This window comes from Cibotium barometz, chromosome 41 (assembly GCF_041138505.1).
Source record: "Cibotium barometz isolate CiBa-2024 chromosome 41, ASM4113850v1, whole genome shotgun sequence".
Taxonomy (NCBI): domain Eukaryota; kingdom Viridiplantae; phylum Streptophyta; class Polypodiopsida; order Cyatheales; family Cibotiaceae; genus Cibotium; species Cibotium barometz.
This window is the reverse complement of record NC_141086.1, coordinates 31,791,201-31,841,998: the sequence shown is the minus strand read 5'-3', so window position 1 is coordinate 31,841,998 and position 50,798 is coordinate 31,791,201. Positions and strand designations below refer to the sequence as shown.

The window sequence follows — 50,798 nt, the reverse complement described above, 5'->3', positions numbered from 1 at the left end:
GAGGGAGATGCAAACCGACCAATTGCTTGCCATGAGGGAGATGCAAACCAACCATTCACCATGCAATGCCATAGCATCTAGGCGAGATAACATAGGATGAGTGGCAATGGCAAAGAAAAGAGGGCTAAGAAGAGGATAGCCTTGCCGGAGAGAATGGGTGAGAGAAATACCATCCGAAAGTCCTCCATTGAGCATAATCCGCGTGATAGAGCCAGAGCCAAGTAAATTTCAGAGACCAACCCCTTCATACCACTGTCTCGACCAAGCCAAGGAAATCCCAGAAGAACTCCAGCCCAGCCACCTGCCTCTGTCCAGAGTAACCTCAAAACTCCTTCCCAGAACTGGGGCAACCAAAGAGAAAGAGTTCCGCCTTAGACTGCAGCAGCCAGAGCACTCACAATTTCAGATGTAGTAGAAGAGGAAAGAGGGTAGATCTATGCTACAATTGAAAATCAAGGGCCTAACCAGCAGTTCTGAGTCATCCATACTCCAGCACAGTATCAGGGTAAGCCTTTTAAGCTTTTGATTGATTTAGGCAGTTCTCATTCCGCAAAGCATCAAGACGTGCAAGTAGTTTAAAGCAAACATATTGTGCTTCCTACACCCTAGATAGCTCCTTTTTCAGCCATTCTATGGCATCCACAACTTCAGCAAACCCCTAACAACCATAAAGGCGTATCATCCCAAACAATCTATATCACTAGAAATCTTCCATGAACATCTTGAATCACAAGAGAAGGCTGAAACTGCGAACGAACAGCAAACATAACACTTGACTGCTGCGAAGTAGGATGTCCGCTGTAGAAAACATGAAACCCCTTATATACATAGGCTTTGCTAGCCAGCTTATGCTGCTTATGTTCAACTGCACACAAAACATCCCAATCATGACAAAAAGTTGTACGCCAAAGCCTGAACTGCTTTTGGCGCGAAGAAATACCCTTTACATTCCATTGTACAATTTTCATAAGCCTTCCCAGAAAAGGAATCAACAAGGCCGTGTACTAGGCCAGGGACAATCTGCCAAATCACGAACCTTTTGAAGCATTGCATTTTTAGACATGGTATTTCTCTCTCTCTCTCTCTCTCTCTCTCTCTCTCTCACACACACACACACACACACACACACACACACACACACACGCACGCACGCACACACACACACACACACAAAAGATATCAAAATGATTATCATTTCTACTCTCAAAGAGGAAAAAAGACACAAAAAGATAATATCACCCATTAAAATAATTATCATTTCTGCTCTTAAAGAGGAAAAAACACACTACAAGATAATATCACCATCAAAATGATTATCATTTCTACTCATAAGGAGGCAAAAGGCACAAAAGATACAAAATGGTTATCATTTCTGCTCTTAAAGAGGCAAAAGACAAATATATAATTACACAAAGCATTCACGATGACGTGCCTCTAATTTACGATTCATTTTTGTGATTAGAGCCCCAAGCCTATTTAAAGCCACCTTAAGACTTGTTATTTCTCTTCCCAATTCCTCCACATGAGCCCCTAATTTATCTTGTTGTTCCTTTATAAGAGAAAATGTCTTCTGATACAAAATCCACCTTCCTTCATAGAACCAAAACATTTATTGGTATGTCTTCAATAATCGCTTCGATGCAACGATTTAATAGTAGCAAGGGATTCTCGAGTAGTGCTACTTTCACCACAATCACTTGAAACGTGGTTACCTGGGTCACCCAATGTACTCTTAACATTAGAAATCCAAGAGTTTGTATTGTTGACCAAATGAAGTAAGCTCTCTGAAGTTGGGATAACATTCTCCTTCATCATTTTTACAATTCATTGAATGCACTTTGCCAATCTTTTGACATTTCTTGCTTTGCTTAAAACAACATGTTTGTACACACATAAGATTGATAATGAACTCCTCCTATGACTCTTCATTCTTCCATATTGAGATTTTGAACCAACTATGCCAACATCTTTATCCTTCACTTGTAAAGAACATTCAACAACACAATCCTCCATGATTTTAAACCAACTATGCCAACATCTTTATCCTTCACTCGTATAAAAGAACATTTAACAATACAATCCTCGCATTCCATACTATTGAAGAATATTAATATTATAATTAGAATGATATTACTTTCATTAAAATCAAGATATTAAAAAAACCATTTTAGATTATATACTATTAAATTATAAAAATATTATTTATCATAGAAACGTAAGTTGAGAAATATATATAGGTATATGTGTGTGTGTGTATATTCTAACATGTATGTATATATAAAATATATATCAAGTTTTGATCACAAATATACGAGAGAGAGAGAGAGAGAGAGAGAGAGAGAGAGAGAGAGTGTGTTAATAAAATAATTATCTATATGTATATTATGTATATATATATATATCTATTCATTTATTTATAAAATTTTGATATTTATTCACTCACACACACACACACACACACACACACACACACACACACATTATACTCTCTCTCTCTCTCTCTCTCTTTATATATATATATCATTATGCTCTTATATATGAATACATTGCATTATACTCTTATACATCAATACATTACATTATACTCTTATATACTCTTATATATATATATATCTTCCAATATAGATGATATAAATATTAATTTCTCCCTCTCCCTATCTCTCTCTCTCTCTCTCTCTCTCTCTCTCTCTCTCTCCAAATATAGATATTCATTCATTTCTATCTCTCTTCGATAATAAAAACTATGATATAAATATTGGATTTAGAACATACAATTTTATAATTTTAAAGAGAGTATTCTACTATACATTACACACACACACACACACACACACCATTTAATTATTTTAATATAGATATTCATTCAAACATTTTAAAGAGAGTATTCTACTATACATTACACACACACACACACACACACACACACACACACACACACACACACACACACACACACACACACACACACACACACACATCATTTAATTATTCTAATATAGAGTATTCAAACATATATACAAACATTGGATTTATTTGTGTGTGTGTGTGTGTGTATACATAAATCCAATATTTGTATGTATGTACGTTCATAAAAATCCACATGTATACACACAAATATTTGATTTATTTAAATATATATACACATTATATTCTTTATATACACATACATACAATACATATCTTCTTCTTTTAAAAACAAATCTACATACATTACAATATACTCTTACATATCTATATATCTCCTTTTTGCTTTTAACAAGTCTATGGGGTCTATATACATTTTACATTATAATATTACACACACACACACATTAATATATATATATATCTATATTCATCTCTCTCTCTCTCTCTCTCTCTCTCTCTCTCTCTCTCTCTCTCTCTCTCTCTCTTCAAATATAAAAACGATGATCCAAATATTGGATTTTTTCGAAAAAGGAGAGAGGGAGCTACTTGGTTCAAAAGCGGACTTGGTCGAGGAGTAAAACATTTGACAGTAGGAGACTAGAGCATTGGTCGAGTGGATAGACTTGAGGGGTGAATGGCAATCTCTACTGTGAGATTGTGGCGAGACTGGAGATGTATAGGTTGAGTATTGAGTACAGTAGACAACAAAAGTTGGGGACATGTGCGTCGAAGGGTGAGCACCCAACAACAGCCTGAGCGTCACATACGCGGAGTGAATGCCCAGGCGTGATCACGCCTGAGTGACGTCCACGTGTGTGTGCCACGTATGTGGAGTGAGCACCCAGGCGTGTGCGCTGTGACACTGGGAACCTGCCCTCAAACCTCCATTAAGCCTCGTTTGTTTTCTGTGATGCCTAGAGCCTGGGTGATAGTGTCCATAAAGAAATAGTATAGATGACAGCTCTAATGGTGTTGATGTCCCTACTAGCATGAGGTGTTGTGTTCAAAACCTGCTGGTTGTTGATGGCGACATGAAAGCGCACACACGCACACGAGCACAAAAGATCAAAAAAATGAAGAAGTATAGATAACAATTGAGAAATTCGCACTCACGCACACGAGCACAAAAGATAAAAAAAAAATGAAGAAGTATAGATAACAATTGAGAAATTGTAGCATAAACATGGAAGGGTTTTGAAGGGTTTTGGCTGCCATAACAGACAGGGCTCAAAATCCCAGTTGGCGTGTGGGAATGACGGGAACGTACAACGCACTGTCCCGCGCATCAAAGCGAATAACGTCAGCTCAAGCACAACTCCTCCTGCAGCGAAGCTCAACCCTCAAAACCCCGTCAATGTCTCTCTCACGAGTCTCCAATTCTGTCTACAGAGAAGCATTCATCTTTAGCAGAGCTTTCCATGGAACCTCCTGCAAAAGCCTAACCCTAACCAGCGAAAAAAGCCATGGTAGTTCGGGTCTCTGCTTTCGTCGTGCCTGCACTTTGGCTGGAAGGCAGGGTATTATGAAGGGCGCTGCAATACCCGGTCGTTTGAGCCCCGGCAAGCGGGGTTTGAAGCTGGAAGAGGCCATGGATTACCATGGGGTGCGATTTGAGTTAACCCAAGAGACAGCGGCCAGTGGAGGCCAAGAACAACAAGCAGTTGCTGGCAGCATCCATCTCATTGTGGGGCCCATGTTCGCAGGCAAGACCACTGCCCTCCTCAAGCGAGTGCGAGCAGAAGCAAGCACAGGAAGGTGTGCCTACAACTGTTTTTTTCAAATTTTGTTTTTTCAGAAAGGGGTCACCTGCATATTTATTGTTATTTTTAAAAAGCATTATCTGCATGCATAATCTAATATCTGCATACTGGGTTTTATGGGCACTTGCATATCCTGTGCAATCTATTGAGGGGGCGTGGGGGGTTTTGGGGGGGGGGGGGGTATGGGGAGCACTTGTATGTGGAATTTTATTGGGGCTTTTTGAGGCTTTAAAAGTCTATATGGAGTGGAGTGAATGGTAACACGGTAGGTACGGTGGGGGTTTTACCCTTGTTCAATTAATCTGCCACTGCGAGGGGCTTGTATTCTATGTTGCACAGACGCAGTGGATAAATGACCACTTAGATGATCACAAAGATGGGTGGAGACTTGTGTTTACATGGTAGTACACTGAAAAGTGCAACCAACATGCTTAGTGCTGCCAGCTACACACCGAAGCTAGGTTTGGTGACATGTAGAACAATTGTGTTGTGAGAAGACAAGGGGGCTATGCTTTATTGTAGAGTAGGTGCTCACGGTGCCAATAGAGACTCACACTCCCCTTGTTCTACACAGCTTTCCTCCTCTTTTCTAGCTACCTTCATGTGTTGGCATGTTGTATCTTTTCATTCATCCCAATGTTTGTTTCCGAAACTGAATTTTGGTGGGTGGGCACTCGTCTCCCTTTGGTGGAACAAGAATTCCGCTTCCACAACGCGCGCGCGCGCGCGCGCGGGGGGGGGGGGGGGGGGGGGGGGGGGGGGCGCTACCAGAGTAAAGTGGCTGCACTCCAAATAGATGTAGGTAAACCATTCTTTGATGCTAAATGAAAAGTTGGTGACCTTGAAACTAGTCCCATGGAAGGAAAAAAACATTATACTCTATAAATAGATGAGGTAGAGCCATTTTGAAAATGCCTCTGTGCTATCTTCCATTAGAATCGTGTCTAGGCCTTACACCCACTCAGTCTTGAGGTGGAGGAAAAAGGTACATGATTTAGAATCCTATCCTCTTCAATGATGCATTTAAAGAAAAGAGAGAGCTCATAAAGAGTTTGTGCGGTGCTTTTGTGGGTGATTTTTGTTTGGGGAAGGAAGGGGGGGGGTTGATACCTAATGCACCCTTATTCTAGAGACCGCCGAGTGCTAAGGTAGCTGCCAAATCACCTTGATTACCATTTAAGAAAGGGAAATGGACTAGGCTCCTAATAGCAAGCATGGAAAATGTGTCAAGCTATCGGGCTCCTAATCATCTTCTACGAAAGTCTCTGAGGGTCTAAGGCATGGTGAGTTGTGACTGATTTCGTGCAAGGCTAGCCATTGGTGATTGTCCTTGTACCATACCATTGGTCTTATCTCTACAGCCTAGTTCGGTGCTCTAGGTGGTGAAGGTGGTGTTTTAGGGGTCGTGAGTTTAACAGAGCTATCTTGCGCTAGACTTTTTAAGCAATGGGCTAGCGTTGTTATGTAGAACAATTGAGTGAACATTTAACTTAAGACCTCCAAGTTTTTAAAACCTTTGAAGGAACAAACCAACCTCATGCTAAGGGAAAACGTTGAGAAACTCAGCCCGTGAGGGTGAGGGGGACAAGCTACCGTTCCCCTCCCTCCCAAGAAAAGAGCCGTCATTAGTCAAAAGGGAACGCCGGTCTGTGATGTAGACTACAACCCTTCGAAGAGGCTGAAATAGTACAAAGAAACTCTAGTGAGAGGTCTATACAACCACACACAAGAAGACGTCTTGGGATTCTGTTTCTTCTTCGTCGTCATCAACAGCTATCAGCATTGCAAACTTTGATCGTATTCCTCCTGAAGTACAAGGTAATGATTTAAAAGCTCTTTTTCAGCTATTGAAAGCAAGTCACACTAAGAAGCCGGACATTAAGCTCCCAGAATCTTATAATGGTCACTGGAATCATTAAACTTTGGAACAATGGCTTTATAAGATGAATCAATGCTATGGAACACTCGGAGTCAAAGAAAGTTGCCATAGCTGCATCCTTGCTTAAAGACAATGCCTTCGTTTGGTGGCATAGATGGGTTCGTGATGGCAAAGGTGTTGCAACGTGGGTTAAATTTGAATGCGTTTTGCATAAGCAGATCATACCTGCCAATGCGGATTTTCAAGCCCGTTCTGAACTCCGGATATTGGAACAAACTGGTTCCTTATCTGCTTATATCTCTCAGTTCACCACATTGGTACTAGAGATTAATAACCGTATTCCCGATGAAGAGCGTCATGCTTTCATCTCAAGATTAGAACCCACCTTGTGTTTTGATGTCCAAAAATACGACCCTCCCACATTAGGGGCTATTCGCTATGCAGAGGGAGTTGTGAATCTCAATTCTCCACATTGGAGACCCTTCAATAAAGGACGATCTTCCAATACTAGCAACAACTTTAGCAACTTTTCTGACTCTCAGCCGGTATATTGTGTAAACTCTTTCTTTACAACCATCCACCATTGAGATACCTTTCTAGACAAGTGATTCTCTTCTGTTTTTGTCACTTTCTTCACAACCTCATGACAAGCGATCGTTTCCTCGATCACAACAATCATCGCATGGTGATACCTCCAAGTGAATAAACAACTTTCAACATCGAACATTTGGTTCAACCAGCTCAGCTTGGACACCTAATCTTTGTACCATCTGTTCTTGTAACCATAGATGGTTTGAGTGCCCGAAGCGCCCTAATGCTCGTTAGAATACTAATGTGGAACCTTCAACTTCAGAATACAAGTCGCAAGTCTAGTGCTCAGATAATTGAAAAAGCAAGTGTGCAATAGCTCATGGAGTTCATGTTTGTGCTAGTGCTTATGCTTGAGAGATTGCGGAGCTACCACCGATTCTCTCTTGAAAAACCGGTGGAGAATTTTTGTTGAGTTAATTCATGATAGCAATGATGATTCTGTCAGAATATGCAGCGGAAATGATGACCAAATCTGGGAACACAAGAGCAAAAAACGCAGGCAGAAAAACAGCACAAGAGAGAGACAGATGTAGGCGTGTAACTCTGCTCTATATACACAAGAAGATCCCGAATATGATACTAATAAGGCATGGGGGCTGAGGAGCTATATATACTCCCCTAGAGGGCAGTCGGCCAGCACTGGAAGAGGCCCACGACTGGACAAAACCAACGACTGCTGAAAAACAGCAGTCGGCCAGCATCTGGTGCCCCATGTCTGCACAGAACAAGTCGGCCAGCACTCAGACAGCCCACGACTGCTACAGATGCAGTCGGCCAGCTTCAGAGTGCTCCTGGCATCACCTGGCAGCCCTCCCAAGCCTCAGAAAAATGGGAAAAAGTAGGGGAAAAATACGGAGAGTGGGGAAAAATGATAAAACACCTCATAAGGGCGGGCACACCCACAACAAAGGCCCTGGTGTATAAATCTAGACAGGAGATGACTTCTAACACCCCCTCTCAGCTCCTGGCTGTGTGACCAACCACTGGGAGCTGGGGTGCCGCCTGAGCAAATCCTGAGAGCGACTTCGTGAAGAGGTCCACCGTACTGTCCTCCGTCGAACAGAACTCCAGCAAGATGTCATCAGCAACAATCTGTTCACGAACAAAGTGCCTCTGGATGACCATGGGTTCCTCCAGTGGAAGCCCAAACCTGCAATGTAACCTCCTCCTGCTCCGTAAAACTGCTCCTGGGCCATAAATAGATCCCCTCGTGTCCGAATCTCCTCCCCAAACTGAGTCACTCCAACCGCGGAGTCGGACTCCATCCAACAATCCCCCTCCTGTGTACAAGAGTCTATGATCCTTCGCATGCCGCAGAAACCACAGGAAACGCAATCCTGCCTCCCAAAGAGACATCTGCAACCAAGAGCTCAACTGCCTCATCAGGAAGCTCCCGTCCAATCCGGTGTCCATCAACCAGATCCATGAACCATACAGCTTCTGAATCACAGAGACATCACACTGCTCACAAGGATCAACACCTGTTACGGTGCACAAACAAGTCCTGGAAACCTTCTGAAGACCACACAAGGCCTTCTGAAACCTGTCAACCACCCCCTCTGAATCCGGAACCACAAAGCCTGGAGAAAGCACCTCCTTCTGCAAGTAAGCACCTGCCACCTGCCTGGCTTTCCGAAAGGTCCCCGTGGAAAGAACATCCTCAACTACTGGAAGTTCTATGTCCCGAACACGACGAGACATCAGAGCATAAGTGACCTGTTCAGCTTCCTCTGACTCACGAACACAAGAACTACCAACCTCAGTACTGGAAAGTTCCTGCCAACTGCTGCCATCTACTGGTAAGCTATCCACCACCTGGTCTCGGAAAGCTCGCACCTGCAGCGTATCCACACCTGAGTAGCCATTACCACAGTGCCACTCATCACAAACCTGAGGACCTGGGAGAGAGAGTGCTGAAAGCCTGTAAACTCCATTCTCCACTCCGCCTTCCCAAACCACTTGGCCTGTTGCTTTGTCCCGGAGAGCAACAAAATGCTCATCAAACTCCACCCGTACGCCAGTCTTGCACACCTGATGCACTGACAACAGATGAAAACCAAGTGCCGGAACATACAACACCTGGGAGGAATGCTTCCCCCCTCTGCCATCGGGAACTATCTCCATCCTGCCCTCACTGTGAACTGGGATAGTGGACGTATCCCCAGTAAGAATATGACCAGAAAGCCTGCAGAGATCCTGTAAACCGGAACGGGAAGGAGTCATGTGCCTGGAAGCACCACTATCGAGAATCCATTCCCGAGTATCCGTTGCGGAAAGTCCTCCAATCTCCTCTCTGCCTGAAGAAAATGAAGCATCTGTGTCCATCACCTCCAGGTGCACAAAAGCCGGAGTCTTCGTGATTGCTGAGGAGTCTTCACCCTTCTCGGTCTTCCGCTTGGGACACTGCCTCCAGTAGTGGCCTTTCTCGCCACAATCATTACAGGTCCTCTCTGCCTTCAGCTTCTCGCGGTCAGTAACGGACATCTTCTCAGAAGACTTCTCCGACGAAGCCTTCCCCTTGCCCGTGTTACGGCCTTTCGACCGTTGGCCAGTAAAGGCCTCCGAACCTCCACCCTGAGGAGGGTTCGTGAATCGTTCCTCCTGGTCCAGGACCATGGGCACAAGCTCCTCCCACGTGATGGTGCTGAGCCTGCCACTGGTAATCAACGACGAGTAGAATGCTGAGTACGAAGAGGGCAAATGTGACAGCAACGTGATGGCCATGTCCTCTGACGATATCTCCTTCCCAGCCTGAAGAACCTCCTGCTGAAGAGCCTGCAGCTTGTTAATATGCTCCCGCATCGTCGACGACTTTGCAGGGCTCATAACCCGCATCTGTACTTCCAAGGAAATCCTCTTCATGGGCGATACCCTGTTGTAAAGTGAGGCCAAATGCTGCCAAATACCTCTGGCCAGCGTCATATGCTTTATATGATTGATTACCTGTGGTGTGCAGTTGAGGAAAATAAACGAACGGACCCTGGCGTTGACACGATCCCACATCTGTGTCTGGGCCTCCCGGTCCTTTCGGGTTGACGGTAACTCCCCTTCCTCTACTTCCGGCCGTGGAATCCCAACAACGACGAAATCGGCGAGATCGTAGGACTCCAGAACGGATTCCATCATCACCTTCCATATGCCGTAGTTGCTCCCGTCCAACTGACGGTCCACCGGGAACGTGGGGAGTGTCGGGATCTTCACATGTCTCTCGGCCATCTCTAACAGATCTGCCATAGCGGGGATGTACTCTGAAAAGGGTGGGTGGGTGGGAACAAAGAAGAACTGATACCTGCAAGTGGCTGTCCAGCAAATCAGCCCGCCTTCCTCTTGCTTCTCCTCTTCCCGAACAGTCCAAAACAGTCCACCAATCAGCCACAAAACAGCCCCCTCTTGCTCACACAAATCCCAAGACCTATCTAGAGCCTAGGCTCTGATACCATGTCAGAATATGCAGCGGAAATGATGACCAAATCTGGGAACACAAGAGCAAAAAACGCAGGCAGAAAAACAGCACAAGAGAGAGACAGATGTAGGCGTGTAACTCTGCTCTATATACACAAGAAGATCCCGAATATGATACTAATAAGGCATGGGGGCTGAGGAGCTATATATACTCCCCTAGAGGGCAGTCGGCCAGCACTGGAAGAGGCCCACGACTGGACAAAACCAACGACTGCTGAAAAACAGCAGTCGGCCAGCATCTGGTGCCCCATGTCTGCACAGAACAAGTCGGCCAGCACTCAGACAGCCCACGACTGCTACAGATGCAGTCGGCCAGCTTCAGAGTGCTCCTGGCATCACCTGGCAGCCCTCCCAAGCCTCAGAAAAATGGGAAAAAGTAGGGGAAAAATACGGAGAGTGGGGAAAAATGATAAAACACCTCATAAGGGCGGGCACACCCACAACAAAGGCCCTGGTGTATAAATCTAGACAGGAGATGACTTCTAACAGATTCTTCCAGCATGAGTCATGACTTCCGAAGAACAATTGATTATTGGATGAGATTGCAAAGTTATTGGATTCTTTATCTCAAGAAGATGATTCACCAATGAGCGGCAACTATTCAAAATATTCCAATGTCACAACAAAGATCGGTCAACTTAGTGATGAATGCTTCTGACAACTTTGATGGACACTTTACTATTTTCAAGATGGACCCTCTTGTAGATGATGTTCATATATCTATGAGAGCATTTCATGATTCTTCAATATGGAGAGATGTACAAAAGGGCGACCTCAAGAAGTAGATTTTGATAAGAAAGTTTCATAATAATCCCACAAGATGGGACTTGGCATTTCGAGCTAGAAGATACAACAAGAATCATTATTATCAACGCGGATCTTATTTGAAGTGGAGGGAATGTCACAATTTGTGACTAATCTCTCTTAATCTCACTAAACTACACCTTAATCACTAATATTAGTGAAAGGGTGTCTTGAAAGGACACAACCTTTCACAAGGGTTATGATGAAAGGACATGTCTCATCCAAGAAACATAATTGCGTGCTTAAGAGAGAACTATTCATCTTAAGAGTCACAACCCTACATTGGGCTGCCTCTTCTCGTGTACATTTTCAAGCCCTATTTAAGATTGTGCATCAATGCAAACAACATAGCTTTTTGCTCTCTAATTCCTATTTACTCAAGTATTTAAGTATTAAGATCTTTAATTATGTTTAATAATGTTTAATTAAGCTAAACAGGCTTCTTCTCTGAAGACTTCTCCAATGAAGCCTTCCCTTTGCCCTTGTTGTTATTCCGGCCTTTCGACCGTTGGCCAGTTAAGGCCTCCAAACCTCCGCCCTGTGGAGGGTTTGTGAATCTTTCCTCCTAGTCCAAGACCATGGGCACAAGCTCCTCCCATGTGATGGTGCTGAGCTTGCCATTGGTAATCAAAGAAAGAGTAAAATGATGAGTACTGAGAGGGCAAATGTGACAGCAATGTGATGGCCATATCCTCCGATGATATCTCTTTCCCACCCTGGAGAACTTCTTACTGAAGAGCCTGCAGCTTGTTGATGTGCTCCCGCATCGTCGACGACTTTGCAGGATCCATCACCCGCATTTGTACTTCCAAGGAGATCCTCTTCATGGGTGATACCCTGTTATAGAGAGAAGCCAAATGCTGCCATATACCTCTGGCCAGCGTCATATGCTTGATATGATTGATTACCTGCGGTGTGCAGTTGAGGAAAATGAAAGAATGGACCTTGGCATTGACACGATCCCATAACTGTGCCTGTGCCTCACGTTCTTCCTAATCGAGGGTAACTTCCCTTCCTCTAACTCCGGCCGTGGAACCCCAACAACAATGAAATCAGAGCCAGGTGTCCTCTGTCTCCTGCGGGCTCTGAGTGTCTGTGCTCTCTGGAGAGTAATTCCCTGCTGTGTAGGGGCTGGGAGTGGGGTGGATCTCTGAAAAAATGTAGTAATCTGTGTCTGTCGTCCCCCCTCTGGAGCTGTCTGAGCCTGTAATGATGTCTCTTTGTGACGCTGTATGTCTAGAATGAATCTCCCCAGTATGCGCTGGTCTGTTGCCTAAAAGATCTGGCGTAGGGAATGTGGCTCTCTGAATAAAATGGGATATCTCTCTCTGATGGCTGTATATGCTCTGCATCTGCATACATAATGCTCCTCACTCTCCATCTCCTCTCTGCACAATCTGCATACCCTCTCCTCTCGGGGGATCGGTGCTGCTCTGCCAGTCTCGATCTCCAATCGATGTGATGAGACTCTAAGCTGACCAATAGCTACTCGGGAGCCGTGTGGTAAAAAGCCCTCCATGTATCTAGGCCTCTCTATAAATCCATCATCATTGATACTCATGAAGTGATCTTTGTAGTATAGCATCTTCGGTGGAAGAGTCTGTGTAGGTGATATCCATGTCTCTCGTGTATAGAGCTGCCATAGGTCGTGTCTCAATACTCTGTTCCTCTCACTATGAGAGAGACTGATATGTGGTGCATCCCTGTCATACTGGAGGCCGAACTCGACCTTTGAGACAAATCAATGTACAACTGTCAATGTCTTCTGGATGTCCAGAAAGAAAAGGACAAAATGAACATGAAATAAACTATGAGAGTAATGAGCTAGTGGGGGGGTGTGATGGATGGAGCACTACTGCTAGAGGCTCAATATGCAACCTATATGCGTAGGGTATACAAGAATGCAATGCAGATCTGTCTAGCTCCAACTAGTCCCATAATGGGGGTGTAATATGTGATACATAGGCGATGGCGAGGCAACAATACCTCGGAGCATGATCTCCAGGTGTGAGTGTAAGTGAGCTACCCGCTCCTGGATATGGTGCTGATTTCGAGCCCGTATCTCTGTGATCTCCCTCTGATGTAGTTTGGGAGTCTGGTAGCCTGGTGCTCTCGGTCTCTGTCTGGCTCGGAGGTCCGCAACGCGCTGAAGTGTAACCCCCTCCTGTGTCAGGGTAGGCACTGGGATAGATCTCTGGAAGAAATCAGTGAGCTGGAGCTGTCGCCCACCTCTCCCTGTGGTATGAGTCCATATCAGTGTCTCTCTGTGGTGCGTTGTCTCTAACAAGAACTGGCCAAATCTGCGCTGGTCTGCGGACTCCATGATCTGGCGGAGTGAGGGATGTCCACTGAAGATGGTGGTGTATCTCTCTCTAATGACACTATATGCTCTGCATCTGCATACATAATGTTCCTCACTCAACCTCCTCCTGGCATAGTTTGCATATCCTCTCTGCTCTGGGGATCCGTGCTGCCCTACCTGCCTCAATCTCAAGCTGGTGTGATGACACTCTGAGCTGGCCAATTGCCACTTGGGCACTGTGAGGCATGTACACATCCATGTATCCAGGTCTCTATATGAATCCATCCGCTGAGATACGCATAAACTGATATCTGTAGTATAGCATCTTCGGCGGTAGAGGCTTAGTGTGTGGTGACCACAAAATGCAAGTCAACCCTTGCATGTGTGTCACATCCATATAATATAGAAGTACAAAAGTTATATGGATAGAGTGTCCTTTCACACTTGATATCCAAGGGGAAAAACCACATGGGAAGAAGTGCCCTTGGTTAAGCCCTATTCACACATAGCACTACCATAAGTGAGCATATGCCTACATTTAGCTCCTCTTTTTTTTTTTTCTCGACTAGCCTTAGGCCCAATATTTGGATTCCCGTAGTCACCACCTGTAGGTGATGCCGCCGAGGAAGCACCTTGTAGGGTTTTGAACCCAAGACATCCTGGTCCTAGGTAAACACCTTCACCACTCGGGCTATCACCACATTGGCAGTGGGCACCTTTACTCCTTGGCTGTCTCAGCCCTTGAACCTTTGCTCTTGCAGAGAATATAAGATGAATGAAGCAAAAGGCTGAACATTGCTTATATAGGCACTTCGTTTGCTAGTCGGTTCATTCTGCAGCCATCAGCTTGCTCACGACTAGGTAAAATAGCTTTAAATTGCTATCGCTTCACAAATGTGAACCTGGGCAGCCTTCGCTGATGGCCAACAAGGGTCCATGGACTCCATAGGCCTAACCTAAGGCATAGGGCTGGCCTATGTCTAGCCCTATTGCCATGGGCTCTTTTGTGGCTCTTGGACAAGCCCTATATGGCTGTCCATGAGAAAGACTCTTCACAAGCCTATCTCTTGACCTAGACTGGTGCCCATGCATGCGGCTGGAAGCCTATTAAGTGCTCGGTACACCTCTACATCATTCCAGAGGGTTACACTGACGTGTGGGACATGCACACCTGACCATGACCCTCTAGCGTGGATCCCTCGCTGGCTTGTCCTGGACAAGGGATGACATCATTCTAGAGGGTTAGACATGTGGGACATGTATTGACTTCATGTGCGGGACATGCACACGTGGCCATGACCCTCTACAGTGGATCCTTCGCTGACTTGTCTCGGACAAGGGCTCACAAAGGGCCAGTCACCACTATAAGACCTGCACCTGCTGTACAGATATGTCCGTGGCGTCCAAGTGTGGGATGCACGTGACAACTTGTAGAGTTGTTCTCTCAGCATCCAGGGCAAGCAAGGGAGGAAAACACACCATAGCAAGAGGTCGATCAGGTCAAGCTTGTACAGAAGGGTTCTCAGCCCAACCACACGCATCATCAGTTCATCATATCAAAACACAGGCCAACAGTGCTGCAGCACAGTAGGTGGCCAGTACCAGCAGCTTATAATGCAGCAAAGAGGCGCCTTTCAAAGGTGTTTCAGGCCGGCCAGAAGGTGCAGACCACAGTGGCTACAGGGCAACTTAATGCACAGCAAAGGGGTGCCCGATTCAGCCCTAAATCAGGTCCAAATAAGTCCATAAAGGTCAGGTTCTTGTGCAGTCCAGTGGAAAGCACATCAAGTCATTGTACCTCTTCATTCTCTTGCAATATAACAAGCAAATACTCCGGGCAGCAGTGGGGGCCCTTCAGAGGGTAGTTGGGACCCAATACTGTCCTTCCGTATCTTCTAAACCCTAACCTCTGTGCATATTCAGTTTTTCAGCAAGTGATTGCATCGTTAAGCGAAATGCTTCCACATAGGTGCATGTTACAGTGGTATCTGAGCTTCACGCTTTGATAAGTGAAGGTGTTGAAATTTTTCACTTGGTCAGAGAAGAAGCCTTTGGGTAGTTTCAGGTATTGCAGGGTTTCGTGGCTCAGCAACCCTTCCTCATTGCTAAGGGATGAAACCCTCATCATTGCTTTGACCAAGAGGTGCTGATTTTTTTTTCTCATAAGGGTTTTTGTGTGGTTGGTTTTCAGGCTCTTGGGAGCACACCCCAGAGTACCGGAGTGGCTCCCATCTCTCGAAGGGTGGTTAGTTTACTAGCTGTCCTGGAATCCCCCAAAAGAGCCTCTGACACCTCTAGTGGGTTGTCTTATTGTGTTCGGGCATGAACATGAACGCCCCCACTATGAGTAACCAAGAAGACAATTAGGAGGTAGAGAGGGAGCAGCTAGAGTCTCCCGTATCTCTACAACAAGCTTCTGCTTCGAGTGCTCCCCTTCCATGGATACCTACATGGCTATGATGCAATCTATGCTTCAGTCCACACTTCAGTCAGTATGTCCAGCATTGCAACCCAAGCCTCACGTGGATCTGGAGGATAGAAAGGAGGACAAACGGCAACAACGCGCCATGGAGATGGAGCAGCTACGAGCATCCCTTGCAGCTGAGGCCGAGCGCTTGTGAGCTACCCTCATAGCCGAGGCAAAGGAGGCTATCTTAGAGATGGAAAGGTTGCAATCTGCCCTCGTATAGCTGATCGTCAATGAGAGGCCGAGAAGGCCAAGGAGGACGAAGATCGGGGTCGCCGAGGAGTTTGAAAGCTTGTTTCTCACAGTTCAAACGGCACTGCAACTCCTGGAGAAGATACAATTTAGTAAGTATGATGGTAAGCTTGATGCAAATATTGTTCATTCATGGCTTCTTCAATTCATTTCCTGTTTTGTTGTTGCTCATAGAACCGACCAAGGGGCATGTTAGCCGCTATGCATCTCTTCGGAGATGCAAGCATATGGTGGCAAGATTGGCAGAGCCAACATACTGATCCAACGATTAGTGTGGTGGCTTGTGAGTGGGCTTGGTTTGTGGAGGACCTCAAGACTTGGTTCTGGCCTCTGTAGTACCTTGCGTGTCTTGGGGAAGAGTTTCGAGGTCTATGGCAGGCTTTACAACCTGTCCTCACCTATGCAAACATGGTCACCCAGTTAGGACTTCAACTCCGAAGTCGGAGGAGGACAGGTTAGGGGCCTTTTTGTATGCGTTAGACCATCACTTTCAGTGGGATGTCCAGAGGTCTTGTCCCTAGACTAGTTGGCGTGCAAATAGTCCAGAACATGGAGATGAAGTAAAACCATGGTAAGCCCAAGAAAAACCAGTCTTCCAACACCAAGTCTACTTCTAATGAAGGTGATAAGCAGCAGGGGGAGGTAGTAAGACCTAGGGGCAAGGGTTCTCCCAGACCTCATCTCAGCCTATAGCTGGAAACATTAAAAAAATCAAAGCTTTACACATATCTTGGAATGCATTTGATACTAGCCCTCTGCATTTATTCTAACTTACAAAGAAAAATGAAGCGTATCCTGAAATGACGTGGCATGTTGACCTTGTGGTTGGATTTGTTTGCTTATTTATTTTTTGCCGTTTTCAATATATTGCGATTTTCTTCATGTTGAGACAATGTGACAACTATACTTAAAGCTACAAGAAGGCGGAAAACTTCTAGGACTCTTTTATAGGAGGTCTTCAGGATTTTAGCAGAGGTTAAGAGTTTTGTCCCGTTAGGTTAACAACTTTAATTATGAATTATAGTTCTCTGTGCTTGCTTTGTTTGCAATGCTACATGTGTTCTTCTGCTTGTCAAAAGCAGTGCAGGTATACGGCTTCCATTAGGTTTATTATAAGTCCCCAAGCTAGTGGGGGTCTTTCTTCAGATGTGAAAAGTATTTGATCCGGAGCAGCTAGTGGTAGTAATCATTTTTACTATGCCATCATATGTGAAAAGTATTTTTGGCCAGATTTGATACCCTACAATTGCCTTTTTTTTCTTCTACAGAAGGGTTGCAATGGTGAAGTCAGACAAGGATACAAGATATGGATTGGCTGCCATAGTTTCTCATGATGGTATGCAAATGCCTTGTTGGGCTGTGCCAAGCCTTGCGAGTTTCAGGGCCCAAATTGGCGAAGAGGCTTATGCTAAGGTGCCTTTCTATGCCTTCATAAGCCTTCAATGTTCAATCTGCTCCACAATCCCATGAGAAGGAAGAAGTCCGCCGTAGAAGAAGCAAAGGAAGCCCATTGCCTTGAACTTTATAGTACGCATTTTTTTTTTGCAGCTGGATTTGATAGGCATTGATGAAGCTCAGTTCCTCAAAGATCTTTACAGCTTTTGTCAAGTTGCAGCAGATCATGAGGGTAAAACTCTTATAGTTGCAGGCTTGGATGGTGATTTTCAAAGGTACCTCTCTCTCTCTCTCTCTCTCTCTCTCATTTACACTTTTGTATGGGCATGTATTTGCATGATTGGGTCTCATAGGCCGTATTTGGCCTTAGAAGACAATAATACTCTCTCTCTTTTATATATATATATATATATATATAGAGAGAGAGAGAGAGCGAGAGAGAGCGAGAGAGAGAGAGAGAGAGAGAGAGATTTTATTAACGTCTTCCAAAAGACCGAACTCGGCCTATAAGACAAATCAGTGTACGTGTGTGGGGTATCCTCTGTCATCCCAACAAAATGAAAAAGTACTGAACTAAAAAGCTGAATCTGGGTGTGCAATAAGTACAATGAGTGGGGGAGGGGATAGAGCTCTACTACTAGGAGAATGCAAAGCTATATGCATGGAGTATACAATCATGATATGCAACCTAGCTAGCTCCATCCTGTACCATACTGGGGGTATAAAATGGTTTACATCAATGAAGGGGGTGTCCACAGCTCCCTGAAGAACATGCCTGGGTCTGCTCTGAAGCGAGCCAGTCGCTCCGCACCCTCTCTGTGAAACTGAGCTCTGATCTCTGTCATCTCTCTCTGGTATAGGCGAGGTGTCCGAAAGCCAGGTGTCCTTTGTCTCCTGCGGGCTTTGAGTGTCTCTGCTCTCTGGAGAGTAATTCCCTGCTGTGTAGGGGCTGGGAGTAGAGTGGATCTCTGAAAAAATGTAGTAATCTGTGTATGTCGTCCCCCGTCTAGAGCTGTCTGAGCCTGTAATGATATTTCTCTGTGACGCTGTATGTCTAGAATGAATCTCCCCAGTATGCGCTGGTCTGCTACCTCAAAGACCTGGCGTTGGGAATGTGGCTCTCTCAATAAAATGGGATATCTCTCTCTCATGGCTGTATATGCTCTGCATTGCATCTGCATACATAACGCTCCTCACTCTCCACCTCTTCTCTGCACAATCTGCATACCCTCTCCTCTCGAGGGATCCGTGTTGCTCTGCCAGTCTCGATCTCCAATCGATGTGATGAGACTCTAAGCTGACCAATAGCTACTCGGGAGCCGTGTGGTAAAAAGCCCTCCATGTATCTAGGCCTCTCTATAAATCCATCATCAGTGATACTCATGAAGTGATCTCTGTAGTAGAGCATCTTCGGTGGAAGAGGCTGTGTAGGCGATATCCATGTCTCTCGTGTATAGAGCTGCCATAGGTCCTGTCTCAATACTCTGTTTCTCTCACTATGAGAGAGACGGATATGTGGTGCATCCCTGTCATACTGGAATGGTGGTAGATGATCCATGTCTAGGCCATGCTGTGAGAACCAATGTGTGACCTGTGCATACCATGATCCTCTGTCTCCTGCCTCAGCCAGCTGTCTAGATGCCTCAAAAGCTCTGTATGACAATCTGTCCTGTGGCATGTCTCTGAATCTGTCTAGCAGGCATATAGTCTGGAATATGGCCTCTACCATCATACGAGGCGCAGCAAACTCTGCTCGGATAATGTCATGAGGTACTGGCGGTTTGTTGCGTATCATGCGTGCCATCATGAGGGCTTGTGGTCTCTCTATCTGTGTCCACCAATGGGTAGCAAGGCTTGGCACCCATACCGCTGCTCCATACATCAGTGCCGGTGTGACTAATGTGTCAAATAGCCACCCCTTCGTCCGAAACTCCTGAAAATGGGCCTGGTGGCACTGTCTCTCTAGCATAGCCAATGCTGCATATCCTTGTGTCAATCTAGCTCTAGCTGCTGAACCCATGGTGAAGCGTGTGGTTGCTGCAGAGAAGGTGACCCCTAGGTACACGTATGATGTCACCACCTCCACCTGGCGTCCTGCGAGAGTGAATGTCAGCTGACTCCTGTCCCGTCTCGATGTATGAAAGACCATAACCTTGGTTTTCCCAAGGTTCACAGTAAGACCCCCCTGTGTGTACAAATCATGGAGTGCATGTAGATGCTGTTGTAGACCTCCTCGAGACTCAGACACTAATACAATATCATCAGCATAAAGCATAATATGTACTGAGGTACCTGCTAGATCAACTCCATCTTCGCCTCCCCGTGTAATGAAGTCAGCCACCTCATCAATGTATAACCCAAATAGCGTGGGGGAAATTGGGCATCCTTGCTTCACACCAATGGTGCTAGCAATAGTCTCGGACATACCTCCTTGGCATCTGACTCGCCCAAAAACCTGCTCATATAATGCATAGATGCCCCATGTCATATCTGCTGGTATGCCAAGAGACTGCAGGCGCTGAAAGACGCTCTCTCGTGGCACTGTGTCAAATGCCTTGCGGAAATCCACAAAGCAGCAATAGAGCTTTCTCTTCCTCACTCTGGTGTAATCAATCATACATCTCAAAGTGAATACATGGTCAGTGGTAGAGAAAGCTCTCCTGAAGCCTGCCTGCCTTGATGAGCGTAAACGTGCTCGCCAGCATATAAGCTAAGCTCTTGCTCCAACACTGCACCATAGAGTTTGGCCAACATGTGGCCAACCATAACCGTCGTGTAGTTGCTCGGATCGAGCATATCCCCTGTTTTGTGGATTGGCACAATGGTGTGCATCGTCCACTCTGCAGGCAAACCCTTTGCTATTGCCCTGTTAAACAGGTGTGCAAGAAAAGGAGCCAAAGAATCTACTGCATATATGAGATGCTCACCCTGTAGGCCCATATGGTCGGCGGCCCGTCCATGCTGTAGGCGGCAGATAGCTTCCTTTACCATCGAGTGCGTAAAGAAGCTAGTTGTGGTAGGTCAAGGCTCCTGTGGCTGAGGTATAGGTGGTTGCTGTGGGGCGTGGTATAGGCCCTCTGCATATGTGTGCCATGTCTGTGGATCTGCAATGGGTGTCGGTGTCCGGGGCTCTCTGAAGTGCCGCCATGAGATAGGGCTACCTCTACTCATGAAGAAATGAAAGATCTCTAGCTCCTGTATCTCTGCGAAGGCCCGCCTTTTGCGGCGAGTAAGTCTCCTCATCTCTCTCCTCGACTCCTGCTCTGTGATGGTTGCCAAGGCTCTCTGTATGCGGAGCCGTGAGTATAGGGCTGTGCACTCGTCATCATACCATTTGTTCTGGGGCATAGTCCCAGATCTCGCAGGCTCTCCTGAGTGGACACGATGTGGGAAGCTTTGTAATGCAGCCATGTGTAGGAGTGATGCCAGCTGAGCTGTAATGGTATCCATAGGTGCCAGGGGATCCATGAGTAGGAGCCCATCCTCTACTCTGCCAATGTATATGTCTGCCATGTCATGTGTGAAGTAGATGGTAGTATGTGGCGTCGGTATGTGGGGGGCTGGTGATACTAGTGATCCGGCTAGTGAAAATGCCAAGTATGTATGATCTGCCCCAATAGGACGAGGTGGGATGGAGAATGAGGTGACAAGCTGTGATGCCTCCAAAGATCCCATAATGCAGTCTACCACCGTGCCTCCAGTCCGTGTACGACGCCCATGTGGGAAGCATGTCAGCCCTCCTGATCCCGGCCACTGTAGCATCCCATTATAAATAACGAGACAATGCTTGGCTCCCAACTCTAGTAAGTGGTCCCCATAATGTCCTCTGTCTGGTCCAGTGTCCTCTGATGCCCGACTAGCCCCTATCTCCTCTGGATCCACAGGGTGGAGGATGTCCATGTCATCATAGTCATACACCTTACACTGTCTGCTTTGTGTGTGGGCATTGAAGTCACCCGTAAGAAATACTTCCCCTAGTATAGAATAATGCATAATCTCCTCTGACAGACAATTGTATGGCGAGGCTCCTGTCTCCTCCTCCTGTGGCATGTCCTCTGTGATGACATAGGAGGATCCTGATGGAGGAAAGTAACATAGGGCTATGTATATAACCTTGTCCTGTGAGAGCTGTAAGCTGATCCACATGTATCTGGCCTCTGGATCCTGTGCTACCACTCTCAGTCTCCCTTGTAGCTCCCGTCTGAATAGAACTGCTACCCCCCCCGACCCTCTCGAGGTACCCTAGCGTGTGGTCCTCCTGTATGCTGACTCCCACTGGAATCCCTCTACTTGAGGTAGCCCTCTCTCTGGGCTCTGATGTGTCTCTGTCAGAAGTATGATGTCTCTCCTCACCATAACATGCTCCAGTCGTCCAGGCTGCACCCATAGTGAACCATTACAGTTCCATACTGCCATGTGTATCTGTGTCAGTGGCCTGGTCTGTGTCCCATAGGCCCCAAACGGCTAATCCATGGGCCGGCCATCAATGATGACCCGACCATCTCGATAGAAGGCCTTCTTGCCTTCTCTCCTCGTGTGTAAGACTCGTGGCATGCAAGCTCTTCTATGCTCTAGTTGCATCCTCGTGAGATCATCATCCAAGAAAATAGGAGCTCCCTCTAAGCCTCGTAGTATGACCCTCTTCCTCATGAAGGTGACCCTCTCTGTCTCTCCTGCAAACTGTAGGATAAGGGCTCGCTTGCATGTCGAGTCTTTCGCGGCTCTCCATGCTTTAGTGAAGGGGAGAGGGTCCTCTTCCCTGTAGCCTAGCTTCATGCATAGAAGCTGTCCATCTTTCTCGGGAGTGGAGTTGGGTGTCTCGGCTATACCTGTGACTCGAATGTTGAGGCGGCGGGCATGCCTCATCTTCTCCTCCTCAATGGTGGTGTGAATGATTTGATGTTCTTCCCTTTGAGTCTCCTCCCTCACTTCTTTATGGATGTTCTTCTTCACCACCTCAACCCATCCTGACTGCTTGGCTTCGAGTTTTCCCTCCATGTCCTTTGTGATCTCCTTGGAGATCTCTTCTTTGATGGCCGTGAGAGTGTTGTCATTGATCTCCCCTTCTTCCTTCTCGGTGTTCTTGACGGCTACCAGTTCCACTTTCAATGCACTCACCTCCTCCTTGAGTGCTATGTTCTCTTGTTCAAGGTCCGTGACCCGTGCTTCGAGGGCCATGATGTGCCGGTGTAGTTTGTTCTCCACCTCATTGAGGTTGGAATCGGATGTCTTCTTGTTCTCCTTGATTAGTGCCTTCATTGCCGTCTCGAGGGCCTCGAGTTTCTCTTGGAGACTCGAGGCCATCCTTGAGATTACTCTGCAGCCCTTCCCACGGGCAGGGAGGAGAGAGAGAGAGAGAGAGAGAGAGAGAGAGAGAGAGTTATGTTGCTGCCTTGGGGGCCTGAGGAAGGGTGGGTTGCAAAAGGGCGGCACAGCGGGCGGCGAACAGAGAGACGGAAATAGAGGGATGGCGGGGTGTGCTGGGCACAACAGGCGAGGTGAAACAGGGGTGATGGGCAGCAGGCGCACAGTGCGAGCGGAGGGGCTAGCGGGCGGCAATAGCGAACAGCGGGCGGGAGTAGTGAACGGTGCGAGCGAACGGTGAGAGAGAGAGAGAGAGAGAGAGAGAGAGAGAGAGAGAGAGAGAGAGAGAGAGAGAGAGAGAGAGAGAGAGAGAGAGAGAGAGAGAGAGAGAGATGAAATGATATATTAACGTCTCTAAGAGGCCATAGCGGCCTATGAGACCAAAACTGAGAGTACATTTGAAGTTGGTGTCTCATCAAAGAGAACAACTAAATGAGACTAAAAAGTACAATAAACTGATTGTCCTACAGTTATAAGAACATAATTGTAAGACTCCGAGATGATACTGAGTAGAAAATACTGGAAAATACTAAAAAATGTATATTAGGTAGATCCATGTATGCTGATCAATTGAAGCGTTGCCCTCTCCTTAGATCAAGTATCTCCGCCATGGGGCTGTCTAGAATGGAGAGGTCATAGAAGCAAGGTAGGCGCCTCCGATGCTGAGCAATAATGGCTCTGATCTGGCGATGGTGAGGATGCTGTGGTCGGGATCCTGGTGGGCGTGGCCGACGAGCATGACATAAGATAACTGCTCTATCAGTGGTGACTCCTTGGGAGCGTGGTCGGTGCCCTGATGGCCCAATGGAGTAGGTATCAGGAGGTGTGTGGGCTGGGTTGCTGGTGCTGGTGTCGAAGAAATCTTTCAGGGTCCTCTGTCTAGGTACATCATGGCTCGGCCTCCTGTCTGCCAAGAGGGTCTCTCTGTGTCTCCTGAGCTCAAGTAGAAACAATCCAAGGCATCTTTGATCCTCAAACTCCATGACCCTGCGTAACGGCCCAAAACCCTCTCTCAAGAGGCAGTGATATCTCCCTCGGATCTCATAATAGACTATACATCGGCAAATGTAGTGTTCCTCTGTCTCTACCTCCTGGTAGCATAGCTAGCAAATGCGGTCATCCATGATTTGATACACATATCGCCCTGTCTCAATCCACAGCTGGTGTGATGAGGTCCGGATCTGTCCAATGGCACAACGTATCCCATGTGATAGGTGTACATCCATGTACGCCGGGCGGGTGATAAAATCATCTGGTGAGAGGTGTAGAAAATGGCTCTTGTAATGAGCCATTTTCGTGCCCAAGGGCTCAAGGGGGCTAATCCATGTCCTCTCTGCGTCCACTCTGATGATATCCATCCTGATCACGCGGTTTTGCTCTGAGTGGGTGAGATCCAAAAATGGACAATCCAGACTGTACTGAAAGGGTGGTAGTGCCTCTATCTGCAAACCATGTAGGTCAAACCATGATCTCATCTGAGCGTACCAACAATGAGTATCTCCATCCTCTGCCAACTGTATGGATGAGGTCAATGCCAATCGGGAGTACCTCTGTTGAGGGAGCTCCCATAGCCGCTGTAAAAAGGTAACTGCCTGGAATAGGGCCTCGGTTACTACTGGTGGGGCACCCAGCTCAGCCCGAACAATCTCGTGTGTGGTACTGATGATTTGCTCCGAATCATGCGGGCAATCCTCATAATTAGTGGTCTCTCCATTTGCCTCCATCCCTCATCTGTCCCTCTTTGAGATCTGTGATGTATACTGGGCCCCCAAATTGGAGCTCCGTACAGGAGGGTCGGTGTGACAAGCGTATCAAATAGCCACAATTTGGTGCGTGGCTCCTGAAACTGTATGTGTGCACACTGCCTCTCAAGTGCCCCCAAGGTTGCATGCCCTCGAGCTAATCTAGGTGCTGCTGCCTCCTTCAGGGAGAAACGCGGTCTTGTGAAAGTAACTCCCAAGTAGACATATGACCTGACGTACTCTATCGGCTCCCCTCGGAAAGTGAACTGAGGTTCTGATCTTGTCACCCATGCTTGTGTGGTGTTAAACACCATAACCTTGGTTTTCCCAAGGTTCACTGTCAGATCTCTATCCGCACAGAAAGCCTGTAATGCATCCATGTGTCTCTGTAATCCTTCTGGAGAGTTTGAGATTAGAACAATATCATCAGCATATAACAAGATGGGTATCAACACCCTTGCCAGGCATGCCCCTGGGCCTCCCAATCTGTCTACATAATTAGAGACCGCATCAATGTATAGTCCAAAGAGGGTGGGCGATAGCGGGCATCCCTGCTTCACCCCTATCGTGCTGGTCACCCTATCAGATAGTCCGCCTGGAGCTCGGACTTTGCCTGTCACAGACTCATACAAAGCATATATCCCCCACTGCATATCCTGGGGTACCTCAATGTCATGCAATCTGTTCATAAGCTTGGCATGTGGTACGGTATCGAAGGCTTTGCGGAAGTCCACAAAGCAGCAGTATATCCTTCTCCTCTATGCCCTGCCGTCTTCAATAAGTGCCCGAAGTGTCAGTATGTGATCCAAGGTAGTAAATCCTCTCCTGTTGCCAGCCTGTCCATGTGCTCGATGACCATGTCTCTCTACCCATCGGCTCAGCTCCGACTCCAATATAGAGCCATATAATTTGGCCAAGTAATGACCAATCATGATCGTCCTGTAGTTGCCTGGTACCATGGGATCCCCACTCTTAAAGAGAGAGAGAGAGAGAGAGAGAAATGAAATGTTATATTAATGTCTTTAAAAGGCCAAAGTGACCTATGAGATCAAAGTCACAACCATGTGACATCTGATACACTGTCTGGAAAAGAAAACAAAGAACTGAAGGCAAGTATCTAGCCCTACAATACATCAGCAGCAAGGAGCATCTGGAAGGAGCAACTAGGGAGAGTGGGAAGCTAATGCTACTAGTCAAAATGGGGTACATGAATACATGAATATGGGGGAGTACGAAAGTGACAGTGAGTACAACAGTATATGGTTGGAATGGTAATCATCCTAGGAGCTCTATCATGGGTCTCTACCGGCCTGGATATCTGCCATAGTGAGATGCTTGGTCGGACGAGCCCGATGTCGCAACAATGATGCTCTGAATCCTCCGGTGTAGGCACGGTCTCCGATGTGAAGATCCGCGAACCCTCGGGCATTTGGATCAGCCCAACTCGATAGCTCTCTCAACTAGAGTCCCACGGGGTGCCTGCTGATGAGCTATCGGCTGTGTCTCCTCCCGGGTAGTCCCTCTAAAGGAGTTAGTAATCTGTCTCTGTGTGGACTCCCTGGCAGTCGGGCATTTGTCCCTGATAATGGACTCTCTGAGCCTGCGGATCTCCAGGAGATAAAAACCCAAGCATCTCTGATCACAATAGTCCATGACTCTAGCCTGTGGTCCAAATCCCTCTCTAAAAAGGCAATGGTAGCACTCTCGAATCTCATAGTATGCTGTGCAGCGACAGATGTAGTGCTCCTCCATCTTTGGCTCTGTCCAACAAATCTGACAAATCCTGTCCCCTGGAGGTATGCCTCTAAATCTGCCTGTCTCTATCTCTAACTGATGTGAAGAGGCGCGGATCTACCCAATGGCGCACCTCAATCCATGAGACAGATGGGTATCCATGTAGCTCGGTCTAAGTATAAAGCCATCCTTAGTGGTGCGGAGAAGATGGTCTCTATAGAAAGCCATCTTCGTCCCCAACTCTTGTGAGGGCTCTAGCCATGTCCTCCTAGTGTCCAACTGAATGAGGTCCTGTCTAATGACTCTACTAATCTCAGAATGTGTCAAGGTGAGAGAGGGTGCCTCCAGAGAGTATTGGAAGGGTGGAAGTCTGTCTAAACTGAATCTATGGAGCTCAAACTAGGATGCTATCTGCGCATACCAACATGAAGTGTCTCCCTCCATGGCTAGTTGATGAGAGGACTCTAAAGCAAGTCGTGCATACTGGTGTCGGGGAAGCTCCCAGGTGCTATGAATGAAGGGCACTGATCTGGCAAGAGCCTCGACTACGATCGGTGGTGCTCCCATCTCAGCTCTGATAATCTCATGGGGTACTGAGGCCTTAGCCCGAATCATCCTGGAGATCATGGACACAAGTGGTGTCATGAGAATATATTTTAAGTCCTCTAGAAAAATATTATTTATCCCCTCTTGAGTAATTTGGGGACGCCTAGATTACTCTTGCGTCATGCCGGCTAGGTTAATATCGTGGGTGATACCACTATAAATATTAATACGTGCGGTATATGACGTATGTTTGAGGCCATCTATGATTATTTCAGTTAGGTTTGTATGGCAGGGTGATTCCTGGGGTACTTACGCCTGGTAGTCATGAGTTGGTGATGATTTGTGTCTGTTTAATATTTGTGGGATTAATTTAATAATTAATTGGGCTTATATTTTCAGGTGATGAAGACTATGGGAATTGAAGAGTTTACTTTGGAAGAAATGTCTTGGATCATCACATTTCATTTTTGGCAAGCATAGTAGCTTGTAATCTTATCAAATGATTTTTCCATTTTGAACTTTAGGAAAGATACATTTATTTATGTGGAATTTATTAAAGCCTATGGCTTTACCCTAGTCCCAATTTGACACTCTATTTTTGTTAGAGAAGAGTGCCGTGCTCTCTAAAAAGCACATCTTGTATTTTGGAGGCTATGGCCTAATTTTGGTGAAAAGGAAAGCTAATAAAGAAATACTCTTGTGTGGGGAGAGGCCACGCACAAGAGGGGGGAAGATTGCACCCAATATGGTCTTTTTGGAGCTAAGTATTTTTGTTTAAGTGTTTAATTTTTCAATTGATTTGATTTAGTTGAAGCTTACAAGCAATGGTTTTTATGATTGAATTAATTCTCTACTTTTCCACAATCAATTCCTAGAATAAGATTCCGGTTGCAAGTGGTCTCTCCATCGATCTCCATCCATCGTATGTGCGTCCTGATCGACTGTGACGATCTAGGCTAGGCTCCCAGATCTGTACTCCATATAGCATCGCCAATGTGACCACCGTGTCAAAAAGCCACAGCTTAGTGCGTGGCTCCTGAAACTGTACCTGGGAGCACATCCTCTCTAGACCTCCTAGTGCTGCATATCCTCTAGTTAGTCTGGCCTCTGCTGCCCCCCTCATGGAAAATGTGGGCCCAGTGAACACCACTCCAAGATATGTGTATGAGTCAACATACTCCACTGTCTCCTGCCCATATGTGAAAATAGGGGCTGATCTCCAGACCCACTGAGCTGTAGTATTAAACACCATAACCTTGGTCTTACCAAGGTTAACTGAGAGCCCACTGTCTTGTGCATAAGCATGTAAAGTATCCAAGTGCCTGTGCATACCCTCTGGTGAGTTTGCTATGAGCACAATATCATCAGCGTATAAGAGTAGAGATATCCAAGTGCCAGCCAAGTGGGCTCCTCTGTCCCCTCGTGTCCCATTATAATCAGAGATCTCATCAATGTGGAGAGAGCGGGCAGCCCTGTTTCACCCCTATAGTGGAGTGTACTGGCTGGGAGAGACCCTCTGAAGTCCACACCTGCCCAACTACTGTCTCATAAAGTGCCATAATATCCCAAATGAGCTTACATGGAACCTCCAAGTCTTGCAGCGTGCGCATCAGTCTAGCTCTGGGCACTGTGGCACTGTGTGCCTTGCAGAAATCCACAAAGCCACAGGAGATCCTGCTCCCATGTGCTCTGCCCTCCTCAATGATAGCCCTGAGGGTAAAGATATGATCCAAAGTAGAGAATCTCCTCCTGAAACCGGCCTGTCCCTGAGCTCGGACCCCTTGTCTCTTTGCCCATCTGCTCAACTCCTGCTCAAGAATAGAGGCATATAGCTTGGCCAGCGAGTGACCAATCATAATGGTGCGGTAGTTAGTCGGCAGGCTCAGATCTCCAGACTTGAGTACCGGCACAATTGTGGAAGTACTCCAAGTCCCAGGAAACCCCTCACACATGGCTCTATTAAACATGAGAGCTAGCAAGTCTGCAATCATATCTCTCGCATGTATGAAATGCTCGGCTACAATGCCCTCATGATCCTGTGTCCTCCCTGTATGCAATCTGTTGATGGCCCTCCTCACCATCTCTACTATGAAGAAGGTAGAAGTGGGTGGACAGGGCTCTGGAGGGTTCGGTAGTGGTGGCTGCTCTGGTACTGTGTAGAGGGAGGCTGCATACTCGCCCCATATATCGGGAGAGTTAATGTCCTCTGCACTGAACAAGCTGTAGATCTCTGCAGTGTATACTCCATCAGTCTCTCTACAGAAGGTATATCTCGGGTGATAGGAGGACTGCCCAACCTGGCGGGTACTGTAGTGGAAATCCACCGTAAAGGAGAGAAGTGCATGATCCACCGTAACTCCCATGGGCCTGGGGCCAATCGCAAAATCTTGGATACTTGGGATGAAGGCTGGCGAGGCTAAAACATAATCCACTGTGCTGGCTCCATGTCTGTGTGGAAAGCAAGTAAAGCCACTGGCAAGTGGATACCTCTCTAGGCCATTTAAAATGGCCAGCCCATGTGCAGTCCCCATCTCCAAGAGGTATCTCCCATACTTAGTACACTCCACCTCATCCTGTGATCTCTGGGTCAAACACATCTCCTCCACATCTATCTCTCTCAACATCTTCTCCGAAGTGTCAAAGAAGGAGGTCTGGTACTGAGCCGTTCGAGCATTAAAGTCCCCAAGTATGATAACATCTCCCTCCCTGGAGAACTCCCATATGTCCTCATCTAGAATCATATATGGAGATTGCCCCTTGGGCGCTGCATAATGAGATGTGCTAGGTGGAAAGTAACATATAGCAATGTATAGGGGTCTATCCTCATCTGCCCTCACTTTGACCCATATGTACCTCGTGCTCTCATCATGGCGCATAACATGGATGAGTGGCTGAAGATCCTCTCTAAAAAGAACTGCAACTCCTCCAGATCCGTGACCACCATGCTTCGAACGGGCCTCCTGTCTACAAGTCGTCTCCCATCTGTATCCCGCCACTCTTGGTAATGTGCTGCCTAGGGGCTGATGTGTCTCCGAGTAGAAGATGATGACCCTGTCTCTGAAGCTGTCCTCAAACGTCCCCACATCCAGTCTCAATGCTCCGTTGCAGTTCCATACTGTAAGTCTCAGACTGGTCCCATAGGTCTCACACCGTCAAGTGGTGCGTCTCTCTAGTATCATCACTTTGCCTCCTTTGTAAAATGCTAGCTTTCCAAAGGCCCCACATCTAGTCTCAATGCTCCGTTGCAGTTTCATACTGCAAGTCTTAGACTGGTCCCATAGGTCTCGCACCGTCAAGTGGTGCGTCTCTCTAGTATCACCACTTTGCCTCCTCTGTAAAATGCGAGAGAAGAGAGACTCTGGAATGCTATATTATGCACCTAGAACATGTAGACTTGTTATTAGGGATTGAGTGGTTTAAGACTCTTCAAGTCCAGATAGATTGTTCTAGTCATATTTTTTCTTTTCAACATAGGAACACCCAGTATAGTATTTTAGGTGATTGTATATATCCCTCTCAGGGACCTCTAGTAAATACAGTTGATTTTGGAAATATAATGGATTCTTCTTTGTATACTGCTTTCCATTGTGTATTGATTTCACTTTCTTCATTTCTCATACCTTCTATGGATCTCAATGAATTAAGTGTATTTGAAAGCAAAGAATTACAGAAGATACTTGATTCGTTTCAAGATGTATTTTCTAAGGAACTGCCATCGGGCTTATCTCCTGAAAGGGCAGTAGATCTCGTATTGACCTGATCCCTGCTGCTCATCCTGTTAGTATTCCATCTTACAGGATAAGCCAAGCTGAGGAAGATGAGTTGGCTAAACAACTCGAAGATTATTTGAGGATGGGCCAGATCCGTCCAAGTAAATCACCTTGGGGTGCACTGGTAGTGTGGCAGTACTCTCAGCTCACACTACAGATTTCTACTGACTTATTTCAATCATTGAGAGAGCTTTGCAGGACCGATAGTTATTTTGGTCCATTTTGGCAAAAGATCCAGGACGGGAGCTCGTTGATTGAGAAGACTCAATGGCTGAACAGCCTACCATTCAGGCTGCAAGAGGCCAATGGATGATTCGGAATGGTTTACTATTTCGTAATGACAAAATTTGTGTACCACAGATCCCGGACATTAGCTCCAAGATTCTTAAGGAGTGTCACGACACCCCTTCTGCTGGATACTATCGTTAGTGAAACACACTTTTTATTGGCCAAAGATGAAAGGGTATGTAGAAGATTATGTTCTCAAGTGTCAAGTTTGTCAAGCGAATAAAGCTGAACGCTTTAGACAGGCTGGATTGTTGCATCCTTTGCAAATCCCAGGTAATAAATGGGAAAGTATTTCCATGGATTTTATTATCGGATTGCCAAGAACGCATCAAGGCCACGATTCTATTTGGGTTGTGGTCAATCGCTTGACAAAAATGGCTAGATTTTTACCGACCCGGAAGACTATTATAGCTACGCAATTAGCACGGCAGTTTATCGAGCAATTGTTTAGACTGTACGGGTTACTGCAGGACATAGTTAGTGATAGGGACTCTAAGTTTACGAGTGATTTTTGGAAACTTGTTTTTGAGAAGTTGGAAATAACTTTGAATTTGAGTTCCTCAGATCATCCTCAATCTGATGGCCAGACTGAAAGAGTGAATCAGATTTTGGAGGATATGCTGCTTCGAGTATATGTATTCAAAAGACATAGTTCATGGGAGAATTATCTTCCTATGTTTGAATTTGCATATAACAGTACTAAGCATACGAGCACAGGTTTTAGTCCTTTCATGCTTATGTATGGTTTTCAACCTAGATCACCTGTTACACAGTAGGATTCTCAGGACTTCAGCATGATGCAGTACGTAATTTTTTGCAAGATATGCAAGAAATGTTACAAGTTGCGAAGGAAACTATTAGAAGTGCTCAAGACCGAGACAGATTTTATTCTAATAGACATCGTTCACCCAGAGAGTTCTCTGAAGGATCGATGGTGTATTTGCGAGTTCCGAAAGATTCTGAGACTTTACGAACAAGTCGATCTTCGAAATTATCCCCTAGATATTGTGGACCATTTCGTATTACACGACGGATTGGTTCAGTTGCATATGAATTGGATTTACCTTCTCATGTGAAAGTTCATCCTGTATTTCATGTCAGTAGACTTAAGGAAGTATTGGGTGGAACTGACCAGTTAGTTACTCCTCACAAGAAATCATAGATGTCGAGGAGGACATGACACATGTTCCACACGAAACTGAAAAGATTCTTGGATTTCGTAAAGAAGATTGCAGAATACACTTATCATCACGGAATACAAGATCAAGTGGAAGGATCGTGTTGAGGAGGACTCTACATGGGAGACATTGACTACTCTTCAGAGAGATTACCCTGGCTTTTTAATGAGCTCAAGAGTGAGTTCTTAGAGAAAGGGGAGTATGTCATGTGCACAGTGTGTATCTACCGTGTACTACACGCACACAAGACTAGCTTCGAGGTTTGGGGAAAAGCTTGGAGCTAGGCAGGCTGATTAACGAGCTGAGTTAGGGATAGACTAACGGGCGGGCACCCAAGTATGGACGAGCGGGCGCCCAAGTGTGGACGCCCGATGACCGGCCAAGAGCCTATAAAAGGGTGGCCAAGGTTAGTCATTAGTCATATAGAGTCTCGCATGTTTTGTGAGAGCTCTATGGTCAGGAGCCTGGATCTAGTGCAGACGTGCACCTGCTTCATGCAGCCGAGGCTGGCAGCAGTCTCGAGGCCTGCGACGGTAGCTTCGTGGCGGTATGGGACGTCACGAGGTAGAGATTGGTCGGTATGCCATCTAGTTAGCTCAGCTCGTGGCTCGGTGGGGACAGCCAAGTCTGTGGGCTTGCCCACGGCTGTCGTGGTTGGGAAGTGAGTCAGGCATGCACTCCCTTCTTGTTTTTTTGGTTTGTTTGCAGGTTTCGAGTCTCGTACCAGGAGCGTTCCACGAGGAGGTTCTATGGGGATTTGACACCTCGTCCTTCCGGATGATGCTGAGATTTTGTTGGAGGTGTGGTCTAGAAAGGACAGCTGCCCCTCCAGAGGCACGTACTCCTCTAGATGTGCGGATCTCGCCTCGGAAAGCTGACTCCCACTTGAAACCGGCTTTGTATGGTAAACCCCTTTCAAGGATATGATAAGTCTCTATATAGAAGATGACATCATTGCCTGTGAGAGTCTCACTCAAACCTTACGGATTCGACCACAGGGTGCCATTGCAGTTCCATTTGCTAACCTCAAGTGTTTGGTCTCGTACCGTGCATCCCTATTTGAGATAACGCTCAGTGATAATGGCCTTGCCATCTCTGTAGACAGCCCACTTGCCCACTCTATGAACCTCATGAACTATCATCATCGCGTCATGCCAGTGTGCCACCTGTGCTGGGGTGAGATCATCCCCCATGTACACCTGTGTGCCCTTGAGGGCAGCTCGTTTGTCTAAGGTGGCCTGTCTGCTGGTGGCATTAGGGAATCTGATGATGAGGGGCTGCGCTTGTTTCAATCCTTCCCTTCCCTCCATGTATTTGCAGAGGGGGGGGGGGGATGTCCGGTCCACTACTATCATCTGGAAAAGGGTTTTGACATCTGCCTTAGAGGAAGCCCCCACCTGTAGCCTCCGCACTCGTACATGGAGGGTCCTATCCTTCCCGTGTTTCTCCTCCTCGAGTGTCCCATGTATGATGCTCTGTAGGGGTTTGTGCTTCTTCACCACCTCCACCCAATCTTTCTTGGTGGTCTGCAGTTCTTCCCGTCGCAGCCTTCAGCTGCTCCAAGTCCGTCCTTAGACCCTCCTGTATATTCAGTTCCCCTTCCTCTACTGTATGGTCCTTGACAGTAGCCTCTAGCACTGCCATTTCTGCCCAGAGTTCCCCTTTCACTGGGGCAGCCGCTGGCATTGCCTGTTGTTGCATCTGGGTCTCTTTCAGCGTCAGAATCTCCTCCTCCTGGTGGTTCACCTTTGCCTCCAGTTCTTCAATCTTGCTATTCTTGCCTTGTATCTCGTTGCGGAGGCCTCCAACTGTTTTTCATGTTGGTTCAGGACCCCATCCAACACCTTCTGCTCGACCAATGCCTTCTTGGTGTTGTCCTCCACAGTCTTGATGTATGCCTCCAGCTCCTGTAGGTTCATTCTGGCTCTCTCTCCCTAGTTGCTGCCTTGGGGGCCTGAGCAGTGTCGGTGGATAAACGAGGCAGTGCAGACAGCAGGGCAACACGGACAACAGGGAGGGGCATGTAGCAAGGGGCGCGCAACGCGGATGACAGGGTGGCCCAGGGTGTGCGCAGCGTGAGCAGCCACCAGCGCACAGCGCGAACAAGGGGGAGGGGCGCAGAGGTGCTCACGCCATCGGGGGAGATATTTTAAACATCTACTAAAGACCCGATGGGCCTACGAGACTAAAATGATACAATAATCTACATGGCATATCTCATCATGGAACAGAAAATAAAATAGAAACAAAACAAACTATCTCACTGGAGTGATACAATACTGTCCATGGAAATCTCATCATGGAATACTAAGAACATGAACATGAACATGAGAGGAGCATCAGCCCCTAATAGATCGTATACCACTCTCCAAAATATCAAGCATGGGGCTAATGAGAGAGAGAGAGAGAGAGCTATTCTCAGCAAGGTGTCCTAGTACACCTTTTTTTTTCATTTTTTGCGCATGGATATGTATGCAAGGGAAAAAGATTGTATACCTGTGTATTACATATATTATGATTTGTTTTGAAGTGAGGTTTGGAATCCTTTTTGAGTTACCGGGTTTTGAACTTGGCTTGCTTGGTTTAGCGAGCAATCTATTTTCATGTTGCAACTAAGGTCTATATTTGTGGCAATTAATATTAACTTTTCTTTGCAGGAATAAATTTGGATCGATTCTAGATTTGGTACCCCTTGCTGACAGTGTTGTCAAGCTGTCTTCTCATTGTGAATTGTGTAGGAAGCCAGCCTTCTTCACCTTCAGGAAAACAGATGACAGGAACAAAGAAGTAATAGGTGGAACAGACATTTATATGCCAGTGTGTAGGCAGCATTTTTTTAGTGGGAAGATTGCTATGGAGGCTGCCCGAACAGTTTTGGACAGCCACAAATTTGTATCATTGCAATGTGACAGTGTGGACGAGTCCATCAATAGAGTTTTTGGAAAGGACTAGTAATTAACATTTTGATGCTTACAGTCATCCTATGATTCTGTGATCTACATATATACCCTTTTGTCACCTTGTGTTACATCTTCTAAGTTTAACTTTTGAATATTATCATTTCAAGGTATGGCCGAGCTATGACTCAGCTTTGCTCTTATGCTATATGTGCCTGTTAACTCTCTGTGCAGTCTTATTCCAATCACAAAATCATGTAAGCAAGTAGTATCATTTCAAGGTATGGCCGAGCTATGACTCGGCTTTGCTGTTGTGCTAAATGTGCCTGTTAACTCTCTGTGCAGTCTTATTCCAATCACAAAATCGTGTAAGCAAGTAGCTTGGTAGTGGCTGGCAGATGCACAATTGTTTATTGGCTTAGCTGCCCCTTGCATAGAGGCCGCTGATCCTTTCAATGCACCTCCACTTCCCCTCTTCTTCTGCACTATGAAAGACTTGCTTTGGCGCTGTACCTTCCCCTTGGCTGTGTTAATGGTTTCTTCTTGCTTTCATCTAGTGCTTCGGCATTTCGGTATTTCGGCCTTGTATTGTCAGAGAGTAATGGCAAAAGTCTTTTAAGTGACTATCGTAATCAGTTAAATGATCTTTAACCAGTGGAATAACTTGCACTCAAACCACTCAACTTACCCACTCTTACCCAGGACAAGGTCCTAATGGCTTCCTCCATCCCTCCTCCGGGAGTATTTAGTTTCCTGGATGTGAGAATGAAGTACTTATAAGGCTGTTGGCATGAGGCTGTCTTTTACCTCACTGTGCACTCCTGTGTTTTGTCCAAACAGGGAACCTGAGCCTGCTCGCGATCTTTCTGTCTGTTCCAATCAATAGAAATCTGCTGATGCAGGAGGCTGACCATTTTGCTGCTTCGGGCCATCTATGGCTGCACATGTGTGTTAAGGGGCTGCCTTTCTGTGCCAGGGCTGAAATGAATGAATAATGATGGTGAGGGGCACCATATAAAGCGGCTGCCTTTCTGTGCCAGGGCTGAGGAATGAAATGAATGAATGAATGAGGGTCAGGGGCACCATTTATAGCCAACAGCCCGCCCACCCCGACCCCCGCCCCCCCCGCCCCCCCCCCCCCCCCCCCCCCCCCCCGGGGCCCTTCCCCCCTTTCCCTCTTCCTTCTTTTCCCCTCTCCCTCCCACAATCCCTTCCCTCATCTCCTTCGGTAATCACAGATCTGTCCACCTCACCCACTCATGTAAACCTACATATACCCTGTGTGCAAACCCTAACGTACACTCACAAGCACTCATCCCTTCTGTGAGGGCTCACAAAAGTCTGCTAAGCCCAAAAACCACCCAGCTATCCTAAAAATGTCTTTGTGAAGCAGTGATGCATATAATATACATGATGCAGGCCTCATGTTTGAAGTTGCACACTGGTCTGGAGAGTTTTTAATAAGGTTGTGATGGTTGGAAGGTGAAAAACTTTTTTTTCCATGTTTGTTTTCTTTTGTCAAAGAGAGTTTAATGTGCCAAAGAGGTTCTCACCAATGTTAGTGAGCTAACTTGGCCTTGGGGTGAAAGTCTCAAGGGGGCGATGGAGTCGCGAGTTACCTTGGATCTGCTCCCATTCCCCTTGGAGGATATGGATAAGATCCACCACAATGGAATCTAGCATCCCTTTTTGATGGGCATTCATTGCCTGTTGATTTGAGTGGTGTGAAGTGTGTCATAACTGTCTCCCAAGCTCTACCGACTGGGCTAGAGTCTAAAGGGTGCAGCACCAGGATGTCCAGGGAAGTTGTCATGTGCACAGTGTGTATCTTTACCGTGTGCTACACACACACAAGACTAGCTTCGAGGTTTGGGAAAGCTTGGAGCTAGGCAGGTTGATTGGCGAGCTGAGTTAGGGATAGACTAACGGGCGGGCACCCAAGTATGGACGGGCGGGTGTCCAAGTGTGGACGCCCGATGACCGACCAAGAGCTTATAAAAGGGTGGCCAAGGTTAGTCATTAGTCATATAGGGTCTCGTGTGATTTGTGAGAGCTCTATGGTCTCGAGCCTAGATCTAGTGCAGACGTGCGCCTGCTTTACGCAGCCGAGGCCGGCAGCAATCTCGAGGCTCGCGAGGGTAGCTTCGTGGTGGTATGGGATGTCACGAGGTAGAGATTGGTCGGTACGTCAACCTAGTTAGCTCAGCTCGTGGCTCGGTGGGGACAGCCAAGTCTGTGGGCTTGCCCACGGTTGTCATGGTTGGGTGGTGAGTCAGGCCTGCACCCCCTTCTTGTTTATTTGTTTGTTTGCAGGTTTCGAGTCTCGAACTAGGAGCGTTTTACAAGGAGATTCTTTGGGGTTTTGACAGTGGTATTAGAGCGTGCCTCGTGAACGAGCAAGTCGGTAGGTAGAGAAGATGAGGTCGAAGAAAGGTATGTGTTTAAGAATCTTGCTGTTTTGTTATGCATGCTGCTGTTTTTTCAGATAGTGTGTTGCTTTTTCATCAAAGAAACCCGTGATGAGGGTGTAGGTGGTTAGCAGGGTTGTTTGCTTTGCAAGAAGAAGACTGAAGGTGTTTGTGCAGTCGCATGAACAAGTTGTGAGAGAAAACAGAAAAAAAAGCATGTTCGCTTTTTGTTGAACGAGAGAGAAGGCGCGAGATGGGGATCGTTGGCGGTCGCGTGCTGGTCGTGGGTGGTCGCGTAAGCGAGCAGGTGGGCAGGCGTGCAGGCAGGCGCCTAGGCCTACGCAGGCAGGCGCTCAGGCCAGGCCTATGTAGGCGGCCAGGCCTGCGCAGGCGGCCAAGCCTACGCGAGGCTGGCGCAGGCTGTCGTACGCAGCCAAGGACACTTGCATGAAGGCAGCGTTGGCAGCAGCGTAGGTGACGACATCGTGTCAGGCGACGGCAGCATACAGGCGGTGGCGCTAATTCCAGGAGGGGTGAAAAAAAAACCAGTAAAAGCATTGACACGCCAAATTCGTTGCTTTCGTTTTTTTTTAAGATTAAACTTTTTTTAAAAAGAGTTTAGAGGTCTCCTAAGGTTTAAAAGTGTTTTTTAAGAAAATAAAATAAAATAAATAAATAAATAAATAAATATAAATATAAATATAAATATAAATATAAATATATATACACACACACAAAAGCAAAAGCTCAAGTTGCTTTTGGGAAAGATTATATAAACCCCTTAAGTGAGCTTCTTGCCACACATCTCTCAAGTTTTCAAGCTCTCAAGCTCTCAAGTTCTCTTGCACTATTCTTGTGCAAGATCGAATTTTCTCTCCACTTGTCGTCTTCAAGATGTCGACCCAAGAATTCGAGTTGGAGCCCCTTGTTGAACGCGAAGGCTTGTCGGCTACGGAAGATACCGATGCCGATCTTTTTGACGATTATTTGTCGAAATCAGATTTCCAAGAGTTCAAAGTAGCTCTCGAAGCTTCTTCTTCGGAAACGATAGACATAAATCGCCGTCCAGATGCAAGCTTTGCAGAACTCCATCTCCGTCTTGACCACTACTCTATCTACTCTTTCGGGTATGGATACCTTGGCTTCTGCTTTAGGCCCCAACATTACTCCGGAACCGTTTGGGGGCGAGCAAAAGCAGCGTACCAAGGAGATCGTGGACATTTGGCTACATAAGTGGCAGGTCCATTTTCAGTTTCATCCATATGATGATGGAAAAAAGATCCAGTTAGCAGCAGGTTTCCTCTCATGTAAAGCTTTGCTTTAGTGGAAGGAACTCAACCCTAAGCCAACGACTTGGGCACAATTTGAAGACGTCTTCAAGAAGGAATTCCTCAAGAAAGAGGATGATTATGATGTTATTGCCCGGTTTACCACTTTGACCATGACCTCGTAGCACCTCACTTATGAGGTCTACCTCCAGAAGTTTAGGGATTTGCAGATGAAAGCTACAAAGATGGATCCCACAACTCTTTTGGGGTTCTTCGTAGCTGGTTTGCCAGACTCATACCATTTACAGGTTAAAAATAACAAATGCAAAACATTGGACGAGGCCATTCATTCAGCTTGTATCTATGATGATACAATGGTCTCTTCCAAGTCTAAACCTGTTACCGAGCATGGGAACAAGCATAAAAGAAAGTTCTCCGCACCTATGGCTAACACGATTGAAGGAAAGTCTTCGGACTAACCTTCGAAGAATCTAAGTTCGACACCAGCGAAGAAGAAACGACTCCTTAAGGCTTTGAAGCTCAAGAAGGAGGGACGTTGTTTGATCTGCGAAGAAAAAGGACACATGCGTAACGAGTGCCCGAAGCAAAAGAGTGCAAAGACCAACGCAGGACCCAAGCCAAAGGTAGCTAATCAGTTGTCTTTGACAGGTACGTCAGTACTGTACTTTCTCGCCCTAGTACATGTTTTGATTGTCTGTTCAACTCTAAAGTTTTTGGCTTGCATGATCTTCTCCGAGTTTATGGAGAAGTGAATGGCCATAGAATACACATTCTTCTAGACCCTGGCAGCTCACACAATTTTGTTAATTACAAACTTGTGCAGAAATTGAGTCTTGATACGTCACCCAGCAATCATACCTATGAGGTACACCTACCTGCGGGTTGGCAAGTATGGGATCGAAAGGTGGAGATGCTACCAATCCAGATTTAGGACTACAAAGATACTCTAGAATGCTATATTATGCACCTAGAACATGTAGAATTGTTATTAGGGATTGAGTGGTTTAAGACTCTTCAAGTCCAGATAAATTGGTCTAGTTATATTTTTTCTTTTCAGCATAGGAATATTTAAGGTGATTGTGTACATCCCTCTCAGGGACCTCTTGTAAATACAGTTAATTTTGGAAATATAATGGATTCTTCTTTGTAATACCGCTTTCCATTGTATATTGATTCCACTGTCTTCATTTTTCATACCTTCCATGGATGTCGATGAATTAAGTGTGTTTGAAAGCAAAGAATTACAGAAGATACTTGATTCGTTTCAAGACGTATTTCTTAAGGAACTGGCATCGGGTTTACCACACCTGAAAGGACAGTAGATCATTGTATTGACTTGATCCTTGGTGCTCATCCTGTCAATATTCCACCTTACAGGATGAGCCAAGCTGAGGAAGATGAGTTGGCTAAACAACTCGAAGGTTATTTGAGGATGGGCCAGATTCGTCCAAGTAAATCACCTTGGGGTGCACCTGTGTTGCTTAGGAGAAAGAAGGACAACACCTGGAGAATGTGTATAGATTACAAGAGATTAAACAAGTTGACAATTAAGAACCGTTATCCTCTCCCTAGATGAGATGACCTGATTGACCGGTTAGCAGGAGCGAAATATTTCACGAAGATAGATTTACGTACTGGCTATCACCAGATACGTATTCATGAAAGGCATGTCGAAAGAACCGCCTTTCGGACTAGGTATGGCCATTACGAGTTTCTCGTATTACCTTTTGGGTTAACCAATGCTCCAGCCACTTTCCAGCAAATGATAAACGATCTTTTTCGTGAACATTTGGGAAAATTTGTGGTGGTCTTCCTAGATGATATTTTGATATATAGTCGTAGTCTTGAAGATCATGTTAGACACCTCACGATTGTCTTATCTATTTTAAGACAGAATCGACTATATGCTAAATTAAGTAAATGTGAGTTTTTTATGATAGACATCATTTACTTGGGACACAAGATCACTAGAGATGGATTGAGCATTGACTATGACCGAGTTCAGAAGGTTTTGGCCTATACCAAGAACAGTGAAACAACTTCGTTCTTTTCTCGGTTTTGTTGTTTTTCTTCGGAAATCTATGCGGGAGTGCTCTCAGCTCACACTACCGATGACCGACTTGTTGAAAGGTCGTGGACGTAAGTCAAATCAGCCTATCACTTGGAAGAACGATTCGGATATGGCCTTCTGACTTTTGAAAGATAAAGTCAAGGAAGCACCTATCTTAGCATTACCCGATCCTAGTTGGCCTTATGTTCTTGAAACTGATGCCAGTGACTGCGCCATCGGGGCTTCTCTATTTCAAGATGGTAGACTTGTTGATTTTGAAAGTAAAAAGCTAGATGACACTCAATCTCGTTGGCCAACCCTTGAGAAGGAGCTTTATGCTGTGATTCATGCTCTCAAGGTTTGGAGACATTATTTACATGGCTCCAAGTTTGTGGTATTGACTGATCATCACTCAATCAAGTATGTGTGATGCGAATGATTTGAGAGGAAGGAAAGCTCGTTGGGCTGAGTTATTGCAAGATTTTGATTTTGAGATTCGTTATTGGAAAGGGTCCATGAATAGTATTGCAGATGTGCTTAGTCAAATTAGAGAGGTGAATACTTTGTCGTTCATCGAGATTTCTACGGACTTATTTCAATCATTGAGAGGGCTTTGCAAGACTGATAGTTATTTTGGTTCATTTTGGCAGAAGATCCAGGACAGAAGCTCATTGATTGACCAAGACTCAATGACTGAGCAGTCTATCATTCAGGCTGTAGGAGGCCAGTGTATGATTCGGAATGGTTTACTATTCCGTAATGATAAAATTTGTGTATCATCACAGATCCCGGACATTAGGTCCAAGATTCTTAAGGAGTGTCACGACACTCCTTTTGCTGGACACCCTGGGGTACACAGGACACTATCATTAGTGAAACACACTTTTTATTGGCCAAAGATGAAAGGGTATGTAGAAGATTATGTTCTCAAGTGTCAAGTTTGTCAAGCAAATAAAGCTGAACGCTTTAGACAAGCTGGGTTGTTGCATCCAAATCCCAGGTAATAAATGGGAAAACATTTCCATCATGGATTTTATTACCGGATTGCCAAGAACGCATCAAGGCCACGATTCTATTTGGGTTGTGGTCAATCGCTTAACAGAAATGGCTAGATTTTTACCGACCCGGAAGACTATTACAGCTACGCAATTAGCACGGCAGTTTATCGAGCAATTGTTTAGACTGTACGGGTTACCGCAGGACATAGTCAGTGATAGGGACTCTTAAGTTTATGAGTGATTTTTGGAAACTTGTTTTTGAGAAGTTGGAAATAACTTTGAATTTGAGTTCCTCAGATCATCCTCAATCTGATGGCCAGACTGAAAGAGTAAATCAGATTTTGGAGGATATGCTGCTTCGAGTATATGTATCCAAAAGACATAGTTCATGGGAGGATTATCTTCCTATGTTTGAATTTGCATATAACAGTACTAAGCATACGAGCACAGGTTTTAGTCCTTTCATGCTTATGTATGGTTTTCAACCTAGATCACCTGTTACACAGTAGGATTCTCAGGACTTCAGTATGATGCAGTACGTAATTTTTTGCAAGATATGCAAGAAATGTTACAAGTTGCGAAGGAAACTATTAGAAGTGCTCAAGATCGAGACAGATTTTATTCTAATAGACATCGTTCACCCAGAGAGTTCTCTGAAGGATTGATGGTGTATTTGCGAGTTCCGAAAGATTCTGAGACTTTACGAACAAGTCGATCTTCGAAATTATCCCCTAGATATTGTGGACCATTTCGTATTACACGACGGATTGGTTCAGTTGCATATGAATTGGATTTGCCTTCTCATGTGAATGTCAGTAGACTTAAGGAAGTACTGGGTGGAACTGACCAGTTAGTTACTCCTCACAAGAAATCATAGATGTCGAGGAGGACATGACATTTGTTCCACACGAAACTGAAAAGATTCTTGGATTTCGTAAAGAAGATTGCATAATACACTTATCACGGAATACAAGATCAAGTGGAAGGATCGTGTTGAGGAGGACGCTACATGGGAGACATTGACTACTCTTCAGAGAGATTACCCTGGCTTTTTAATGAGCTCAGGAGTGAGCTCCTAGAGAGAAAGGGGAGTATGTCATGTGCACAGTGTGTATCTACCGTGTGCTACACGCACACAAGACTAGCTTCGAGGTTTGGGGAAGCTTGGAGCTAGGCAGGCTGTTTGGCGAGCTGAGTTAGGGATAGACTAACGGGCGGGCACCCAAGTATGGATGGGCGGGCGCCCAAGTGTGGATGCCCGATGATCGGCCAAGAGCGTATAAAAGGGTGGCCAAGGTTAGTCATTAGTCATATATTCTCTCGCGTGATTTGTGAGAGCTCTATGGTCTGGAGCTTGGATCTAGTGCAGACGTGCACCTGCTTTATGCAGCCGAGGCTGGCAGCAATCTCGAGGCCCGCGAGGATAGCTTCGTGGCGGTATGGGACGTCAGGAGGTAGAGATTGGTCGGTACGTCAACCTAGTTAGCTGAGCTCGTGGCTCGGTGGGGATAGCCAAGTCTGTGGGCTTGCCCACCACAGCTTGTCATGGTTGGGTGGTGAGTCAGGCGTGCACCCCCTTCTTGTTTATTTGTTTGTTTGCAGGTTTCGAGTCTCGAACTAGGAGCGTTCTACGAGGAGATCCTTTGGGGTTTTGACAGAAGTCATCTATGGTTCAAATCTACCAATTGGCATGTCATTCTGTACCCAATCTCACAGCAAAAAATGGAGCTTTTTTATTTGTTGAGATGCGTTTAAACGTCCTTAAAAAGCAGGCCCCTTTTTTTTTCCACACGTTTTTTTTTCCATGAAAAGGCTTGCACATCCATGCATTTTCTAAAAAAACCATACTAGTACCCTTTAAAAAAATGTTTTCACAAAAAATAGGACGCTCAAACTTTTTTTAATCCTCGTGTTTTTTCTCTAGCGCTACCCTCTCCTTGTCTACTGTCGACCTGAACCAACCAGCATCACCCCACCAACAGAGATCAATGCCCTTGTATGGTTGCCATGGGGGTGTCCATACAGTGTACCACTTGATTAGCTAGGCTATGTTGTGCATTGTTTTATTGCTACTAAGGATTAGCCGAAACCTCATGTGCATGTGCTAATCCCCTACTTTATGGGTGTTTAGGCTTTGAGTATGCATGACTAGCACAACTGCTTAACATAAACATGTTTACACACTTTTTCTCGCCGCTGTCGCCAGTCCATGCTCGACTTATATCAAACTCCCCTACTACTACGACTATGCACACCTACATCAAGGTTGTCTTTGAGGTTTCCGTGCTTAGGGTTCCCACATGAAACCATGGCACAACACATCTCTCTCTCTCTCTCTCTCTCTCTCATATGTGATGAGATTCCATGGATACAATGTACACATCATTTTGGTCTCATATACCTTTGGGTCTTTTGAAGATGTTAATATAACTCTCTCTCTCTCTCTCTCTCTCTCTCTCTCTCTCTCTCTCTCTCTCTCTCTCTCTAACACTTAGGACCACATGTTTCAAGCATGTGCGATAAAAAATTGAGAAAATACCATAGCTTTTCAACTAAGATCAAAACCATAGCAAATACCACAAAAAAATACCTAGGACTCTTGACATGCTTGCAACCACGTATGAGACATGCAAACGTTGCTTTTCCACCTCCGTGTTTAGGTTGGCTTTGATACCAACCATCATATCCTCCCAAGGAATTACCTAAATCATAAAGCTAAACACATGGTTAGTACAAACCAATAGAAAGGGTGTAGGCAAGCTCACCATCCAACCACGTTCGGTTCTGCAGACTTCCTCTCAGCTAGGGGTTGAAGCTCACTCCCGTAGATCCATGCCAAAATAACCTTGGCATCCCATACCACCAGAGTTGCTCATATAGGCCCTTGGAAGAGACTATTTGTGATTTGCCATGTCCACGGGAGGGGTATGAATACTCTTGGTTGAAGCACATACCATTTTTTAGTCCATCCATAATGATAATAACCCATGCCTCACTTATATAGTGACTATTGGTATTATATATGACCGTCGAGTCAATATAAATAACTAGTATTCATGGTTTTATTAATTATGATCTTAGCTTCATGTACATAACATTGATACCTATGTGTTAATAGTGCTTGTGTGTAATGAAGGGTATAACACAACAAGTCATGTATGAATGCCATGATGTGCCTTATATAGGTCTCTGAGGTATTATGGCTACTACTCAAATGATTGAAAGATCTACATTCTGGCTGTTCATGTGCCTGCCGCCACCTGTTGTGACATTGACAATATGTCTCATGCCAAAAGGTCAAGTTTGATACTCATGAGATATCATGATTGCTTATGTTACATGCATTGAGGTTGATCATGGTAATGCACAACAAAGCCTTCTTTAAACCCTTACTTGGGTGAGATCTTTAGCATCCATTCACTAAGTAGAGAGAAATAGATTAGAAATTAGACGACACATTATTGGGTCCCAAATACCCACTAAAGGCCCTATCCTTGCAAGTAGAAGTATTTGCTTATATTAAGTCTTTGGAGAAATGTTATACAATGTTTTAGAACAAGGTCTATGGCAACCCAATGTAAGGATGAGGAAGACCGTATGTCTACTTAGAATCCACCAATCCAAGCTTGGCACCGTAGAAGATTCTTTTGGGACACTTATGCAAGTCTAGGATAGCTATAGAACTGCACATATGCTGGCTGAATGTTGAAGAGGACTTCAATGATTTCTTAGAGAGGAAGGAATGAATGCTATCTTTATGCTTGACTAAATTCTACTTGATCACTTGATTTATGATAATGATTTATGGCTAGCACTAGGTGCCTTTTTTTTTATAGATATTGGGGTGCTAGTCAGCTAGATATATAGATGATGTTGGAAAGTTCTTTTATTGGACAAAATAAAAATCCAAGATTAAGCATTAAATGCTAGCGTAACAACTTAATATTGCTTCCCATGCTATTGCCATCTGTCCACGACCTAATGCCCCATGCTGACAAGAGCACATCTGGGTTTATTTGTGGTTCAAGGCTGTAAATAGCCCCAACTTGGCTACCAACTGAGGTATATAGCCATGTGCTGGTGAATAGGCATGCCTTACTAGCCTCTACATATGCTAATGCTTCTAATGCAAAACCTAAGCTATGGTGATTGCTGCATGCACTTATTTAATGGGGTTCTCTAAGTGGGTTAAGAGGAATGAATCCTTACCTCTAAGCTCAGAGATTGACCTATGTAGCTCATGCCTGTTGACTATCCTTGGACTGAGGGCTCGCAATGGGGTCACGACATATGACAAACGTTCCTAAAAAAGGTACTATAACTATACAAATGTTGCACTCATGATGACGATGCCAGTGTGTCATTGTGTACCCTAGTGTGTAGGGTTCTAGACACTATATCTTTGATGAGTGTTATTGTGAGGTAATCGATTTATGATCAGTCTTAAGGGCAAGAGGCTTTATAACCATCTCTATAGTTCTAGACACTATATCTTTGATGAGTGTTACTGCAAGGTAATAGATTTGGTAGACAATCTCCAAGATAAGGATGTAGATGTCGTCCACACCCAAGACAAGAGATATGGGATACATCATCCAAAGCCTTATCAACGTCAACCAAGGGTGCCCAACCTTTACAAGCTAGATTCTTAGTCAAGGATATGATCATGGATAAGTTGGGAGAGAATCTACTCAATCATTTATGCTAGAAGTGTGGCAGGGACAACCCCAAGGGAAACGTCAAGGCCAACCCCAATCATCACCTCAAGTAGGAGACCCACATATACCACGAAGAGATATGGTTTCATGTGCAATTTATCACCAAAATCATACAAGTATAGAGTGCCCAATGCTAGGGCCTAGATAACAATAGCGCTCATTACCAGGACCACGGGAACCATGACACATTGCATTGTTAGTACTAAGGAAACCCGTGGTGCTCATTACCAGCACCACAAGAACCATGACACATCGCATTGTTGGTACCAAGGAAACCCATGGTGCTCATTACCAGCACCACAGGAACCATGACACATCGCATTGTTGGTACCAAGGAAACCTGGCACCGTAATCTATGCTCCTAGCACCAAAGCAACCACCACTAACCATACTCCCCGTACCAAACGCTTCACAACTGGCACATAATTTAGCACCCATTCAGATAACCCTGCTAAGAGGGATGTGTCGACCACCATGAATGCCATACCCACCTCCGGTACTCAATTGATTTTGCCAATGGCCTCTGAGAGTCCAAAACAAGAAAGCTATGATTCATATGGATACCCAGAGCAACCCCCAACCATTGACTATACGTCTTTGTTCAAGGCTATGGTGCAACAAAAGCAAGGGACCTCAACAATATGGCACAAAGGCCACCTCTCCAATGTTTCCATTGTAAGGGTTGGCACCACATTGTCGAGTGTCCTCATCGAACCATCACACCACTAGTGCCCTCCATTTCTGAATCCAATGCTAAACCCTAATGTCATTCCATACGGAGGCACATGGTACAATGTGAATTTGACCTTGCTTATATAGGGATTGTCCCAATAGAGAGATAATCACCCTAGTGGAGCATCAGCCACTTTGAAGAGCCTTTACTTGCTAAGTGTACAAGGAGGACTTATCCATACAGTCTCCCTTAATGCTATCACAAGGCTTCATACCAAGTCAAGGGCAGTTTTACCAATGAAACATCCAAGGCAACGAAGAAGCAAAAAGCTGAAGCTTCGACCTCGAAGCCCAAGAGCTAGAGGCAAAAGCTCCAAAGGTTGCATTGGTCCTTGAAAAGGCTAATAAAACAAGACTAGAGGAGTTCCAAAAGAAGAAGACCTCGAAGAGCTTATGGAAATGCAACGCATGATCAGTTGTCAAGGGCAACGGCATTATAACCATTGAAAGTGGATGATAGCTCCAAAGGTACCTCCCTCATGAAGACACGAGCAATCTTTCGTTCAAACCAGCTCTTCCCAAAGAGAAGAAACCCATTGACTTACATAACCTTACAAAGAAACTCAAGAAAAATCCGAACCTCGTGTTGGAGAAAGAGAAATAAGCAAATGAAGCAATCCCAAGAGCTTGTGAGGAAGGTGTAGGCTGAAGTAGAGCCAGTACTTGAACAAATGATCGAGTACAAACCACTGACCTTGCTTGAGCTGATCCTTGACCCCATCCCATAACCACTCAAAGAACTCGTGAGGGAACATCAATGCCCACCAAGGCCTCAACTAAAATCACTGAATCATCCTTAAAGAGGCCACAAAAAGGGCTTAGTTCTAGAGCCTCTGCCTCTCTAGAACCAATCCACCCACTTCACATTGCTAGATGTAGTGGAGGAGGACTTAGTGGGAGGTAAAAGTTGGCCTTCCATGGGTCATCATAGTCAGCACAATATTTTCTCTGATGTGATAGGTGATGACTTTATTTCGACCTCATCAGAGGCACCACCTAGGATGAGTGCACACCCCCTACATTGTAGGTTCAAGCCCACCTCCGAGTGAGTACAAGCTAAGTAAGCATGAAGATCACACCAACGCATAGCAAGCCTCACAGCCTTCTTATCCTTGGAAGTCCAAGTATCGATAGTTCTCTTTTACAAGGAAATTCTCAGCTATGGAGAGACTTATTCTATTAGATAAATGGGAATGTAAGATCCCACACAATTGAACCTAAAATTGAAGAGGAGAAGGATGAATTGTGCCACAATGAGCATTCTCCCTCCATACCCAAGACAAAAGTATAGCCAAAAACAAACAAGCCGGGACACTACTTTGAAAGCGATAAATCGAATGCACTGTTACCTATTGTTTATAAAGGAATGACAGTATCTGCAATCTTGGATGGTTATGCTAGTGTCAGCATAATCACCAACAACAATTGTTGCGAGTCCCGGGGAAGCTCACCGCCACTCATAGACACAAGCCTCGTGGCTTACCACCAACAAGAACACAACTAAACCTTTGGGCATCCTACAAGATGCAAAGATCAAGACCTTCGGGCTAAGCTTTCGCCACACATTTGTGGTGATAGGGATTATTAGAGAAGAGGTTCATACACCATGATCCTTGGAAGGCCTTACATAAGAGATCTAAGGTTAGTTCATGATTGGGAAACCAATCACATTTACTTACGGAAAGGTAACCAGTCCTTGAAAATAAAATTGAAAACATGGAAGAATCATCCCATGGGTTGATGCATTCTCACCAATGAGTTAAACACAACTGCGTGGACCACTTCAATCGAGGCATTCTCGCTAATGAGTTAAACACAATTGCTTGGACCACTTCAATCGAGGCATTCTCGCTAATGAGTTAGACACAACTGCTCGAATCGCTTCAATCGTGATATTTGCAAAGCAAATGACGGTTATTCCTCACGAGCTGACCATACCAACTAAAGTAAGAATTTACAATGACCTTCCTAAAAATGTGCTTTTTAAAGTAAATAGTGCTTCTATTTAGTATGATGATGTGTTTTCCTGTCTCTCCATAGGTTCTTTTCCCTAGGGCATATCCCCTAAGACCACAACCATACCAACCAGTGGGTGGGTAGCTCTACAAAGCTAGTCATGGTGGTTCGTTACATGGTGTTGTGCTAGTCCTCATGAGGATCTACACCTAGTGGAGGATGCTGAGGTTGGACCTTTTGGTGGTCATTACCCAAGGCACACCATAGCTAAAAACACATATCCCTCATACATACACTCTATTAATTCTCCCTCATACATTCTCTCTCTCTCTCTCTCTCTCTCTCTCTCTCTCTCATACATACAAACACTTTCTCTCTATCGATATCTCACACATTCTCTTTCCTCATACATCGTTGCTTTACATTGATACTTGTGATGATTTGAACCAGGACACGTACAAAGACATCTCAATGTCACAACATGGAATAGCATTAAGCTTGTTACAAATGGCAAATTATTCATCAGGTAAGTCATGATGATCACCATCAAAATTTAAATTTAGAAACATAAACATATAAAGTTTGAATTTTAACAAGAGATGAGACAATAGATGAAATGAAATGTATGTGTATATGTATATATGTCAATATATACATATACACATATAAAGTTTGAATTTTAACAAGAGATGAGACAATAGATGAAATGAAATGTATGTGTATATCTATATATGTCAATATATAAAATGAAATGTATGTGTATATCTATATATGTCAATATACAAAATGAGGGGTATAAAGACTATAAAATCCTAAAGGAAATATATGCTATCTTGAGGGAATATACAAAACATGGTCAACTATATATCTAGCCTTGCCTCGAGTGTCGACCGGGACCTTGGCTCTGCAGCCTCGACCTCGACCATGGCCCCGCCGGCCCCGACCATGAGTGTCCTCTGTATCATCAGGGAGGGGGTACTGCTCATCCCTTGATGCTTCGCCCCTCTCACGAGCTCTCTCTGAAGCCCCTCCTACATCTGACGGTCCACCTCTGCCATATCTTGCTTGCCCCATCACTCCTTTAGATCACATGATGAAAACATAAGTAGCGTTAATTCAAAAGTTAATTAAAAAATTATATTATCTTACTTATTGAATATACTTACAAAAGCATTCGATGGATCTGCAATCTCTGATTTCAATGTCCTATAGCCACGGTCTATATCTCCTTTGTTTATTTTTTTTATTTTTTTAAGCTAATGTCAATTGTGTATACATATATACATGTGCACACAAAATAAATTAAACA

At 45.3% G+C, this 50,798-nt stretch overlaps 1 protein-coding gene across 1 annotated transcript; it reads left to right on the top strand.

Annotated features, from left to right (window-relative positions):
- The first annotated feature begins 4,061 nt into the window (after nucleotides 1–4,061).
- On the top strand, nucleotides 4,062–35,544 carry LOC147614866 (thymidine kinase-like). Its single transcript, XM_086780187.1, has 4 exons — nucleotides 4,062–4,662; nucleotides 17,693–17,837; nucleotides 17,973–18,094; nucleotides 35,099–35,544. The coding sequence occupies exons 1-4, from the start codon at nucleotides 4,160–4,162 to the stop codon at nucleotides 35,391–35,393; spliced, it is 1,065 nt and encodes a 354-aa protein (XP_086636313.1). The 5' UTR covers nucleotides 4,062–4,159; the 3' UTR covers nucleotides 35,394–35,544.
- The last annotated feature ends 15,254 nt before the right edge of the window (nucleotides 35,545–50,798 follow it).

Excerpts from the sequence above, each read along its gene's own strand:
- LOC147614866 (XM_086780187.1), top strand. The coding sequence starts at position 4,160 with ATGACGGGAACGTACAACGCACTGTCCCGCGCATCAAAGCGAATAACG. Across the intron at positions 17,838-17,972 it reads GCGAAGAGGCTTATGCTAAG|CTGGATTTGATAGGCATTGA; the intron begins GTGCCTTTCTAT and ends TTTTTTTTGCAG. Across the intron at positions 18,095-35,098 it reads TTGGATGGTGATTTTCAAAG|GAATAAATTTGGATCGATTC; the intron begins GTACCTCTCTCT and ends TTTTCTTTGCAG.